We start from the raw sequence: 62,621 nt of genomic DNA on the forward strand, positions 1-62,621 counted from the left end.
TGCATGGTTTACCTCGAAAATAAAAGTTATGTCAAGTGACGCTTGTTCAACAATCACGCTTGAACAAAAAATAAATAAACAAATAAATAAAAATCTAAAATTTTGCGGCAGATTCCGGAAAAATAACCAAAAAGGAAACATTTTCAATCTCTCTACTCCAGGAAAAGCCTCAAAACAAAACCCAGAATTTTATTTGTTCATATTCGAGGGAAAAAAAAATTGCAACAGATCTTTCTTCTCAATGAGTTTCTTCACACTACAAATTTCAATAAAAACATCGCTACGGAAAGTTGAGATGAAGCACCGAATAATGATTTGAATGAAGGAAAGCCTTCGAAAAATAGGGGTCTAAGTAGTATCTTAATTAATAGTTTTTAATTGATGTCTCCGCCAATTATTATCGGAGCATTATGTTAAACAACCAAACATAAGGACGGGAAAATTACGAATCCATCGATACCCGGTTCAATGGTCAGTTTACTGGCGTTTGGGAGAAGTAACTCGGACATAGATAGATAGATAGGTACATAGGCTCAGTTTTTAATTATGTAAGATTATTTCGACAAAGAAGAGTAAGATTGAGATTTAAATAAAGTTGTATTGTTTTTAATTCAATGTCAATCAGCGTCATATTTGACAGACATTGTAAAACTTCAAACGGTTTTGCGCTTAGTTGATTCCATTCACTAGTGTTATTCTACTAACTAGTCAGTTCAAGTATATTATTCCACTAACTAGTCAATTCACGAGTTTTCTCTATCTAATTGGTAATTTAACGAGCATTATTGTACCATCAAATCAAATTGCGCGTTATTAGTAACTACATTGCGTGATCTTTGAATCCGCTGCATGAAATGTTTGGGAAGTGTTTTACTCTACCCCGTTTTGCTAGCCATAATAAAATCGAGTACTGCAATCATAAAATATAGCAATCTTTTCATGCTTCACGGCTTTCATGGTTAAAAGGAAGTCTTCTTGAGTGAATCCTTATTTAAGGTCTCTTTGAGGTTCTCGACCTTTCCCTCCATCTGTGGTGTTGCTCTTGTTTTACACCTATGGCTTGTTTTCCAGCTGATTTGCTATTTGATTGCAGTTTGGACAGGTGACCGTTCTATCCAAGTGATTGATGACTTGTTCTGTTATGTCACTTTAATGCGTGATGAACTTCGCTTCTTGAAAACTTCCGCACGTTTTTTTAATAACTGTTTTGGAAAACCATGTTTTGATTAGACAAGTTCTTTTCTCGGTTTGACGATGGGAAGTTTTATCTCAAGCACATGATTTTAATTTGTGTTTGTTTATTCGATATGACGATACAGTAGAACCAGGGGCGCTCCGAACTCAAATTTTTCGGAGAGCGGAAATTCTCAATGTTGATGGAACTCCAAATTTTACCGACTGATGATAATTTTGCCGAAAGAACTCCGAATTTTACCGACTGAATTTGCCGAAAAGAACTCCAGATTTTGCCGATTTGTCTGACAAATTTTACCGGATAAGGAAATATTTAGGAGGTCATGGTGACATCTCGTGACCTTCCACTGGGGTACCCCTGAGTAGAATCTCTGTAAGTTGACCACTTAAGGAGCTGTAATCAACTGATCATCATACGGAGGTGGTCAAACTATAGAATTAATAATTCCAACAAGAATTTTAGTTTTTCCTCTCCTATTACGTTAGACACTACATGTATTACCAATTTATGTTTTGAATTCAATTTGAAGTTTATGAATATTCTTGTTGTTGATTATAATTTCTAAAAGAAAGAGGCGATCTTTTTTTGAGTTTTCGTTCTACCAAAGAGATAACAGAACTTTCTCCTTCAATGTGAATTCTTAAAAGTGCTTTTCCTTAGGGCATATTTCTTCAAAATTTGCTGATGAAAATGAAGCAAATTCTTTACAAGTAGCAAGATCCATATTAGGTGAATCAGACTAAATTGACATAGCTAACTACACTTTGCAAGTAGCAAATGAATGACCAATTACGTAACATGCTGGTTTTTTTTTTTTTTTTTTTTAAATCTCCTCTTCAAACCAGAAAAAGATAATGAGACACTATGTACCTTAATAGGGCAGGTAGAAAGATAAAGAATGAAATAACCATAAGGATGGGATTTTTCAAGAAAATAGAAAAAAAGCAAAATAGCAAAAAGTGGTAAATTTGTAGAGAGCAAATTAACATTGTGAACAACAACAGTCCTTATATTTTTCAGCTGTCAACATACAACTTACAGATGTGGTTAATATAGAGGGGGTTGATCGAAATAGAATATGTATTATGAACATTCAATCAATGAAATTTTGGTGAACTTACGGAGGTGATCAACATAGAGAAGTGGTCAACTTTGGAGCTTCTACTGTAGTATGTTTAATATTTGGTTCTACTTTCTCGTTATTGATAATTGATGATAAGTAAGCAGATGTAGATGGAAGATAAAATGAAAGTGTTAGGTAATGCAAATTAAAGTCTTTAATGTGTGACTCGTATTATGTCTTAACAGAGATAAAATTGCACAGTAAGTGAACTTCCACCTTTTCTTGCAGTGAGTCATTTTGAGAGGTCAACTTTTGGTCACTGACACCGTCGCGAATGAGAGATTCATGCATCATTTGCGACGCATTGGTGGCAATCGCCATCTCCTCAGATCTTCCAAGTCTTTGTTCAACTAATAGGTGCATTCTTTGGTGATGTTTTGGTTTTCGTTTCCGGTTGTAATGACGTTTGTGAGGACTCTTCTTTCTTCCTTAAGTATTAAGATTTTATAGATTAGGTTGATGAAGGTTAAGGTCGTAAAGCCACATAACTAGGATGATTGTTTGTGACTATGACAGCAAAATTAACCAAATAGAAATCATCTAATGGACTTCGATGCTTTAAAGTTCCATTGGATGCATATTCTTGCTTACCATTAGTGGAGGACAAAAGAAAAGCTCTTTTTCTTGTAGTTTTCAGTTGCAGTGTGCGACCTTTTGAACTTCCATTGCATAAAAATATTTACAGCTAACTTTTTTTGCTCCTGCTTAAAGTAGGATTATTGTATTGGCTGCAAGTGGGTGTCCTGGCCTAGATATATGGAGCAAAAAAAAAAAAAGTTTTGTCCAAATTGGACCAGAAAACCACGCCAATAGTGAATCATTGAAATCTTTCCTAATAATAATGCTGAAAGTCTGGATCTCTCTGTCTGGATGTCTGTTACGCGCTATAGCGCCTAGACCATTCGACCGATTTTCATGAAATTTGGCACACAATTAGTTCATAGCATAGGGGTGAGTACCTCGAAGCAATTTTTCAAAAATTCGATTTTGTTCTTTTTTTTATTCCAATTTTAAGAACATTTCACTAGGAAATTATCATAACGAGGACGAGCAAATTACCATAACGTGAACGAGTAAATTTCATAACGTGGACGAGCAAATAACCATAACATGGGCTAGCAAATTACCATTACGTGGACGAGTGAATTACCATAACAAGGGCGATCAAATTAACATAGCAAATTGGCGAGACATTCATCATCCGTTATTTGTAAATATACAAGTGAACCGAATGATCTTTTAATTTTTCTACTACGGGCAAAGCCGTGCGATTACCACTAGTTAGTAACAATAATCAGCATAATCAGTTCAACTGGAAGCTTCTAATCTAAACTTGACTAGTCAAAAATATCGAGTCTGGATGACACTCATCATTATCTTTTCCACGTCGAATGTATTGACTGGAAAATGATTATAAAGAGAAAAAAAATTTTTTTCTTCGTATTCTTTTAGCAGTTTTCAAACATGATGTTTAAAAATTCTGGAGGAGTTGTTCTTATTAAGGTCATTTTAAAAAAATATCTTGCTAATAGGAAATATGTTTTTGCTTATTTTTTGAATGACTTACCTAAGTATACGCGAAGTGCGGAGTAATCCTCAAGTTTATAAACTTAAAATAGTTAAATTATTTTTACCATTATTACCATTTTATTTTAATTTTTAGTGACAGGAAAAAGTTTTATATCTTAACTCAAAAAATATTTAATTTATTACAAAATTGTTCCGAAAATGCTGGTGAAAATCTGACTGATGTCGGTAACCATAAATATTATTTAGCAGTTCTCCGTCAACTTTACCACAATTAATTTATCCTTCTATCTAACACATACGTGATACCGTGCCATGATGTATATTTGTTGTGCATCTGTAATTTGTATTTCACATGACGTTTTCAGTCCTAAATAATATTTATGCTTGAATTTAAACGATTAGAGTTCTCTAGTTTTTCTGTCAGCTTAAAATTAGAAAGCAGTCAATCAAACAGTGCCAAACTTTTTTGTACCCGATGGTCATACTTCATACTAAGATGAATCTTGCGAGACGGAAATTATAACACATGGAAAAGAAAGGAAGTAATAAACTAAAAATTGTTGTTATCATTACTACGTGCTTATTTTATCAATGTAAAGTTTTCTGTCTTTCAGAAATCAATTTCTAACTATTTGGTTCCAAATTTACAGCAATCATACTTAATACCGAATGAAGATGATTGGTTTGCATTGGAAGTTTTTGAACAGTTTTTGATTCGTAACATTGAACGTAACAACGAAGCTCGCGGATCAGCTTCGCGGACTACATATGGACCGCGGGAAGATTTCAATAATTGGGAATCTGGTGATCTTTCTTCATTGGCGTCAATTTTTGGCTCCAGCATCTGCGCGAGAAGTATTTTTCTTTGCAAATCTAAACAAAGAGACCGGAAACATCTATTCACATAGGGTTACTATAAATCAGCTGGGTTACCAAAATAAAATTATTTACGCCAAAAATGAGACGACCGCGCCAGATTCCCAATTATCGAAATATCCCCTGGGCCGCTGGCCGTTAGTTTGTCACCACTGCTCTAGGTCAAGAAAAGTAGCGAAACTAAAGAAAACGCATGCTGTAGGGATTGTATTATATCCATTGGTAGGTGTAGCATTATGTCCTTGTCTTGCGTCCAGCAAAAATATCTCAAGCGCAAGGATGAGCAGAATCAACTGCTCTGCACTCCGCATCCAAAAAAAAAAAAAAACATTACGAATGACATGATAATGAGATTTGACTGTCTTTCATCATTTTCAATATACCGCTGTCATCGTCAACATTGACACGGCGGCTCTTTGTGGTCCCCGGCCTTCTTCAGAAGTCTTACCCTTTCCAACCTGCTGCCAGAAGTTGACCTCCGGCTCTTAACATGTGAAATTGTGAAATCTTCATCAAGGCAGTCCTTCCACCTTTTTGAGTTCTTCTTGATCTTTTACGAACAGGAGTGCATTAAAGACCTTAAGTACTGTGCTCTCTGTATTCATTCTTATGTGACCTGCACACCACTTTCTACGAATATAATTGTAAAACTTTTACAAATGACAGCTCTAAAATCCAATTTTAACACCTTTGCCGAACGAACTTTTGATATGCTTAATGGCAGACAGCAAGAGTAGTTCGTTTTGCCTGTCACGTAAAATCAATTCTCTTAAATACTCCGGACCATAAAACAAAAAAAGAAAAAACAATTCATATCATTGTTGAAAGATCCTAAACGTCTTGTTCCTGCTTCAGACTTGTCTATTAGGATCCTGCTGCCCTGTTGAACGACGACATATCATAAATATCCATTAGCAGAAAATAGCACTTTCGCCTCGTGACCACATCCTTACGCTAAACGTCCATCTGCGAAGAAGTAATGTCCAAATGATGGACAGTTCTATTGTTCATGGAAGACAATTTAGTCGAAAGTGCTTTCTTTGTGGGTTTTATGCCCATTTTTTTTTTACACTGCAAATGACGAGAAAGTACTTTTTTCGAACTTTAATGGGCGTCTTGCCTCATTTTAAAGAATGTTATTCGACTATAACGTTCTATGAAATGGGAACATTTTCATTGAAATGATAGGTTTTGCTTCCGTTTTTGAAAAGCGTCGATAAGAATATTCGAAATGGGAATCGTTTGAATTTGTTGATCCGTGCGATGGTATGACTTTGGATCCGTTACTCAAAGTTTGATTTGGAACTTTGAATCTAAAACAATCGAAATGTATCATTTGATAGTTCAATAGCTATGTGATTTAACCTCAAATATAAAACTTTCCTGTGTAGTATATTCAACGTGTTCCCGTTTAACCGCAAGACCCCTATTTTCGCATCAGTTAGTCCTAGCTGCCTACTACCAATTGCAAAATTGGCCGAAATAAGGTGCGGAGTTAGAGTATTGGAAACTTGAAACTAAAAAGAAAATAAGTGAAATAAAAAACGAAATCAAAGTTTTCATACGGGCCCAAGGTCTCTGAACTTATGTTTAGGAAAATAATCTCCATTGAAAGGTAATTCCAACACAAAAAAACTGAAACATTTACTACTCAAGGAGATATTGGAGTTCACAGTTTTAAGGCACCGTGAAAGGGATGAGTTTGAAACTTATCGCCCTTTCAGAAGAGTAACATGTTGTTGAAGTAAAAAAAAAAAATCCTTGCTGTTGAAAAATAAATGCAAATGTTATGCTATGATACGTAAAAATACGCTACAAAAGCTCGTACAATTTGGAAAAACACTCTTTGCACACATATAATCTTAAACCCTTTTTAGCCGTTACATTTCCCCTCAAAAAATGTTATTGACTGCGAGTGTTACGTAATGTAAATCTCAAAACGCTTCGATTCATATCTCAGTGAATATTGGTCGTACTAATGTCAATTTTTTTGTGTTGGAATTATTCTTCAATGGAGATTATTTCCCTAAATATAAGTTAAGGAACCTACGTTCCTTAAAGTTAAACTTCGTATTGTTTCACGAATTTTCTTTTTGCTTCAAATTTTCTATATCTTAACTTAACATTGCGCCTTATTTTGACCATTTTTGCAATTGGAAGTATGCATCTAGAACTAGGTGAAAATAGAGGTCTCACAGGTTAAACGAGAACACCCTCTATGTACATAATAATGAAGTTTTACTTTTTCACTTATGAGCCGTTTTTTTGCATATTAGAGACAATATCAACGTTTTCAAGCTACTGTAGTTAAAAAATGCTCGATAAGAAAGATTTTCCAGAAGATATCAATGTAATGTAATAGTACCGACAATGTAAGAGACACTGACATTTTGTAAGCAAAGGAAGATCCAGCTTCAGGTTTTGGACAAAAAAAAGTCTTGGCACAAAAAATGGAGGATCATGATCCGCATGATTCTCACCTGGATTGCTCTTGCTGCAGAGTATCAGGGTTTCTTACATTGCCGGTATAACCTGAATATAAGAATATCTAGTGAAATATGAACACAATGTGCGGACATCACATCTTGTGACTATTTTCTGTTGCCTATACTTATGAATGTAATTTCTAACATCATTGGTTTTTTTTTTCCCTTCCAGAAGCTGGAACAAGACAATTGGCTGCATCTGAATATGAGGTAAGAACACTTTTCCAAAGTTTCTGTAAAGATTGAAAATTCAACATGTCTTCATTGTACATTTAAAAAAATCGTGGAAGTTTTGTGACGTTTATGAACATTCAACGCTAATAAGACTCAGATTATTATGGAAATATTGCGAACAACTGTTCAACGGTTCCGACGTTTCAAGGCCTCTCCTTTGAAACAGTTGTATGTTGCATTGCACTTTTGATTACTCATTGTAATCATGTCTATTTTCTTGTCTTTACCTTAATGTAACTGTCAAATGTTAAATTCATCAAAAACTCAGGTATCGGTGGGTGAATTAACTTCCGACCTACGTGCGTTGTAGAGTATTTAACTATTGTGCAGGGAAAATGCTCAATTGAGTACTGAATATACGTGGCGTATTTTTAAATACTTTTACTTTTTTGACAACGTATTTTTAAAACTTGAAAAACATTCAAATTTTGTACAAAAAAAAAAAATTCTCAAAAATGATTTTTAAAAATCTACAGTAATGTAACAAGAAAGATAAGTTAATAGCGAATAAGTGGGTGTTTAATTTTACTACCCAATAGGACTTATAGTATATTCTTCTTACAATAATTATATAGTTAACTAGCTGCGTGCCCGGCGTTGCACGGGCTACCTAAAAAATGTAAGAGCAGTCCAGTTGATGCTTTTGTAGTACACTGACACTAGTTTCTAACGCGTTAAGGAATAAATAAATGCGCGTAAAGCAAGGTTTGCAAAACACCAGTAAAACATATTTTTGCCAAAACACCTCATTAACGTTAATAATCGTTATCAATGATACAAGTTATGAGTACATTTTCAGTCAGCACAAAAGGGGAAAATATATGCATTATCAACTATAATCTTTACTCACGTTAAACTGAATTACATCTGATAGACTATATCGGAAATATTTATGCACAATAACAATCCGCTTTTTACATAAAATAGTCTACTACCCGGCGTTGCCCGGGTGTTTATTAATGCAACATACCACTCAGATAAATATTTGGATGGATTCTATCCGCACGGTCGTACAAGAATTACGTTTCTTTTCAATGATTTTCTTCACGCTGTAAATTTTAATAAAAGCGTTCATCCGGAAAGTTGAGTTGAAGCACTGAATAATAATTTGAATGGAGGAAAGCCTTCGAAAAATAGTGATTTGATTTTGAAATCTAAGAGTCATAATTAAAAGTTTTTAATTGATATCTCCGCTAATTATTATCGGAGAATTATGTTAAATAGCCAAACATGAAGACGGGAGGATTACGAATCCATCGATACCTGGTTCGATGGTCAGTTCACTGTCGTTCGGGAGAAGAAGCTTGGACATAGATAGATAGATAGATAGATACTCAGATTTTATATGTATAAGATGCTTTAAATTTGTTTTTGGTAATAAGTTAATAATTATGGCATGCTCGCTTCTTTTGTTTTTTGCTTCTACAGTAAGTTCCAAAAACAAATTAATTTCTCTTATCGTTTTCATTGTACTCAACAGTTTTTTACTTAGACCCCTGAAAAATTCTTATAGTTTCGATAAATTTGGGCCGATGTTTCTTTTGAATTCTGTGTTGAGGTCTTCCTTACATTTTAGAAGTTTCACAGCGTCGTTTGACAGCGTCTCTTTGCATTATAAGACATAGATGCGTGACGAATGCATGGAGTGCGGCTCTGGTAACTTGATACTTGACTTTGGACCAGTTCATTAATTTTTGGGTTGAAAGAGGAGATATTCATAGTTGGTACAACGCCAATGATCGTTATCACAGTGCAAACCAACCTTCTTCACTCCGTATTTTAACAAATCGTTTTTTCCTCAGTATATCGGAAGTCAACTTATGAGAGCCAGATTATACCAACGATGAGTTAGAGGTAAAGATTTTCGTGGCAGTTAGCGAAATAAGAATTTCGCTTCAAATTAAGCATTGTTTTTGGACTCTTGGTATCTATGCTGCAGGACAGGACCGTCATTTAGGGGGTCTGATCTGGAAAAGGGTAATGCCCCCTTCTCGCCCACCTTGAGAAATCAGCATATCTACATATCAATAGATGCGTTTTTTGTTGTTTTCGATACAATTTGAATCTCTTGCACTTCCCACCCCTTTCGGATGTTTGATCAAATCTGTATCTGGTGACTTTGAGGTGGCGAATAAGCAGGCAACGGGCGATCTTATATCTTGAAGTTCTTATATCTGAATCCACGAAGCCTAGCGTCGATTGTGGTCATGGCCAGTTCCAATGGGGACTCAGGAGCCTGCAAGCTCCCTCGTTACGGGGGCGAAGTTGCAGTGGAACCCAAGTCGGCAACTGCTGTGGGTGATCTGTTGCATACATTTTGCCCTCCCCTAGAAAAATTCGAAATGATGGGCTTGCTTCATGATTTATGAAACAGAAGTATTTTGTAATACAAGTTCTCTCTTTTTCTTTGAAGTTTACCTCGACAAATTTCAACAGTTTATCCCACGCGTTATCAACTGAATATGGATGAAGTGGCAAAGCAATAAATCTTACCCAGTACTTAAATCATAATATATTTGCATGCTTTGACAGGTGGGCAAAAAAAATCAAACAACTTTCTCAACGTGTGTGTCAATCTTGTGCAACCCCTGACGCATCCCACGTTGAAACGGAATGTCATCGCACTGTTATGGACCGTCTCTCGGAGAGCACCGGTTATTCGCTTCAGTGCCACACACCACTTTCCCCGTTTCTTCCGCTGACCTTGAAGTGAAGCTCGTTCTGTGTTCTTTTTCAATTGGCAACCACTGATGTTGAACCGAACGCAGTCGCTAAGGGAACAGTTAAATCGATGATGTTTGATCTTATTCTTAAAAAAAAAAAGAAATGTCTAGATTGTTTAGGTTGGAAAAACAACGCGACTTAATTTGCTGTTTCTTGCTTCGTGAAAAGTAAAAATTAGTGCTGTTTCATTTTACTTTCGCTTCCAACGAAGCTGAGCAGTTTTTTTTTTAAATCATTGTTTCAACGATTTATTAACAGGGCTTCGGAGTCGGAGTCGGACTGATTTTTGCATAAAGGAGTCGGAGTCGTTAGAAAACATGCCGACTCCGACTCCGGGCTTCTTTTTTACTTACATTTTCACTGACTTTCCTCCCATTTTTAAAAACTGACTACCAATTGGTTCGATTAAATGTATAAAAAGCTACTAATTGGAAAATAACTGCGCTTATGGCAATGAGCTAGCTTAAGTGCTTACCGAACTTTCTCTAGCCGTCCCCTAGTTTGCTTGCTTTTTAACTTAACAAATAACAACAGTCAGCAAACGGTTTTGTTGCCTAACATTTTCAAGTAATCACTTTCAAATAAAAGTAGAAATATAGTGTTTTGCTCAATCTGAGTTATAAAATAGTTGAAGGAAAGTATGTAACAATTTAGTAAGTCGAGGCCCGTAGCTCGGGTGGAAACTTTTGAGAGTAGTTGGCAAATTCAAATAAGTTCTGGCGTGAAAGCATGAATCTAAAAGATCCGATTTTTTAATACCATTTCTATATATGCTTAATTCTCCCTAAAAAGTATGGAACAATATAAGTGTAAGTGATTTCTTGGTTACAACACTCAATAATTGCAGTTAATCTTAAAATCTTCATATTAAGTTTATTCTAAAGCAGACTATAAAATTTAAATTAAAAATTTAGCGAAGAAGAACTATAGGTATACTAAAAGCTATTCGTACAAATTTGTATTCCGCCGCATTTTGTGTAAAATTTTCTCCTTACGTATATGTGCCTTACTTTCGTTGAAATTATATTAGTGAAATATAATTTAAAATATGTTCGAGAAAATTTTCAAATTTAAAGTATTTATATTTTTTACAAACTCTGAAATTAACTTTGGGTGTCACCTACCAGATGGGTGTCACCCGGGCCCAACCACCCCCTCTCAAGAACTTACTTAGAAAAAAAGCTTTTTTTCTTTCTAGTTGCAACTTTCAAAAATTGAAAGCACACGATTTTATCAATATGTATTTGTTAAACATCAAAAGGGAGCAAATTACAAGTAATCCTTTTAAATTATTGAAAAAAATGGTATTTTTAAGTCATCTCACTTTTAAACTCGTAACTATTGGAAAATTTGATTTTTAAATTGAATTTCTAACGTTGTATGCATCTTGGGTTTACAATAAAATACAAAATGCGAAATTTTCATGAAAAGGAATTAATATTTCAATCTCTGTTTTGGTTTTTCCCCCTTCCTGAAGAGGGGGGGGGGGAACTGAAAAAATGCAATAAAATAAAAATAAAAACATCATGAGTCTGAGTTGGGCGTTTCAAAATCCAGGAGTCGGGGTCGGAGTCGGCCATTTTCCTTCCGACTCCGCAGCCCTGTTTATTAATGTCTTTTTTAAAAACTTATTTAACGATGTAAGCTTTGCAATAGTTTTTGCATGTATTAATGGCGCATTTAGAGACGAAATACAATATCCATTTGAATCAGGACACATTGCTGTTTTGTCTAGTATCATATTAAATAAGCAATGAGGTCTGGTTAGAGAAAAAAGTAAGCAATAGCATGGTCGCTAGTAATAGTGGGGGAAAAAGGTTAAATTAAAATGGAGAAATTGTATTTTAAAATAAATAATGTATTCAAATATAAGAAAAGTTCAATAAAATTGTTTAAAAAATTACACAAATAATCGGAATGTAATTCAAATGGACAATAAAAATCCCAACTGCCGAAGTTCATATGGTTAGTTCTCATTGGCTAAAAATAATCGAAGGTGTAAGTCACTGTGAGCTGCTGAAGTATGATTTTACGGCAGAATCATAGTATTTGATGGGTTTTGTATTGCAAAGTTGGGATACGAAATTCTCAAGTGAAATTTCTGGATTCAAATGGAGATGAATTTTTGTTAAAAAATTATGCAGCACAGATTTTAGGAAATACAAAGAAGGGTTTCTGATATTACACGTTTTTTACACTACAACCTGCAGAGCAATATCATCTCTGAACTGTCCTGCTTTCTTTTTCAGAAGGAACAGGTCGAAAATTCTTCTTCGATGATCCGTTGTTTTTCTTACATGAGGAGTTTTTACACTCGCAGCCTGTCATTGGGATATCTTTTTGATCTTCTGATAAACGGGCTCGGAGAGTCTGACTCGTTTGTAAGTTTTACCTTCAACGGAAAAGTGAAAAATTACGCAAATTATCATTGCTGTGCCACCGCAGACCCCTTTTACATCGTTGACAGGGGTGCCCTGAACTTCAATTTTTAGGACAGAAATTCTCAACTTGCAGAATGGAACACCAAATTTCGCCGAATGATGATAATTTTGCCGAATCGTCATACAAAATTTTCCGAATGAAGAAATTTTTGGGAGGTCACAGCGACCTCCCATGGGGGCGCTCATGATCATAGACTGTATTGGTGCCTCTGTGGGACAAATGTTAAGTGAATGGGAGAACGTCTTTGACCTCCTATAAGCGGAAAAACGGTCGCTTGGTGCATACAAAAAAATTGGACTCGCGCTCTTTTAACACTGGTAAATTACTGCAAAATTTTTTTGCCTAAACCTATGGGAGTTAGAACAAGGAGTCGCCTAACCTCAAATGGGTTGATTGCCTTGATAAGGAATTTTCTACCATAAGAGTGAAAAATTGGCAAACCATGGCCAAAAAAAGAGAGGCCTGGAAGATTCTTGAGGAGGACAGGGCTCACCCAGGGCTGTCGTACCACTGAGGAAGGAAGGAAAGAAGGAAATTATTGCAAAGGACTTTTTTTTTTAAGGATTACTTACACATGGCTCGATCCAAAATAGGCTTCTAAATACAATGCACTTGGTAACATACCGGTATTTTCGGTATTAGATGAAAAAAAATAAATAGTTTCAATTTAAGAACATTAAATTTAACTTATTAAATATCTACTTATATTTTGAATGTACATTTCTTTTTCCGTGATACAGAACCAAAATCAATCTATTGATGTAAAAATTTGGCTTCTAAAGCACTCACTAATAGAATATCATTAAACAAAATAATGGAAAGATTGCAAAGTGATATTGTCGTTACTAGATGGTGAGATAAATCACATTTTTGTGCGCTTTTGTTCACTATGTTTTCATTTTTTCCATTTTCCACATCACTCACTTTCTCTTTTGTGAAAGTTAATTTCGAGTGTAATTTGAAATGAATTTGTCTTATGAATAATTTTTTCCAACCATCAGTTGCAGAAATAATTTATGATTTCTTTTTTAATTATTTTTCTCAACTGTACTAAATTTTAACAAAACTTTTTCATGTTCTCATAACAAATGGTAATTTGTTGTCCTTGTACCTTGAAAATACCTTGAGAAAAGTCCCTTGAAAATTAGCATAAAGGTAAAGCATAATCAATTGAAACATATTTTCAGATATTTACATAATTATAATTGCAATAATTTTGAAAAGAAGGCGAAAACGACTAAGAGAAACTAACAAGATCAGACTTATTGAAGTTTTTCGTAAATTTCAAACCAAAGGGCAAATAAAAAGCATACACAAACCTCTAATGCTCAAAAGGAACTGATGATAATGTCTGAAAAGTATCGTGTCTTGAAAAGATGTTACAACAAGCTATTAATTTAAAAAATAATAATAATGATGCAAACAATACAAAAGAAACACACACACACACAGAAAAGGATTTATCCAAAAATAACATGTAAGAGACCGATTGATTTGAAGATGAAGGACTTCTAGACAATTAGAGGAGGTGTATCGTGCATTGTTAGCAGTACAACCGACCTGCGTGATTTCAGAAAGAGTATTTTTAACTGTAGAAAAGTTGAGCTAAAATAAGTATCAGGCTTAGAGACAATTTAATAGATGCATTATGTTTTTTTACAACTATTGATTTTTTATTTTGATATTTGTTCCTTCCTTTTATATTCTGTCACAATACAATTTTTGTACAAAATTATGAAATGTGGCGACGAAACAATATGTTTTCAAGCAACTTTTGAGAAATGTCAAATACCGGTATTCCGTTATCACGTTTTAAAAATACCGAACACCGGTATTGAATTTTCGGTCCGGTATTGCAATCCCTAAATGCACTAATAAACGGAAAATCGCAATTTATGGACTTACGTTAGTCTGTCTCGGATGAACAGCATTAAAAGCTTTTAAAAATTCTTTCACCAAGATCCCAATCAAATCATTTGACTTAAAAATCGCCTCCAAAATTCCCTAAGTGTTCGAAGTGACGTTACGGCAGCCACTTAAACCGTGTTCAACAAAATGACTTGTTAATGGTATCAAGGTAAGATTTGTTACGGTATCCATGCAATCGAATGGTCTTTAAACTGTCGTGACTGTATACGGTCGTGAAGTAACTGATCAACGATCGTGACTAAACCATTCATAGTACTCTTGTGCGCAAACATTAATTCTCTAAAGTTACATGAACGTGACTTTTGTTACAGCAAACCATGTAATCTAACAATTTGTAAAGTTAACATTAAATAGAGATCAATTTAAGGATAGTCAGTGCCCCCTATACCATCAATGTTAATTTGCAAAGGTACATGCACCTTTTTCTGAAAATCTATTAAAGATACAATAATGAAATTTTTTCTGTACCTTAAGTACTCTTTTCTCTATACTGAAGTAAAATTTTACAGAAAGGAAGCTTAGTTTTTATTTAAAAAATTCTAACGCGTAAGTCACTGTATTTTTTTCCAAAAATGCCATTTTGCAACACGAAATCAGCTGTATAAAAAAATATTTTTGGAATATGAGAAAAATTTTACTTCAGTATATGCAACTAAATATATGGAATAGGTGATAAAAATTTCAAATCCTAACACAATTTAGTTTCTGAGAAAAAGGAACATTTAGTTTCAAAAAAAACATTTCGAGATATTGCAATTTAAAGGGGAAAATCATTCCTTATCAACATATGTTTACCTTTTTTTGAAGCACTTTTTAACTTACTTCTAATATGAGCACGATCAAGAAATTTGTATCATTAAAAAGGTATTGAAATGGAGTTTTAAAATATATAAAAATAAAAAAATCAATTTTTTGAAAGTATTTAGGGTACTGGCTCTCCTTAATATTATTCTACTGATGTTATCCCGTGTTCCCTGAAATTAACTTCAAGTGATTGTGTTGGTACATATGAGGCAGTGAGAAGCAAAGGGATGTAAGTGGCAAAATTAAAAATTTGGAGATAACCAGTACAAATGGTAGGTAAACCCCTCCTCTATCTTGGGGCAAGAGATGGTACAAGTAGCCCTGGTAGTTGCTACTATACAGCATGGTTTAGAAAAAAATTTCAATGAAAGCCTACCTAGGATCTGACCTTTAAACGCGTTTTACTCAGAACTTCAAAATGTCCACTTGCATCTCTTTGCTTCTCACTGTCTCATATGATTTTTACGTGCGTGTATGTATGCTTATGTGCCCCTTTCTCAGCTGTACATTAAAGCATCTTCCAAAAGTTTATTCATAGGACCTGACATGAATGTACTATCACTAACAGTAATGATCACTAGCAGTGATATAGGGCTTCAAGACAGATTTTTGCAATCCAAAATAGAGCACTATTTTTGAAGAGTGCCCGTTCAAAGCTATTTTCCCAGCCACTGATATGATGTCTGTGGTGACGAACTGTAATTTAAAAAGTTGACTCTGACGCGTGTACCTGGATACATGCAACTTTTTTTTCCTTCGGACGAACAGCTAAATTCGGTGCTTGATTTTTTATTTCAACTGTTGTTTGTTTAGTTTTAACTATAGTTTTAAAAAAAAATCTCTAACAATTGACCTTCTTTTATAACTTCTGTACAAACAGACAAATTCAGTATGTACTAACTTGCTTATTATGAAGAACTTTGATGGCAAGCAGATGTACGTATAGTCTAAAGTCCCACTAGGCTTGACCTACCCTCGTCGAGTTTCCTACAATTGTTGCCATAAATGCAAAGTAAAAGTTGTAGTTAAAACGTTAAAGTAAGAATTTCTACCTCTTTCACGTGAACTAATCAGGGTTGCCAGGTGTTGAAATGTTTCTAAAAATAAGTCATTTACCCTCATTGAGTTTTCAAAAATCGTTATCATAAATGAAGAGTAAATGATGGAAATAAAACACTCAAGTGTGGTTGCCTACCTTTTTTGGTTCGCTAATCAGGGTTGTCAGGGGATAAAAGGTTTTTAATGAGGGAGATAATTTACCCCTCATCGAGTTTATGAAAATTGTTGCCATAAATGCAAAGTAAAAGTTGTAGTTAAAACGTTAAAGTAAGAATTTCTACTTCTTTCACGTGAACTAATCAGGGTTACCAGATGTTGAAAGGTTTCTAAAAATAAGTCAAATACCCTCATTGAGTTTCCAAAAATCGTTATCATAAATGAAGATTAAAAGATGGAAATAAAACACTTAAAGTGTGGTTGCCTACCTTTTTTGGTTCGCTAATCATGGTTGTCAGGGGATAAAAGGTTTTCAATGAGGGAGATAATTTTCCCCTCATCGCGTATCTGGAAATTGTTGTCATAAATGAAGAGTAAAAGATATAAAGAAAACGATAAAGTAAGGTTGCCTACTTTTTCCGGTCCCTAACCAGGGTTTTCCGAGGCTAAAATGTGCCCAAAATGAGTAATTTCATCGAGTTTCCACATAAGTTATATAAAAAAATGTAGGTAAAAATATTACAAAACCGATGGTATAAGGTTGCCTAAGCAAAAGTGCTCCAATTATAGGATTGCCGCTATTCAAAATTTCAATATTGAGCCTTCGTGTGAGAAAACTTCGAAATTTCCAACGGGGTTTTAACCCCGTAACTGGGTTGAAATCACTGAAAAATCGAGCTGTCGAAAGTTATTGTGCTCTTTCATGACAATGCAAAACCGTATCCAGCACAGCCACTCATAGTCCAGCCCTCAATGCAAACCTTTGGGATTTTGGAAAAAGTTTAAAAGGGAAAAGTGCGATTACCCTCTTTGTAGCCCAGACCTTTCGCTTTGTGAGTTTCACGTCTTTGCTCCTTAAAATATGTATACAAGGTGTACCGTTTTAACCTGCAAGACCTCTATTTTCGCAACCGTTAGTCCTAGATGCATACTTCCAATCGCAAAAATGTTCAAAATCAGATACAGAGTTAAGATATTGAAAATTTGAAGTGAAAACAAATACGAATAAAAATGTACAAAATTTAATTTTTTATACGGGCCTCATGTCCTAACTTATGTTTAGGGAAATAATCTCCATTGAAAAACATTTCCAACACAAAAAGTTAGAAATTAGTACGACTAATATTCACCGAGTAATGAAACACAGCGTTTTGTGACTTACACCACTTTACACTCGCAGTCAATAACACTTTAATAACACTTAATAAAGTTTGGGGGAAAATATAGTGGTTAACAAGTGTTTAAAATTACATATGTGCAGAGTGTGATTTTTCAAATTGTTCGAGGTTTTGCAGTGTGTTTTTGCGTATCACGGCTTAACATTTGCATGAATTTTTGAATAGCAATGAAATATATAAATATCTTGTTTTTTTTTTTTTTAAATCTTTTGTATGGTCCATTAAAACTTTGAATTGGAATATCTCTTTGAGTTTTTGTCGCACAAATGTCAAGTTTTTCGTGTCAGTAATAGTTTTTATTATTAGATTTATTCTCTAAATATAAGTTAGGGGAGCTAGGGTCCGTATAAAAAGTTAAATTTTGTATTTTTTGACTCATTTTTAACTTTGCTTCAAACTTTCAATATCTTAACTCCGCAACTGATTTTGCATTTGAAAGTATACATCTAGGACTAACGGTTGCGAAAATAGAGGTCTTGCAGGTTAAAACGGAACACCCTGTATATATATAGCAAAGAATGTAAATCGGACATTGAACGGGGCTTTGTAGGGAACATCGAAAATCTTGTACCACGCCTCGACGAACGCTTAGATAACGGGTTTAATCGAAATAGGGTTTGAACTTTGCTGTTGTTTTACTCAATATTTTTAAAAGTTTACTTAGATCCCTTTTCTTCCCACTTTTTCATGTGCCAAATCCAATTCACAAACCTCAGAGCTTTTAAAATATTTTTTAAGAAAAAGCCAATGTAGTTTTTTATTTAAATGATTATTCAGCTTAAAATACTTTTAATACCATTCAGTTATCGGCACATTAAAAAAAAAAGAATTTATGAATAAATTGTGATGACTATTTTAACACCCTTTTACCGCCGTTTAAATGATTAACCTCGATTCAACGATTGTCAAGGGGCTAGAAAAAGTTATCGTTAAATCAAGGATATCGTTAAATCGAAGAGCTCGGACATTCAATGCCGTCAAATCCGGACCAGTGAAATGTATCATTAACCTGAGGAAATCCGTTAGATCGGGTATCGTTAAATCAAAGTTAATTTGAGAATTGATTCGTATGTAATCTGAGAGATTAACTGTTCAATTTTTTTACAGTAACTAGTAGCTGACGTTTTTGCTTATCCCACCCCCAACTTTCATAAAATAAGTTGTCTAATCATAAGTTTCATTGCCTTTCCCTTTTTGTAAATGCTACTAGCGTTTTTCTAGAACGAGTCGTAATCCGGTATCATCCCTAGCTGATACCGCAAGCGATGAGCTGAGCGTAGAACGACCTTGGCGTGTTCTTTCTGCTCAGCTGCGCCCCTTTTGTGAGCGGGGCGTGTGCCCGTGATTCCCGGGAATTTCGGAAACGCTCCGATGGGTGTACAGGGCACTGGAACAGACACACAGTTCGAACGGAAAAGTGATGTTGAGTTGAGTAGTCTCTTTTGCAGGATGGTTTCGAAAAATCGGCGGCGGAACTATTGCTATTGAAATTGGCATCAATTTCGTTAGGAAAGGTCCCCCCCCCCATCCTGAGGTTTTGAAGGAATTTTTAATCATTTTTAATTTTTAAGCTTCTCAACTTTAACATTTGTTTCTGATAAATTTATCTGCCTTGTGTGGAGCGTTCTGCAGATAATAATGTCACGTTGCCAGGGGAAAGCACAAATGACACGCTAACGAGATGTTGATGAAAATATTTAAAAAAAATATTACGAACGGCGATTGAATGTACAGTACAACCTCGATTTAACGATTGTCAAGGGACTGGAAAAAAGTTATCGTTAAATCAAGGATATTTATTGTTAAATCGAGGAGCATAGACATTCAATGTTGTCAAATTCGGACCAGTGAGATGTATCGTTAAATTGAGGAAATCGTTAAATTGAAGTTATACTGTATTAACATTGTCATGTTTAAAAACAGAATTTGCATCAGTGAATTCAAATATGAACTTAAAGAGCACTTCTTGAAAGAAAAAAAAAACTCTTTTTGGGTTGAAAACATTCTGTAATACATGACTAGTTTCATTTAGCTACTTTTGTTTCAGGAATTCATTTTAAAAAACCATATTTTTTTTAAACGTAATTCCTAACACGCTAACATGTCACGCCCATTTTTCTACGTATTTAAATACTCTATATTATTATTATTACTAGAAAATCGCCCGTCAAGGTTTGACGGGTGAAAATTGCATCTACATTTGAACGAAGCAATTGCCTGTTTGGTGATATTTTGATGGTTGAAATTTCTACCCTAATTCCAGTTAGATAGCTTTACGTTTCTTACCTCTCCTAAAATTACACCTTACCAGAAAAACAGTTAACTTACCGGATCCAGTTCCGGTTTATCAAAATAAAGCATTTCCCTGCATGTCAAACATTGCCAAAAAAATATTATCAAATCATAAAAAAACTTACTGAATTTTCGGTGCTTCAACAATGAAATAATGCTATCACTCAAGCTATGACACGAGTTTCATTGTTGGTGACGTCAGAGCGTGACTCGGTTAGTGATTTTTATTATATATATATATATATATATATATATATATATATGAGTATTACTATTGTTAGTTAATAAACGTGCAAAAAGAAGTCACGTGGTGCTTTTTAGGCCGAAATTACACCACCGAGAATAGGTTTTTAGATTGAATGCGCATTCTTGCTGCACAACATTTGTTTTGCATTTTAAAATTACATTCATTTTCTCTACTCATTGTCGGTTTTTTTTTTCAATCCTACCTCAAACTAAAAGCTTAAAAAATAACCATATTGAAAATTTCTGCATCGTGTTTTCAGAGTTATTTGGATACCACAGTTTTCCAAACATGCATTATACTTTATTTTTTACCCTTGTCCTAGAAAATAAAACAGCTAACTGCTCTCCTTCTTCAAAACTAGTTGTTGTAACCAGTTGAATCTCAATACTCGCCTATTCCATGGCCAATAACTGTCTCAGTTATGAAATATAATTTTTCTTTACAACACACTGCTGAAAAATGAGGTGTAAATGAGTTGCCCTCTAATCGTAAATTATAACCCCGGTGTGTTTCAAATGAAATTATCCTCATTTAGCTTCGTAGGAGGCGTTGCATCAAATTGCCCCATTTCCACACTTTTGGTGGTTGCCGTGTTTTGAAACCCATTGTTCACGCACTCGCAGTATGAACATATCACTGGGAACGCTCTTTCGCCTTGACCGCTGACTAGAGATTTTCGATCAACGCATGCCAAAATCTTGCGATGGACTTTAAAGGCATTGTTTTCGAGAGGTGTTATTGTTTACGTACATTTTGTTTTACTGTTTACATGGTCGAACACAGAGCCCAATCATTCTGATATTTGACGCGGGGCACATTTCTATTTCAGGGCCCCCCTAAGATTTTAGAAGACACTGGGCATGAAATTCATTTTTTGCCCCTCCCCTCCATTCCAGCTTATTTTATAAAATGAAGCTATAGAATATTTTGATATTGCGTATTAATACAACCATGCTAAATTTGGTGGTACCTCATATCACAATATAGTACAGTAAAACCTGTAAAGTTGATCACCCTTGTAAGTTGACCACCTGTCTATGTTGACCACTTTTGTCAGGAACGGAATTTTGTCCTATATCATATAATGAAGGAAAACCTCTGTAACTTGACCACCTCTCTATCTTGATCACCTGTCTATCTTGACCACTAATGTATGCCGAATTTGGTTTGAAGTATTGTAAAAAACCCTTTGTAAGTTGACCACTTGGTTTATTTTTTTAAACTTTCTTCAGCAAATTATTTTATTTCATTATTTATTAATTACAATTATTATTATTATTATTATTTGATAGCTTTCTAAGAATGTTTTTAATGCTTTGATGACAGACTAGCATTTTACTAACTAAACAGCAGCATAAAGCTTATGCTGCTCTTTATTCTCTAAACTTGTTTTTCATTTGTTGTTCTATTTGAGATAGCTTTTTGTTCTCTGTTCAATAAAAATAGGTGTCAGTAGAAAAGTTCAAAATCTTTTCTTTCAGTTGCAATATGTTATGGCAACAGAGGAATTGTGCAAAAAGAACTGGCCCGGATCTAGATATTTTGGGCCTCCCTGCAACAAAATATGTTGGGCCCCTCCCTTGTGGCCAGCAGTGTCTATTTGTAAAGTGCATAAGTCTTAGTGCTAGTTTTTTTCTATTTTATCTTCAATTTCTAAAGTCAGTAGCCACTTTAAGGACGCGGGCCCCTCGCACTGCGGGTACACAGATCTGGGCTGCTAATGAGTAAAGTTACATGTTTCTGGTGCAAGGGATTAAGAGATAGGACATTTTAATTTTGCCTTTATGAACTGGGAGAGTCGAGCTGGTTACTTTTTGTCTATACATAAAAAGGCTTCAAAAAGAAAGTTAGTTGAACTTGAGATTAATAAAAAGTATGAAATATTAAAATTAATTGAAAATGGAGAAATCCAGAGGAAATTAGCTGGCATATATGGAATTTCTAAACCTACATTGTCTAATATAGTTAAAAACAAGGAAAAAATAAACTAAATTATTTTTTGTTTGTTATTAAAAATACTAATAGTTATTTTTAATTATTGTTTCACTTTCAGTAATGTTAAACACTGAAAGTGAGTTTAACAGAAAGAGTAAGGGTGAACTCCTCAAAAAATGAATACATGATGCAAGAAATGACAAAAAAAAAAAAAAAAAAAACATTACCGCCCTTTATAAGTTGACCACCTGTCTAAGTTGACCGCCAAAGAGCTGAACCGCAAGTGGTCAACTTACACAGGTTTCACTGTATATACATGTAAAAAAAGAGGAGAGATATAGTATACGATAATTATATAAGATGTGGTTAAACTTGCCCGTTGCAGTAAACCGTAAATATCAAACTCATCTGTGATATTATTTTTAATAGTACATACGGACTAAACTTGGAATGGTTTTGGGATTTGCAAAAATATCAAAATTTTAAGGGGAATTTTTATCAACAAATGAGAGATTTTTTCAATATCTTGGCATTTGCAAAAATATCAATGATATCATTGTACTCTGGATTCTAATTGAAACCATTATTTATTTTTAACTAGCATGGTAAATTAAGGGGATTTTGGGCCCCCTGAAATCTAAGAGGAGGGGCCTGTGCCCTGCATGCCCCTGCAGTAAACAGGCTCTGGTCGAACATGTAAAAAAATATTTAGCTTCGTGGTAGAGCAGAGGTTCCCAAACTTTTCCGATTCGAAACACCCTTTGAAGGATTAGAATTTTCTCACGGTCTACCTCAGTTAGAATGCGTACGTACGATGTACGATAAACTCCCGATTAGCCTCGAAATTGGGTGGCACAAGTGACGCGGATAATAAAAATTGCGGATAAACCGGGAAAAGCTTAAATGAGGGACAAAAAAGTAAAACTTGTCCTTCCTCAAAAGTTTGACTTTATCCGCAACTCCAATAAACAGGGGGCGCTGCAGCCACCGTCTAATGGTGGATGAAAAAGGTAAAACAAACACATGCTGTAACTTATAACTTGCTTTGACGCTTAGTGAATGGCAGTAATTTTTCATCGTGTTTGTGGGAAGTTTTCTATTCTTCTGAGATTACATTACACCACAAACTGTCTGAAGCCTGTAATTTACCTCAAAGAAAACACGTGGAATGGAATGTTTTACCTTTTTCTTCAGAATTGTTAATCACCGCAAGGTAGCGTATTCGAGCTCTGGAGTCGCGAATTGATGTATTGATGCAAAATTCTTTCTGCAAACAGTGAGAATAGTATAGTAAAAAAATTTGTATTTTCGCATGATAGAGCTTAACATCAAAACAAGTGTAAGTACGATGAGGAAAGCACAAAAGTAAATAAATAAATATGTGAGCAAATAATTAAATAAAACAAAAACAACTAAGCGCAAATTTACAATTTTTTGAAAAAAATAAAAACAGCCATTGGTACAGTAGACCTTTGTTTTACTTGAGGGTTACGTTCCACGGAAATGCCGCGTAAACTGAGGCCTGATACTAGTATTAAAGTACGGGTTTGGTTCCGTAGATAACAAAATACTTCATTCTAGAGATCAATAATAATAAGTTTAATGTGTACTTATATCGACTTTTATGCACTGCATGCATAAAGAAAACATAAATTAATTTCGTGTTCTCTTAATAAAGAGGAGCGGGTTGTGATAGTCTTTTGGCAGTCATTAAGAATTTTTCTCTGTAATTCTTTGCACAGCATTAACGCATCTATGATCATTTGCGTCATTTCCATGATAGAATCTTTCTTCACTAACAAAGCAGAAAGATCATTTCTATTGTCTAGGAATGGCTCAAAATTTTCAGTGTGAAAGTTTTGGTTGTTCGTCACCGACGTCGGTATCCTTGTTGGTTTTGTCCTTCTTTGTCACTCCTAAGAGCTCTTCTTCCAGTGTGTTCTGAACTGTTCGAGTTTAATAACTTTACTTCTGGAAAGAGTTCTGGAACCAATCGCATAAAATGTCTCCAGTGGCCCAAGCTCGATTATTAGCACGACAAAATGCAGTCTATTACGCGTAATCTGCGATCTTTAGGAGTTTGGATTTTGAAAGAGAGGAAATTTTAATCTGTTTGCATTGCCGCATTTGCGTAAAACCGAAACTCATCCGCTTAAAATAAAATAAAGGTGTCAAATCTTAAACCGCGTATAATTGGAACCGCGTAAAATAAACCAGCGTAAAACGAGGGTCTACTGTATTTGCTTTTTGCTGCGAAAACGCATGTTCCTGATTGTTGATTGACTCGCGGATAATCGGGAGTATATGTAATTGATGCCGTGGGCACTTCGCGGTACCTGTAGCAAAACCCTGCGGCACTCACTTTAGGAACCCCTGTGGTAGAGACTTTTTAAATGTTTCGTGTATGGCTGTCACTTGTTTGAGAGTTGATTAATAAGTATTGCTGCGGGGGAAAAGTTGTTCGTTTTGGGTTTTTCATCCCTTAGCAAAAAAATTTTGAGTTTTCTGTTTGTGTGCGTCAAGGAAGTCAGCAAACAAGTCCAGTTTTGCATTGTTTTGGAAAATGTGCTCAGGTTTCACGATATACCTTGCTCTTAATAGTTTTTCAGGGGACTATAATTTCCTTAATTCAAGGAGTCATTCGTAACAAAATCCAATGAGTTTATTTCTCAACAGCTCTGTGCAGCTTTCACGAAAAAGATACTCTAGAAATAAAGAAAAGCGACTTCAATCGTTCGTTTGGTTGAAACAAATTCGTGTCAAGTGGATGATGAATGCGAATTGTGAAATTTTACTTTCTGTTATTTCAGAGAAAATCTCCAAACATGGCACAGTGACAAATCCTCTGCAACATGTTTGTTTACATTTGTCTATACTTCCGCGAACAGAGTATTAAATCATAATCAACGCTCAACCGAGTCAATTAATAAATAAATCAACTGAAACAACTAACCAACTATCTAAAAACTATCAAGAAACAGTTTATATGACCGTTTTTTTTTCTGATTTTCATTTCAACATTTGAACTATGTTAGATTAACAGAAATGTTTTCAATGCGGATTACAAAAATGTAAAATTTGATGCTGTTCCACAACATTTGAGTGCTATTTTTCCTAAAAATTAGACTGAATTAGGTTATTTTTGTTTCTGGAAGTTTTCTCAACTTTACACGAAGTGCAAGTACACATTTGCTTGGGAACTGTTTTGCTCTCCAATTCTCTAAATATCAAAAGGACATCATCTACGCCTTATCCTTAATTTCCAGCTTGATTTCTTATTTCACATTCTTATAATTAAAGGTTTTACAACGATTTAAATGATCTAAGAATAAAATATTATTTTATTCATTCGAAATATTCAATGTCATAGATTTTGCTTAATATCAGGGAAAAGAATTCTGATAATTTCCTCATGGAACGTAAACATTAATTTCTTAATTACCAGGGTTCTTCAAGGTGTCGACTGTCTTGACAAACTTCCGCTGTAAACTCTCTCATTTTACACTAATCACCAATATGCGGCTGTTTTCAGCCTTCCAATGGTCTACCCACGTGTTCCAATGTCTCTTGTAGGTGGCATTCGAAGGTTTGTGTGATAGGGTGGTCCGTGAGATCCCCACGCGCTCCTTCCTACTGTCGTCTGCCGTGTGCCCGTTTTGGAAGGTTTTACTCCGTGGTTATATCCCATGATGAATGATATTCGAATGGCTCTTAATTTTATTCACATGATGACGCCTACGTCTCTTTGATTTGGCCTCGATTCTATCAGAGACGTATCAGAAAGCGGATAACTTGTTGCCATGGAGTGTGGAGAGGGTGTCCATCATTATGTAGAGTATTTTGCAAATCGACCCCTTAATGTTGAAACAAGTACTGATTGTAAGATTGTTTGCTATACAGGCGTCTCTCGTACAACACGGTTTCGATATTACACGGTACCAATTTACGATTATTATTACGCTGTTTCGATATTACACGGTACAAAACTTGAATTTAATACTTCATGGATATGGTGTAACACAAGCCCGGCTCTTGAGGTAGGCAACCTAGGCGGCCGCCTAGGGCGGCAGATTTTAAGGACGGCAAATTTCGAAATTGATTTTTTTTTTTTTTTTTTTTTAAAGTATGAATATCTGTTTCAGCATGTTAAGATTCACTGATTCAATGTTAAATAATAATAATGACAATAATAATAATAATTTAGAGTGTGTACCAGTGCTTGGATATGCAAAACATAGTCCGGAGTTAAAATGAAAAATTGAATTTACTTTTAGAGGCGGCAAATTGCGCGGTTTAAAAATCATTTGAGAATATTAATATCTGTTTGAGCGCCATAAGATGCACTACTTCAACGTTAATGAAAATATAATTTAAAGTGTGTACCAGTGCTTGGATATGCAAAATCCAGGATGGAATGTAACTAGAATCACCTTTTAATTCTAAACATTTTACTATTATTTTTATTTTATTAAAATATCATTATTTTATATTAGTATTATTATTATTATTCAATGGGGGGGGGGGGGCACTTGTCAATATCGCCTAGGGCTGCTGAACTACAAGAGCCGGCTCTGGTGTAACACGAATGTTATCTTTAAAAAAGATGGAATTTCATTTCTTCTTAATACTTTCTGTTAATGTTTGATAACTCTAATTAGTTTTTACTTTGTTTTTATGAAACTTGGTTTCAACACAACACGGTACACATCCCTTGATTTACATTATTTCTATGTCTGGTATAACACGGTTTCGATATAATACGAAACACTGTTTCGACGCAACACGATACATATTGACAAGATTTTTAATATGTATATGGTTAATTCGTGTAAAAAATAAGTTAAAAATGTTATTTTAAAAAAAGTCTCGTATTTCACGGTTTCGACACTACACGGAACGAATCAACCGTGTTATACCATTGACGCCTGTTTCTTGTATATACTTGGAAACTCCTTGCCTTAATAACTGAGCGGAGATTGTGTGTGTCAATTTCGGTGAAATTTTTTTGTCGAGTGGAGGTCAGAGGCATTTGCACCGCAGACCAAACTTTTCGCGCCTTTTTTCTCTCTCTCTTTCTTTCTTTTGCAAGACAAATTGGACTGCTATTATCAAGTATGTTCAAAATCGGCACCTTTTTTTGCTTTCAAAGGTTTTATTATACCACTTTACCCTTATAAACCCCTTATTAAAACCAATTTTAATTTTCTGAATTTTTTCCCCTTAAATTTTTAGCAGCAACGGTTAATTGAATGGTCGGTAGGAACAACGTTGGACATGCTTTTTTTTTTAAATTCCGGTGAAATAATGTTGGTTAGATCGTTAAAAAAAGGAATTTGGGTTTATCTTTATCCTATGGAGGAAAACGTTTATTACAGTTTATAAAACTTGGATGTGACATTTTCTTGGCAGCTTTTTCAAATTTAATTGCGTTCTCGAAAAAAAAAAAAACGCTCTCCTCTAAAATTTGTATTTTCTAACATCTAACGTTGTTCCATCCAACCATTCAATTATTTCACAATGAGGTTGCTTTCTTCAGTCAAAAGTACTACTTTTAGTCCCAGAAATTAATAGAATAAGCAAAAAAATAATAATAATAGTAATAATAATGACATGGAGCCAGAAAAACTTTTATTTTTCCAACAGTTATTTTTTATTTAGTTTTTTTAAATGTCCGATTTTGGGAAAAAGGCGTGGTCTTTATGACGTCACAAGTGATGCACTTTGGCTTGATACTCCATTGGCTCGCTGAATGTTTACGCTTTGCTGTCAACCGCGTTGCCAGTGCACGAGAATAAAGAAGCGAACTAAATATTGCTCTAATGGCATCAGTGAGTGGCATTTCATCACTTGTGATGTCATGTGCAGAAGAGTAAAAAATAAAGTTGAATCTGCGCACTAATTGAAATAGTTGTTAAGAAATATTAAACTTTGTCAAGTTATTTAAAAAATGGTTTAATCCTATGTTTTTAAGCATGCTCTTTCAAGGGGAAAAAAAACTTTAAAATTTCGGAAACAACCCAATTCTATCAGCAGAGGTGCTTGTGGTCCGAAATTTCGGAAAATTTCAAAAGTTTTGTATTGCTACTTCCGAAAATTTTAGGCTGATAGTAAATTTTTAAATTGAAAAAATTCAAAAAAAAAAAAACTTTTAAAATGTTTTTTCATGATGTCAATGATTTTTGTATGGATATTTGAGGAATCGGTCTTGAGGAAATTTTTATTCTGTCACCAAAAAATTCGGTTATTTTTGAATCTCTGTGTACATTTTAATGTACGAGGTAAAACTCAAAACCAACAAAAACTGGAGTTGTCCCCTTCTTCCACTACGGTCTTTAACTGTTCTGTTTTGTAATTGCTTCTCTTTCTGAAAATTGATGTTAATTTTGAATCTTTCCATGTAGTTGGTAGCCACCTTAGGCATGATCATCTTCAACGTCCTCGACTTCCGGCTGCCACTGGATGAGGAGCGGAAGCTGAGTCGCCCCCTGGAGCAGCTGATCGAGCGGATGACGTCCTCCTACCCCAGAGGGGAGGAAGATGGTGGAGAGGAGGAGGACGCCGCCTCCCAGAATGCGGATGAGGGCATCGAACAAGATTCTGGGGAGGATGATGAGCGGATCATCATGGATTTGGAAGAAGATGGCAAACTGCGGAAGGGGTTCTCTCTCCACCACGTTATGGAAGTAAGTGTCGATTACAAATGCCAGCCGATTTTGAGACTGACTATGTATTTATGTTCAACTGGGGCAAGATATTGTTTCCAAATTGGCTACATTGTCCGAGGTAGGCTCTGTGTGTTTACAGTGAATTGCCTCTCATGTTGGTATCCATGGTAATGATGCCGCTGACCGACTCGCCGTGGAAAGCAGTAACCTTTCCATTCTTCCATCATCAATTTTAAGAGTCTCAGAGGTTCATTCCATATTTGTTGACAAAATAAAATCAACTTGGAGGATTACAACTAAACACGATTGGTACACCGCAGAGAATCCTGGATTGTCCTTGCAGAAAACCTGCTCAAGACTTGCCCAAACTGCCTTAGCTAGGCTAAGGTCTCGCCACATTAGGTCTTCGACGGTTCCACCAAGGCTTTTTTCTACTTGCCCATGCTCGGCTATTGCCTCTCACTCTCATATTATTTGCTGTATCTGTGCCTCTGTGAGGCAACTGTCGGATGAGAGTGGGATTATCTTTGATCTTTTAGTGCGACATGATCTTTTAGACTTCGTCTAGGGAGTTTAGACCAAGAAGATCAGTAACACTACACAAATGCCGGAAATTTTTGGTTATGGAAGTTTTTTTTTTTTTTTTTTTTTTCGGCAGCCTGTTTTAAAGATATATTTATAACTATACTTCGTTCATGGTGAATTCACTTCTGAACCCTCGTAGGCTCAAAACACACATGAATTTCTTCCAAGCTGTCTTGAGGGAGATGACTAATTTGACTTCCGAATGCAAACTGAGCCTCCCTTACATCCCTCACAGTTAAGAAAAATTATATACGACCTAGATCTCGTGATTCCTGTGTTGAAAACATTTCGCAATGTTAGTTGCTACATGACGCATTTCTTGTTTAGTAAACATTTTAAGGACTAGAAGAAATTTTTCATGATTTTTGCATACGTAGGTACTTTGTAGAGAAAAACTAAATTTTAACAAAAAAAAAAAATAAAAAATCTTTTGTTAAACGTGGAAACAGTAGCACAAATTCTTCAGAAAAAGTATTTCGTTTCAGTCGTTAGAGTAACTATTGAAGAAGACGCATTGCTGAATCTGTGGCATTCTAGTTTCCCAGCCTACTGCTCCTCTTCGAAGAATGCGTGATAAAGGTTGGTTCAGGAAAAAAAAAATTGCTTGCTTTTAACTTCTAAAATCCCACAGATAAAGATACCGTTCATTTACTTCGCTTCAGTTCGACGAACATCTAAACGATAGTAATTTTCTCCTGTGAAATGCACGGATCGTTTTCCGTTTATTTTGTTACGCTGCCTTTGATTAAGGGCTTATTTTCGTTCATACCATTCATTTAGACTTTAAATAGAAACCTGCTTAAACTAATGAGCTCAAGTTGGTTGTATGGTGGGAAGAGACAAATACAGAATCAATACAATTACCACAGTTCCGCTTCATCCGATTATGAAAGAAAGAAAAAAAGCTGACTCTTTATATTATAGTTATCAAGAATGGCTGCTGATAGTTCAACACGTTAGTATGAGAAACACTGAATACCTTCTTCAAATAAGAAATTACAGGGGTGTCGCACAGGACGATGGGAAGCCACCCGTCCCCCCTCCGCCCCCTCTTAAAAAAAGACCACCCAAAATGAGATTTCAAAGTCTTTGAAATTAACTCTACCTTTATCAACTATAACGGCGCAGTCTGCGCCTTAAACTCCCCCCCCCCTCATGGGAACCCCTGAATTATATGGCTTGGAATGACTTATTGGGACTCTAGTAACGAAGACAAAAACCGATAGCTTTATCATTTTGATCGATCTCAACAATTGCGAAAGATTGGCCCCCGCATCTACAAGGGGTGATCAAATGAAAAGGTACGAAACGACATAAAAATGACCCAGTTAAATATTTGCATATTCCGCCATCGGAGAATGTAACGAGACATCTCGAGATGCCATTGGAGGCTCTAATTGGGATCGGAGCATACGCGGACGCCCGCTTGCGCAGGAAAGAGCAAATGATGCGGCAGTCCGTATTATATGAGGACAGGATGGCGTTCGCGTTGCAAAATTCGACGATTGAGGAGCAGCGAAGTGTTATCCGATTTCTGACAGCGGAGAGTGAGAAACCGGGCTATTAATCGGCGGATGGTCACCGTTTCCGGGGAGAAATGTGTCTCTGACAAGTCTGTCACTAGAACTAGAACTGGACATCTTCAAATGGGAGACGTTGGACCATCCGCCTACAGTCCGGACATATCTCCCTGCGATTTCCATGTGTTTGGGCCCCTGAAGAAACACCTGAAAGGGAAGCACTTCAACTCAGACGACGTACTCAAGGACACTGTGAATTACTGGGTCTCGTCACAGTAACAGCAATTCTGGGAACAACAAATCCTGCGGCTTGTTCATCAGTGGAATCGTTGTGCTTAGGCCTATGGTGCATATTTTGAATAAAGACTGCATTTGTACCCATCGTGTCGTTTCGTACCTTTTCATTTGATCACTCCTTGTATTACAGAATCGTACTTGCCAAAATATGCCACGGGGCACTTCCATTTTTTGCCAATCGATATTTTTTTTTTTTTAAAGTTTAAGCAGGTTTGCTTTCTTCCCCCTTCTAGCGTGTGTGTGGTGGGGAGGGGGGTGAACTACCGAAAGCACCGCTACACTGTGTGTATCTAAGAGCAAAAATGGTCAAAATGCAATGCAGAGTTATGATATGAAACGTTTGATGCGAAAAAGAATTTAGAAGAAGAATATGAAGTCTAACTTTTTATATGGTGCGTATTTCTCTCCATTCATGTTTAGGGAAATCACAAGCATCAAGAAGCAATTCGAGCACCAAAAAAAAAAAAAAAATGCTATTAGTTCGACAAATGTTCACCGAGATATGAAACGAAGCGTTTTGAAATTCATACCACTCTACACTCGTGGTTTTCAGGGACCATATAGCGGCTGTGTTATGGCTATTCAAGACTGATTGGTTAGAAACATGGACGAAACTGCGGTCTGATGTTGTAACCGAGCTCTTCGGTATTTGCTTGTAATTTCTGCATTAGTTCCGGTTGTGGGGCGGTAATTTGCAGCTTAATACCACGATATTAGTTTTTAGGTTCAGCAGATTGTAAATAATTGAAAGGAGGCGTTTAAATGTTATTTTCCATTGCGCCGTCTGATTAGTCTCATTTTGACAAATTCTCAGATTTATATTGTATTGCAAGTATTAAATTATATTTTTAGTGTTAAACAAGAAGCGTCCATGGGTTAATTAGAAAGCTCGCAAAGAGCGTGGGTCACAGATATCCTATTTTATATCTCGATAGAGAGTTTCATTCTTAAGTACTGATCATCTCTCATTGGACTGCTACTGAAAAAAATACTTTCTGGTTCATTTAGTAGTACATTGCCACGCTTAGTTTCTGTTGTGTTGAATGTTGAAATTACACTGTCATCGTGTATGGTGGGGGGGGGGGGGGTAGTTAAGAAAAGAACGAAAAAGTGCCATCTATATAAACCAAGCTTTGTTAGACTTATGTGTTTTAACAAAACTAGATTTCAACAAAAAAAAAAAAAAAAACTATAGATCATAACTCAGTTATCGAAGCACTTTCAACGTAAGCAACCTAGCTGTTACCATTATTCGGGTTAAAAAAGCAATTATATGACTAATACATTTAAAAAAAAGATCAAATAAGAATGAAGCTTTTTTCATGTTTTTTTTTATGTAACTCCACTGCAAACTATTGAACTTCTGGTATTTTCGAGTGTACATTTTTTTTAATTGAAAAATTTGAACGACTTAATATGATTATTAACGCATATTATGAATAATAGTGATGGTATTTCCCCCAGGTTTGCGCAAGAAATTTAGTATGTCCCGAGCAAGCAGATTCTCATTACAAAGCCGTCTGTCGAGCTCTCGTGGCCGAAGTTCTGGAGCTTACCACATTTCTTGAAAATATCACAAATAGAACACAGGTATGTACCATTTCATTATTTAGATATCTACATTATTTTTAATGTTATTTGGCTTTCTCTGTGTGCTTGATTAAATTTTATCACGCTATAATCGGATTATTATTTTTCTCAAGATCATGTAATATAATGCTATGTTATTGATTAAAAAAGAAGCTAAGTTTATTTAGAGTACTTTCATCATAAGAGATATTCAACATTAGATTGAACAGTTGCTAAAACTCGCCTAAAGCTTATGGAAAAAGCTAAACTGAAAATGAAAATAGCAATAAAATAATACAACGTTACTCAAAACTCTTGAGGTGAGCTTCAAACGAGGCAAAACCTATCTGAATTAAAAAAAATTTCATTGTACAATGCGTGCACCAGTATAAAAAAAGTGTCAGACAGCGCTAAAATTGAACGTACAAAGCGTTTTTTTTTTTTTCACTGGTTATGATTTCGAATCGTGTATTCGAGGCGAGAAGGCTGAAGACTAGTTTCACTGATCAGAAAAACATGGATATTGGACATGTACTTTCATGGGTATGGTACGGCAATTGAGAGTTATTGCCCAGTGTTCAATCAGAACTCTACAAGCCATATGTTCAACGTTGTGCAAAATATTCTCGGGTAATCGATGGCCCGTCATTTCGACGTTTTCTGGCGAGATGTCTAAGGGTGTGAGCCTCCTGACCCCCCCCCCCCTAAATGATGGTTATGGTAGTCAGCAACCCAAAAAAACAATTAATAAAGCTCTAATTGGTGCAGATGAACCATTCATTCGACCAAACTTTCTTCTTTTTAATCATATTTTTCTGGTTTCAGACTTCTTAATTACTTAATCCTCATCAGAAAATCTGGAAAAACTCCCAGTTTTTCCACGTTTTCATGTTCGTATAGAGCAACTAGTTAAACCAGAATCTCCGGTAACTACCAGGAACGTCTAATTAATTACCGTTTAGACAGTGGCGTAGCTAGACCCGACTTTCGGGGGGGGGGGGGGGTTACTTCTTTTATATATATATATATATATATATATATATATATATATATATATATATATATATATATATATATATGTATAATCGCTTGGAATTTTTTCCTTTTCTTCTTTTTCTTTCTCTTCTCTCTTCTTTTTCTCTTTTTTCTTGAGACTAACTTTTCGGGGGGGGGGTTTTGTCCCCAAAACCCCCCCCCCTTAGCTACGCCCCCTGCGTTTAGACAATCATATATTAAAATGTTCTATGGACACACACCGCACTAACGCACTGCTGGCTACTGAACTCAACAAACGTCATGAAATCAATCGCCTGGGTTAACAGGGTTGCGGCATTCCAACATACTCAATGTATTATACAAAAGTCATTGATTACTAAAAGCGCATTTTTTACCTCTGCAACACAATCATTATCACTGACGCCTGAATATTTATGAACCGAAAAAGGAGAATTCAGCACAAACTGCATGTTTTTTTTTTTTTTTTTTTTTCATTCTTTAGAATGAAATACACGCAAATACAAAGAAATTTTTTTTGAAAAGACTTCTTTTGCAAAGAAAAGGAAGAGACGAAAATACGCGTTAAATGAACGCAAGACAATCCAAACTGTCTGCGTGATTTTACATTTTATATACCCGTAATGACGTCAAAGGAGCGCAATTACGTAATACGGCCTTTCCGAACGTCCCGAAAAATTTATAAAGAATTTGGCAACAATTGTCTGGAAACAGAAAACAAACATGGCCGCTTACATCATCATTCGTCTTGCGAATGTAAACAATATGTCTTATCAAACAACAGAATTTCAGGACAGGATTTTACCGCGCAGTAGACATGGAATTATGATTGCTCTATATTTACTAAAAATACTGATGGTTCGGCTAAAGTGTCTGAAGCCTCGATAGGAAGAAATAATAGCGAAAAAAATGCATTTACAGCGTTCAAGTTTTCCAAAACGCAAGTTTCTTGCTGGAAAATATTTTTTCAAAACCAAAGGTGAACAAGCTGGATGATCTTAACATAGCATCTGTTGGGAAGCATTAGAATGTATGAATCCTCACTGTTGAGTATGACGAATGTTGAAAAATCAAGCCCATCAGTTGGGGGCAATTCCTACCCCCTGGCTTTTAGAAATTATTGTTGTATTTGCACAATTCTAAGTAGGCATGCATTTTTTTTTTTTTTTTTTTTGCGAACCTAGGAAATTGTGAAACGATTCTGGGACTTGTTTCTATTTGTAATATTGTATGTATGTACAACCTCTTGACATAGTGGTTCAGTAAATTAGTCATAAAGAAAAAAAATGTTTCATTATTATAAATTGCGGCATTTTTGTTTTGTTTCTTTAAATAAAAATCACAACATTTAAAATCTTATGTAAGTATAATCAGTAAATTAATATTTTAAAATTTTTATATTAAACTTTTATGATTCCTTTCATGGGCTTTTTCTTTTTAAATATCTAGGGAACAATAATGACCATGATGGGCATTAAAAATAATGTTTGATACCATTTCGTTAAATATGATTTTAAAAATAAGGGTTTTTTTTTTTTTTTTTTTTTTGAAATATCAGTAGTTAAAGGTTATCTATGTTAAATCTTTATGTGTTGAAACCGTTTCAATTTTAGCATGTATGTTTCTTTGATGCCATCAGGGGCGAAGCCAGAGGAGTGGGGGAGGGGCAGATGTTCTCCCTAGAAGAGGACCTTTTGTGTGTTTATCTCTAATGTCACCAAATATAACTTTAAATTATATTTTTAGAACTTCAATTTCAAAAATTCTTCCGGAGAGCTGCTACATAACGGCTTTTCCCGCACATCTGGCCATAAATGGCATGAAATATTCTCTTTTTTTGGGAGATGGAGGGGGACTTTAGTTTCAAGCCATTTCCGGGGTTTAGCACTGCCGAAGGGGGAGAACAGCTAAAAATCACTGTCTTGTTGCGTCAATGCTTGCTCCTTCCAAATGGAAATTCTGGCTATGCTCATGGATGCCACATGTGTGCAATATTAGCAGTTAGCTGCAGTTATGTAGCAATCTTTTAGCATATTTTTTTGGCTTTGGACATCTCCAAAAGGGGATTCAGTTTTTGGTATTAGAGGGGGTCTTTATTGGATAGGGAAAGACATAAATAAAATATTTGGGGACAATAGTGATTTGGGGCGAGTTTTTGAAATATAAGTCCCACACAACTTTGGAAATTTCGGTCACTTTTGCTCTCTTCCTCTGGGTCTGCACACTTGAATACCTACAATTGAATCTTCCAATAGTGCACCACAAAGGATATTGAGCAAAAATACAACTTTATTTTTGTGGATAAATCTTTTTTTTTTTTTTTTTATTCTCTCTGTTGGCATCTCGTAAAACACATAAATAATAAGAAACTAGGATTATAATAAAAAATTGTTACACAGATAATAGTTAGAGGTTTCTGGTATTTTCAACCTTTTTTTTAACATCCCAAAGTACTTGTGAATTATCTGTTCTGTTTATAAGTCCAAAAATATGGCAGATGTATTTTGTAAATGAGTACCGATTCTGTTTTATTTTGCATATTGCTTTTATTGCTACTACAAATTTAATTTTCAGATTCTACCATCATCTGATGATGAGACAGAACACAAAACTCTCGCAAAACTTGGCATTCAGGATTGGGTATGTCTACCATTTAAACATTAAGCTCTGTAAAGTATTATTAACAATACTTTTTGAAAAATTAGATGTTTTTGCAATTTGAAATACATTTTTTTCTTCAAAAATGTGTGGAGTAATTTTTATGTTCTTTTTTAGGCAAGATTATGGATGCAAGTCATTCACCAATTAAGGCAGGGTGTTAAGCTCAAAAAAGTGGACCCTACGCACTTTCACCACCCCTTTGAGTTTGAACTTACTCCCTATGAGATGCTCCTGGATGACATAAGATCACGGCGGTATAAACTTCGTCAAGTCATGGTGAGTTGTATGTTGTAAGCCTCTAAGATCTAAGTTCACTGATACATATATATGTATCACTTGTTGTATATTTTGATATATGTATCAGATATGTACTTTGAAATTATCATGATATATATTTTTTGTTTTTAGAACTAAAATATTTACAATATTAAAATTATACTTATTAATTTTATCAACATTATATTCCTTTGTTATTAAAAATTATAATTTTTAAAACTAACAAAAGTTATAAAACCATCATTTAATTATAAAAGGATGTATTACTATACCATTTATATCATGTAATAGTTAGCTAGTTTTTTATTTTATGCAAATACAAAACTACCAGCAACAGGCTCTGGGCCCAGCTAGGCTGGTCCTAGTCAATTTACAATCCCCAGTGAAGATCAATGGCCCTCTTAAAACTATCTACTCTCTTGCTCATTACCACCTCTTCCGTAAGCTGTCCCAAGGTTCCACTACCCTTCTAAAATAATAATTTTTCCTAATATCCATGTTAACCTGAGATTTAAATAGCTTAAAAGAATGACCCCTTGTCCTGTTTTCAGTGCTAAACTTCAGCCCCGTAACATCTTTCATTTTAATAAGTCTAAACAACTGAATCACATCCCCTGGGTCTCTTCTTTGCTCAAGACTGTACATTTTTAGCATTCTAAGCCTGGAATCGCCGTCTAAATGAGAAAGTTCATTTATTAGCCTTGTAGCCCGCCTTTGAACCCTTTCCAATACATTAATATCTTTCTTAAGATAAGGAGACCAAAACTGAGCTGTTCATAAAATAATTAGGAATGTTATGTAACAGTTTTAAAGTAAATAAAAGTACTTAGCTAAAAATTAAAAGTTTGTCAGAAAAAAGCCAAATGTGTTGTTCCTTGTAAAAAGGGTGTATCTCCATGTTTTTAAAATGTGTATGTATTTGCTTGCTGAATGAAATCACATTCAGCTATACTTTTTAGCATAAAAGAGACGCAATTCACTTTTCAGAGATAAATATCTAATGACGAATAGCAGCTGAACACTTTTTTTTCCCCTTAAGAAAAGTTTTCAAAGGGCTTTGTATAGTAAGACATAGTAAAATCATTTACAAGGGGAATGATTCATTTTTCCAGTGAACCAACCATTCAAGTGTATCTCTGTGTACCGGCTTATGCATTATTTTTATTTATGAATTATAAAAAAAATTTAATTTAGCTAAATTAATTTAAAATAAGTAAAGCAGCTAATGCTGAAGTACCTTAATTTGAATTACCTAAAAAGATTATTTTCTAACATTTTAAATGTCTTTCACACATGATTGTAAATATTTATATTTTTAATAATATAACATTTTTTTTTTGGATTAATGGTGAAAGAAGCATTAACTCTAAGTCTATAATAATATAGTGAAAAATGAGAGGTCTAATTGGAGCATGCTGTTGTTATTTTTTAAAAATTGAAAATATCAGATATTTATCAAAATATTCAATATTTTTGATAAATATGAAAATATTAGCATATTTTCAAACCCTGTCACGTTCACTTTTTGATTTACTGTATGTAAATTTCACTGCTTGTTCTTGTAGGTAAATGGTGACATTCCTCCTCGGGTCAAGAAAGACGCACACGCTCTCATCTTAGAATTCATTCGTTCCAGACCTCCTCTAGTTCCAGTAAGATTAAATACGTTTTGTTCTGCTCTTGTTTATGCTCTTTGGGTTTGCGTTAGATTTGTGTGCATATCCTGGCCTCAGAACAACAGTATGATGTCTTACTATTGTTAGCAGGCTTAGATGTCTTACTGTTGATCAAAGCGACAATGTGTTCTTCAATTTCCATTAAACAGTTAAGGTCCTAGGTCAGCAATTCTCAACCAATGTCCCACCGGACCGGTACCGGTCCAGTACTCAGAGATTTATGTTTCTGAACGTTAAAAAAAATGTCTTACTCAAATTCAGAGAACACCATAATAGATAAATTAATATTCTGTACCACATCTTTTAGGTGCATTTTGTAATTGATTTTTGTATTTTTCCATTATGTTTCAGCACTGTTAAACGCTTCTGTATAAGTATCACAATAATTACTTACCTTATTCTTAATGTTTAAGTATGTTTTGTAACAATTCTTGTCCCATCAAATAAAGTTTTATTTATACATTTATTAAATCATTTATTATTATTATATTTTGTAAAAAAGGAAAACAACTCTTGGTCATTCGTAAAAGTATTCACGAGTATTTAACGGCCCATGACTTCTTTTTTTTCTTTTGCAAAAAAAAGAAAAAAAGGAAAACACCTCAACAACCTTTTTTAAAAAATCCGGTGTTTTAAATGGTTCTCAAATGCAAGATATTTTTTCGGGGAGGAGGGGGGGTGAAAGAAAAGAAGGAAAAAACGTCACCAGTCCGCGAATCATATTCAAAAGTTGTTGCCGGTCCGCTTATCAAAAAAGGTTGAGAAACGTCCTAGTTGATGCAATTAATATTACTTAGCAAATATTCAAGCCCGTCTCCTGGGGCAGAGGACCTGCGCTTAGGGTGGCAGATTTTAGGCTCGGTAAATTTTATGATGGCAAAATGTAAGGAGGCAGGAAGATAAAAAGAAATGAAAACTCAAATTTGTTTCTTAGTTTGAATAGTATTTTGCAAAATCATTTATTAAAACTATCAGCAATTGCAATTTAATGAATGCGTAATAATTTTCATTTACATTTTTATTTTATTTTCAAATGGTATTAATATTATTAATACTCATACCTATTTACCTATGCCTCAATAGCGATTGTTTCATAATTAAAATAAATTGCTTGTTACAAAGAAAGGAATGGATAAAATATTGTTTGCTTTGTAAATACAGTATAACCCGAATTTAATAATTGTCAAGGGACTGGAAAAAGTTATTGTTAAATCAAGGAACTAGAGATTCAATGTAGTCAAATCCAGACCAGTGAAATATATCATCAAATAGTGGAAATCGTTAAATCGAAGTTATACCGTAATTTGATGCCTGAGTGCTTTCCTGAAAATTATTTTTAAGTATTTGTAGTATTTTGTCCAAAACTGATTCTGTTCATTACTACACTATTTAATTAGGTATTATCCTTCATTTGCAATTGTGTGAGATTTTTATTTACAGTCAAACTTTGTTTTGTTCTAACTTTTCTTAAGTGGCAAATCAAACCACACAATTAAACTTACACAATAACCTTCAAACAGTGTTATTCTAATGAGGTAATTTCCTTCAGTCAAAAGTACTACTTTTTGTCATCGAAATGGATAGAATGAGCAAAAAAAAAAAATTAACATGGACCCAAAAAATACTTTCATTTTCAAAACAGTTTTTTTTAATTAATTTTTTTTAATGTCTGATTTTTCAAACAAGGCGTGGTCTTGATGACCTCACAAATGATGCACTTTGCCGCATCTTTCTACTACGTTTCCACGTTATGAAAATCAAGCAGCGAATTAAAATTGCGCTCTACGCTTGCTATCAACCATATTGTTGCCAATACACGTGACTAAAGATGCGAATTAAATATTTTGCACTGTGAATGGCAACACAGAATGGCATTTCATCATTTTGGATGTGATCGGCAGAAGTCATAAACAATGAGAGCGCTCTGTTTAACTAATTTTTTTTAAATATTAAATGTAAACAAATTTATTCAAAAATGGTCAGATTCTATGTTTTTAAGCTGGCTCTTTCCGAAAAAAAAAATACTTTTAAAACTTTGGAAACGACCCCATTGTATAGTGAAATATGTCTGCTAAACTATAAGGGAAATTGAATAGTCCTTGCATTATTGATATTGTGGTTGACAAATCAAACCACGAATTAGACAATCAACAATAATCTTCCAACAGTGTTATTCTAATATAGTGAAATCTTTCTGCTAAACAACAAGGAAAATTGAATCAGTGACACCGTGGTTGACAAATCAAACCACAAATTAAGACATACACAATAATCTTCCAACAGTGTTCTTCTTATATAGTGAAATCTATCTATTAAACAATAATGAATATTGAGCATTACTTGCATGCTAGTCTGATATTGTGACCCTGATTAGTGCCTGCAATATTTTCTTCACTCTTTTTTCCTACTAGTACATATTTTTCAAAGTTCTCAAAGTCACTTAAAGTTATATTTTGCTATCCCATATCATAAACTGTTTTCTTTTATGCTTGTGGCTTTAGACTGGACTTACAGTTAATACAGTAACATTCATATTTTCTATATTAATAAACTCCTGTATCCGTTTTCCAGTTCATATTAGTAGTTAATGTTAATTATTATCATTATTTTTTTAATATATAGTTCTTGTTTTACACTTTGCTCACAAATTTAGAAAAAATATTTAAACAAATGTAAAGTAGCTATAAACTTTATAAGCTTTTGTTCTGGCAAATATTTCCAAAGCTGAGAAATATATAATCTTATTTTGAACGCTTATAAAGTAAAAGATTTTCATCAGAATCCTATTTATGTTTGTTGCCTTATGTTTTAACTTTTTGTATACAGGTCTTAAAATAAAAAAGCACACTAACAAAAATCTTGTTTTGAAATGGGGTCGTTTCCAAAATTTTAAAAGTATTTTTTTCTGAAAGAGCATGCTTAAAAACATAGGATCTGACCATTTTTTAAGTAATTTGTTTAATATTTTAATAAAAAAAACTTAAATCCCTGCGCTTTCTTTGTTTACGCTTTCGCCTATGAAATGCCATTCAGTGTTGCCATTCACAGAGCAAAATATTTAATTTGCATCTTCATTCACGTGTATTGGCAACGATATGGTTGATTGCAAGCGTAGAGCGCAATTATTCAATTCGCTTCTTGATTATCATAACGTGGAAACACGGAAGAAAGTAGCGGCAAAGTGCATCATTTGTGACGTCATCAAGACCATGCCTTGTTTGAAAAGCTAGACATTTATAAAAAAATGATTAAAAAATAACTGTTGGGAAAATGAAAGTACTTTGTCGGTCTACGTTATTATTATTATTATTTTTTTTTTTTTTTTTTTGCTTATTCTATCAGTTTCAGTGACTAATAGTAGTACTTTTATGGAAGGAAGCAACCCCATTGATAACTGATTATGGCAGAGTTACATTCCTGTGTGACTACTTTATTTTTTTAAGGAAATGCATAGATATGTATTGTTATCTTGGATATTAAAGATAATTGAAGAGCAAAATCCTTTTTTATAATTGTTTGTTTAATTTAAGAAATAAGCCCTTTTTCAGCTTTTATTAATCTGTGTATTAAATGCAAAGATCCATGTCCTGTCTTTCCCCATAGGTATCCAAGAGGAAATTACCACCTACTCCACCTAGAACACTTACATTGTATGAAAAGTTGATGGCATCCATCAAACAGCAGCACAAATTGAAACCAACTGTTCAACAGAATGGAGAGGGGAACAACAAAAGAAAAAGTTAGTTATTTGTTTATGAAAGATTAAATTTTAATTTCTGTTGTATTTAGTCGTTGATGCGTTTTAACCATGCAATTGAATGCAAGGTTCCATGTCATTGCTGCAACTCATTAGGACTAGCAGTAAGAATCCTGTTAAATCACCTAGCAGTAATTTTCCGCTTTTCACCACTCAGAACAGTTGCTGCAATTTTGGTAAATTCAGTCTTGTACACTTTCACACAAACTTTTCTAGCCCATGTTTATTGTTCTATTTGCAGACCAAATCGCTTGTTCTCCTATTAAGTTGTGCCAACAATTCCCCCTGGTGTATAACCAAAATTTCTGTGCTCCCTAAAAAGTATGAGTCTTTCATACCTGTAAACACTTTCAACTAAGTTGTCTTAGATGTAATTATTAACTCTAAAACATATTTTGAAAAATTGTGTTTTTAAAAGTTATTAGAAATTTTACTGTATCCTTTATACTGGCAAACAGTTTTGATAAATGTGTGACTTTTTGCATTTTGTAGTTTTATTAGACAAAAACTGTCTTAACGGTCGGTTCTCGGCAAGTTTGAAAGAGAACCAAATTTTACGCAATTTCCATATTGCATGCAAAGAACGGTCTTCAAATATTTGAGCATGAAGACTGGTAGCAAAGTAATAATTCAATATTGATGTAGATTCACTACAATTAAATATATTTTGGCATAAAAGCCCCCCCCCCCCAAGTTCACTACATAAAATCCGAACAGTTTATAGTTTAATTTGGATTTCTATTTTGAAATAAATGCTCTGTAATGTCTATGCCAATATAGTATACAACTTAGCACAATTCCTTATTTTTGTTTTCTGTAATTTTACTTTTGTGATATCTATGGTCACAAACACAAAATTTATAATATAGATTGGCTACACCCACCACACACTACTCTCTTATGCAAGAAGGATGTGTCTCAATTTTTTTCACCATCCAAAAATAATGTTGTCACACTTTTTTTCAACATATTTTGCCTGTCCTTTGTCACAAAGTATCACACTTCCCCTTACCCCCTCCCCTCATGTCATGCTATATTAGGTGAACCTATTGATATAAAAGTATTTTTATAATGCCTAATGTACAGCGCCCGACTGAAGTTTTTGAAGGCACTGGGCACGAAATTTATTTGGTGCTCTCCCCCCCCCCCCAATCTTAGCTTATTTTGTATACAGAAGTAGTAAAATATATTGATACTTGCATATTAACATATCTGTACTAAATTTGGTGGTATTTTATTGCAGCAAATAGAAGTGACATAGTATTACGATAACTAAACGTAATAATATAAGATGTTGTCAATTTTTGCCCATTTGAAAAAGCAATTAATATCAAAATTATCTATGTTATAACTTTAAAAAGTGTTGAAAATATAGAATGAACTTGGAGTAGTTTTAGGATTTGCGAAAGAGATCAAATTTTTACAAGGAATTTTTTTTTTAGATTTAATATTTGCATATTGCTATAGCATGATATGGAATGTATCCAAAATCAAAATTTTACCTACAGATTTGGTGCCCTGGGCCCGTTCCCCGTGTGCCCATGCACAGCCATCTTAACACAAGGCCTGCGCGCTCATTCAACATGGCCGCCCGTGAAGGCCGTTTGTTTACATCTCATAATAGCTCTACCGTGAATAAAAATTTAGATTTTTTTATAATCCATTAGAAAAAACAGTTATTTTTTGCATGAAATACTCCGATACATCTCTAAATTAAAAATTTATATCGTTCGAGTTTTAATATCGACACAAATAGTTCTTAAATAGTAAACTAAATTAAAATTCATGCATGACACATTAAATATTATATTCGCAATAAATATATAGATAATGAATAAAAATGAAAATTTTAATGGGTAAAAAGAAAATACACTTCAACTTCAAATCATAATGCAAAAGAAAGTACGAAATAAATTTTGCTTACTGTAAATTGTAAAATGATTAAGACAGACGGGGAAGATAAACGGGAAGTGCATATTTCTTATTCATAAACTAATAAATATTTTGCATTTTTCACACGAATGATTTACAGTAGTATTGATTTCGTTTGATAAAAATACAGACAAATGAGAAAAAAAAAAAGATGGAATAAAATGAACCATTATTTAGCCTTATTTCTAACTGTTACAAACAAAAGAAACAGCATACATTTTTGAGAAAAAAATCACTCCAATACTCAATAATAATTACAAATCATCTGAACAATTGAAACAAACTAAACAATTGGTATAAAAAAAACAATACTGATCCATATATTTCAGAGTAAAAAATATAATTAGATTTATCATGAGTTATCTGTGAGTTTTTTTTTTTTTTTTGAGAAGTTATTCAACAGTATGTTATAAATCGTTTGCATAATATTTCTCAAAATCAAGAAAATGGTGTGAGAGCTAAGCTTGTAATGGTCATGTACCACATTTCTAATGCATGGCTCGCTAATAGTTGTTAAAAGCTTTAATTCATTTTCATTTGCTATGAATTCCTCCAAAAAAAAAAAATCCAACATTTTAAAATATATTTATACAAATAGAAGCTGGGTTTAAAAGAAAAAGTTGGTGTTTTTCAAAAGTCACGATTTCATGTATCTATTAAACTGCACTCTTCAGAGAATTCATATTATAAAACTCCCTGAAAATTTAATTACAAAAAATAATCATTTACCAAAGTGAGGGCAAAAAGCTTCGTCATTAAAATCGAAAGTAATAAACGTGTATTACATGAAAAAAACATAAATAAAAATGCGTACCTTTCAATAATAGAGTACAGTACCTTACAGAAATAGAAACTGCTTTAAAAGTTAAAACAGATGCTCTTTTTAATGAACCGCGATCTAATGTATATATTAAACAGCACTCTACAACCAATTCATGTTACCTAAAAAGTTCCGTGAAACAATAGTTACAAAAAATAATCATTACACAAATAGAGGGCAAAAAAGCTTCGTCATTAAAATCGAAAGTGATAAAAATATGTAGCATGAAAAAACATACATAAAAATTCGTCCCTTACAAGTAAAAAATCCTTAAAATATTATTTAACAAGTACAGTAAAACTCCTCAAATACGGACACAAACAAGACAAAAATTTTTGTTCGCAATAGAGGGGTGTCCGCATGACAGAGGTTTAATAATACCTTTTAATTTTACCTTAGAAACGAGGAATTAAATACTGTCCACATAGGAGGGGTATCCGTTAGGAGGGATTTTACTGTATTTATTTTTATTATCAATCTGCTTAAAAATAACCATTAGTAACCACACTTACCTTCTTAACATTTTTTAATCCAACAATAGTAGCTTCAAACATATTTGGAGATGTTAAACATTTGATACGTTAAATTTTCACCACCAAAGATCCCAACGGCTTATAATGTAAACTTGACGAAACGTAACGATTTAGCACAGTCAAATACAAAGAACAAAAAAGAAAACATCATTTCAAGTCTCCATAAAGACAGTTGATAACGTATTCACACATTTGGAATAAATATTACTTTGCTATTTGATACTAAAGTTGTGAGATGAAATACAATATTGCATCCGCAACGAGCAGCTACTTGAAGTGCACAACACTGTTTGAACTAAAGGAATTTTCCCGCTCAACGCCTGCTCGAGGTCACGTGACATCGATTGCGCAATACAGCACGTAGGCCTGATATATAGAAGGCTGTGGCCCATGCCTTAATCTGGCCCTGGCGATGTCACGTTTCTTGTCACCCACTCCTTAATCCTTTTCACAAGTTCATGAACCTCCTCAAAGCATGACATCAGTTAAGGAGGTGCATATTTCTATCAAAAAATGATGTGAAATATTAACATTATGTACATACTGAACAATATTAACAGCTTCTTGTTGGTGTTTAATCTAACATTAAGTAAATAATAGTTTTTCGTGTTTTCCCAAAAGTTTTTTAAATCGACCTGTTTGCTTTTGCATTTGTGACGTGGCTCTAACACTTTTTTATCTATAAAGATCATTTAAAAGACTTATACCATAGTCTTTTATATTTTATAATTGACCTGATTTACTTTTTTTCCTCTTCATAGTAGTTATAAACATATTATATTAATCGAAAAGCTTGAATATGATTTTAAAAAAAAGCCGTGATAAGAAAAGTAATTTTTAAAGAGATATTAAACAAAATTTTACATATATACTGATAGACATTATTTTTTATTTTTTGAGATGCTCCTTTCTAGCTTTGTTGATATCGTTAAAAAGAAGTCACTGTCTCTTATTGGGGAAAATTCTAGTAATTGTAACAATTAGATGATTTTTTCCTTTTGAGAAACATAAGATTAACTATTATCTCATTTTTTTTTTGTTATAATTAGTACATTTAGTAAAAACCAACTCTTAGTATGGAAATTGATTACAAATCATAGCAATTTTTATTCAGATATGTAGTAGCTGTTATTAAAGCTTGATTTTAATGCAATATTCTTGACATAATATGTACATACATTTTTAAACACTTAAAAGATCAGAATATTTGATTAATGAATCTAGAAATGTCTGTTTTATAATTGACCTGATTGACTTTTTTTCCTCTTCATAATTTGACTCTAATTTTGGCTTAGCCTATAAATTTCTTCTGAGTGCTTACTATTTTTGTGTTATGTTTACAATTTCATTTCCTTGTAGTTGAAACATCAAGAACAAAGCTGGAAGATTCTGATGACACTCCTCAACCTCAAAGAAGGCTTATCAAGCCAGATATTAGTTTCGGATTTTCCTCCAGTTTTGAGGTGATGTATTTTTGTTTTTAAAACAACTTCCCAAATTACCGTATTGTACTCATTTATTAGTTATTGTTCAGTAAATTTTTCTAAAATCTCTCTCAATGAAAATCCTTTTGTGTGCTGTTCAAGCTGTCCATCAAGTAGTGAATATGTGTTAGAGTTTTCAAAATTCTCAATTCCGGATTTTTTTAGTTTTCACGTTTGTTTTCAGAACACAAGCATTAGTAATGGAATGTCTGGTGTTTATTTTCAATAGCCATTTTATTGTTATCAATGAACTGAAGAATCTAGGAATTTAGCCACGAAGAAACAAGAAAAAAAGACCAAGAATAACATTACTCGTTTGCTTACTGGAGGCTCAAACACCTTTGGGGCTTAGAGCTTATCTTTGGTCAAACTAAACATATTTTCAATCCCATTGATGCTGACACTGCACCAAAAGGTATTCAAGATCGCCCTTTTCAAGTTTTGTGTTGTTATACTGAGAGCAGCCCCATCGCTGTGATGATTTTATAAAATATTTGAATTCTGTACAATATGTTTTTACAGCCCATTTTTTCATCTCACCCCATATTGTATTTTTTATATTACATGAAACCTAGAACAGGAATGGTGGGAGAATAGATTTTCAATTACTGCTTACTTATTAGCATCCACATGGTGGGAAAATGTAAAATAATATGCAACGTCTAAACGTTTCATAATTATTATTCAGTGTGATCCCATTGCAGTCCCATTCTGAAATCCTTACCACACATACACCACATTACAGTTGACTCCCGCTAGGACGCAATTCGACTTACGCGAAATGGCTATAACGTGAATTTTTCAAGAGTAACGAATTTTTCGCCCACAACACGATTTTTTTTTTGGAAGGAAGTATCAGCTTTGTTATTGGCGATTAAATATTGAATTCGTGAATGTTATTGCATCTCTTTCAGCATCACTGACAGCCAAAGTTCCCACACGAAACTAGCCTAGTGCATCAAATAACCACTCAGCATCTTTCATTTATTTGTTTTTTTTTCATTCTAAATATAAAATTTGTTGAAGTCGAATAGCACCTTAGTGTCACCTTCATCTAAAGTTTGAGAAGATGGGAAGAAAAAGAAAATTTCTGATAAAAAATATAAAAAACACTAAAATTCTCGATATGCTTGAACAACTACAAAACTTCGACGGTAGCGCAACAATAAGTATGAGTGAATCTTCTATACGTACAATTAAAAGTCAAAACGAAAAGATATCCGTAAAAGTTCAGAACTTAGTTTCAATATTGAAGCTTGCAGAGCAGTCTAGCAAAGTAAATATTATGAAAATGGAAGCTGCTCTTGTATTGTGGATTAATAAAGAGATCAGGAAGAGGAGATGTTGCCACAACTTGAAACCTTATAAAGGCGAAGCAAACATATTTAAAAATGTAGAATTAGATAAGAATAATGATCTGATCATGGAGCATAAATCATCGCTATCTTCATTTTTTAACTCTTAAATATTGTTACTGTATCTGCTGTACTATTATAGTTTTTCAATTTAATTTTACGCTTCCCATTGGTCCTTCATTTTGTTCATCTTAAAGTATTTCATGTTGAATAACAGTTTTTTATTTTTTAAATTCAGTAAAAGTTCAGTTATTTATGCAATAAACTGTAGTGTATGGTTAAGGAATGCTTTAGAGCAGTTTGAGGGGTGTTTATAAGTATTTGGTATGCTTTAAAAAATTTGTATGCATGCATTTTTCCACAACACAAAATTTAAACTTACGCAAGTAGTTTTGGAACGCATCCCTCGCGTAAGTCGGGACTTGACTGTCCTACGCAGAAAAGAATCAGATTTTTGAACAATATACCTTTGAAAATATTCGAGATCAAATAATGCTTTCATGTCCTGGAAATATTAATTTCACAGAACCTTGTCAAGTGATATTTTTTCCTTTGAAAGTCGATCCAAAGACCTTTAAAATGACACCTAGGGAAACACTCTAACAGAAGCTGCAAAAATGAATTTTTATAAATATCAAAACAATTTTTGCCATTTTTTGAGTACTTTAGGCAATTTCACACAAACACACTAATTAGTCCAGTCAATAGATACATTTTACCTTACAAAAAATGGGGTCAAAGATTTTTTTTTTAATTTCTACACATTGGTGCCGACATGGAAAAACCAAGTTATCCAACACGAAAGACCCCGGAAGAACTTTTGGAGGCCGAAAAAAAACCACAAAAATTTATGACTTTTTTTTGTTTTTTCCAAAATATCTCCGAAATGGTTCAACTTAGAAAAAAGTATTGAATATAAAGTTTAAAGAACATAAAATTTCCTACAACTTTTGTATTTACAACTTTTTTGTAGCACAAATAGCAAGCTTGCTATAGCTCTTTGAAAGTAGGCAGTTTTCCTCCACTCCGAAAAAAAAGCTTTCACACCGAACGCAAGGCGTCATCATTATTAGAACTTGAATCGAAACTTTAGTTTCTGAGAGTTTATCGACAGTTAGAGTAGTTTCAGTTTCTCCCCCCCCCCCCTGCCGCTGGACACAAAAGTAGCAATTCTGGCTGACAGATTACTGCCCACAAGACTCCAAAAACAGACGATGTATTATGAAACTGAAATACATATATACACATTCATTTAAAGCACATACCACAATGAATTAATAAAAGAAAACCCTTTCCCCACTGCTCACGGACTGACATTTTTGGTCTGACAGAGGTAGTCTTCATCAGACTCCAATAACAGATGATATATTGCAGTTTGTAGCTGGATTACACAATATATACATTCATTTTAGGCATATAATTCGTACATTCTAGTCTAATTATTGCAAACAAAGATGCGATTTTTAATCATTAATGTGAAGGAATGAATATTAGGCAGCTAATAAGCAAACAATCAACACAATCTTGCATCCTTTGCTGATACAATAATAATAATAAACCCTCCCCCACCGCTCGTTAACTAATATTTCTGGTCTGACAGAGGTAGTCTTCATCAGACTCCATTAACATATGATTTATATTGCAGTTTGTAATTGAAATACATAATCTTCCCATTCATTTAAAGCACATAATTCGTACCATCGATTCTATTATAAGCAAAAATGGGATATTTGAATATAAAGGTGAATGAATAAATATTAGGGTGATAATAAGCAAACAATAGACATAATAATGCATAAATGAATGTACAGTAGTAATACGTAATGAACACTTTAAAAAACACATAAAAAAATTCTGCAGAAACTGACTTTTTGAGGCATAAAAACCCCAAAAGAATTACCTTTCAAAATGAAAATCCAACTGTAGAAGCTTAATACATACATCTAAATTGCAGGGAGATTCATTCGACCTTAAAGCAAATAGAGAAAGGGCAACAAAATATGCTGTTTATCTTCTTCAAAGCCGTTTTGAAGGCCCAGGTTCTCCCGGTTCAGAATCTGTAGGAGGTAGAAAGAAGCTGTGGTCCTTTAATTGTTCATCCCCTTGTTGCGGTAATTCCAAAAGCTCCTGGAACAAATCATCTTCAGCAGTTTCATGAAATTTCTGCAACATTTTCACAATTTGTACCACTGCAGTGTTTTCACTTGCTGGAGCATTTTAAACCTGCCTTGTGACAAGAACAGGTTCCAGTACAATTTTTCTTGCAGGTACAAGGTACAATCTTCAAAAGATTCTGAATAACTGAATCTCTTTTCGTGTCAACAGGCATTAGATCTTGCGTTCTGCGTTCCCAACCCCATTTCTCTGGATCAATTATGTTGTCCTAACAACTTTGAATTTGGTGGTAGCACCAATATGAGTGATAACGTCCAGCATCCCCCCCCCCACACACACATTGGAGGTAGCCCTGCAAGATTTATTTTAGCCCTGTATACTAGTTTTATAAAAAGATTAAATTGCAAAGTATCCAAAGATAGGTTTAAATACTTTATGTCACCTGTGCATAATATTTTCAAAATGTTTTCTCCAGCTGCAGCTACGGCATCATGATGACTGATTGGGTCCATAAATAGCTTCCTTAATTTCAGGAGGGTTTTTTTTTTTTTTTTTTTGACTATTTTGTACAACTTAATTTTGCCTTGGCCAAAGATTGCCGAAGTCGTATCACTCCCACTAAACGCATGGATGAAAAGAATATTGCTTTGGTCAAACTGAAAAAATTTAGTGGGGAAGAAAACAAATCACAAGCATTCCCTCTTCCAGGTTTTACAAAGAACAAGTTGCTGAAAGGCTGTCCTAAAGCTGTCATCAGCACCAACAGATCTATATTCTCTCGCCCACTATGACAACCTTTTCAATTTCCTTCGCCTTTGTAAGAGCAGTAAGTCGGCATCCTTTTGAGTCTGCCTGACTTCAATGCCACACTCTTCGAAATATGTCCCAAGAAGTTGAATAAGACGATTCTTGTTATAATTTGCCAGAAATCTTTCTTGAGGAATTTAATCAACATGTTAGTTTCAACCATTACTTCAAGGGAAGAGATAATTTGCTCATTGATATAGCATTTGTGACAGGCAGTGTGAATTGTCACTTCTTTTAAATCCTTCAAAAAACGTTGATTCTCTTCATTTTGACGTTTTGCGCTACATCTTTGAAGATTTTCTATTCCTTTCTCCTTCACAATCTTTATTTCGCATTCATTCAAACTGATTTCGCAAATAATAATAAAAAAAAACCACCTTGGTCAGGCGTAATCATTTCTAGAAAAAAAAAATTGTAATACAGAACACACAGATTAATGAAACATACTATCGCTCAAACTCTGAAGTGAACAACGTGAGTAGCTATTGAGTCGATTCATCTCATTTGGTGAGAGAAAAAAAATGGGGGGGATAGAATGGGGGTGTTTTGTTTAAGTTAAAGGGAACGGAGGCATTTACCTTCAGCTCACAAATAATTTCCAAGGTCAGACTGCCGGCGTTTCTCCTTTTTTCCTCCGTTATCTGGTGCGCTTTCGTGCAATTTGCTGAGCGGTTCAGAAAAAGTGTTGACTTTCAAGAAGTTGTAACTCGCTTGCTTCTCATGCTACAAAAATGTTGTAATGACAAAAGTTGAAGGAAATTTAATCCTCTTTAACATTTGCATTGGAAGTTTTTTTTTGTAATTTTAACCATTTTTGAGATATTTTGGAAATACCACAAAAAGTCACATATTTTGGGGGGTTTTCGGTCCCCAAAACTTCTCCCGAGATCTTTCGTGTCGGATAACTTGGTTTTTTCATATTGGCACTAGTATACACAAATTTAAAAAATAAAATCTTTGACCCCATTTTTTGTAAGGCAAGCCCATTTTTTTCTGGTTCCCGTTCTGGTTTCCCGTTTGACTGGACTAAATGGGCAGAAAAATCTAAAAACATTATTTTTTTCCATCAATACGTAGGTAGGCTAAAACCTATAATTTTCATTGCAATTACTGGACATAAATCTGAATAGTGCTTTTTTTCTGCGATTTGATGCAGAATGACCCAAATGTTTTTGTAAATAATATATCATTTATAAATCGGGTGCCCACCTGGGGGGGGGGGTCATGGCACAGATTGTGGCATTGAAATTTTTAGGAGGGGTTGTTTTGAGGGGTATTTTTCTCATGGAGGGGGGGTCTTTGCAGTATTTAGGGGAGTGTGCCCTTGACCTTAGGAGAGAGACACCCCTGTATAAATTATGTACTGTTTCAAGACCTACTGTTGGTGATTTAATAATTTTCATGAAAATTATTCTTTGTCTTTTAGGATTTAGATGACATACCTCAGACTCCAATTGATGAATCACTTAGTTCCTTTCCTCTTCAAAACGGCAAAAGTTCTAACACAAAACTTGTCAGGAGTAGTAGTCATACAGGTGCTCAATTTTTTCAACTTATGCAATTTGTTTTAATAATGTGCTTAAGGTGGTATTCTAGTCTAAAGGCTCGATTTTGAGGCGATTTGGCGGGCGTAATAAAAAAGAAAACTGTAAACATTTTTGCTGTCATTTTTTATTAGTTTTTTTATTGATACTTGAGAAATATAAAAACGTATAATAGTGGGGTAAAAAATTCAAAATTGAAATCAGTAGAGGTCGGTAAAGTGGGGACTCAAAAAGGTGTCTACTGGTTGACAGGATTCCAATCCTACTGGTGATCTGAAACATGAAATTAAGGTTTATTCGTATCAAATAAGGATGTAAAATTGTCTAGACGTAGCCGATTTGGAAAAAAATTGCATAAAATGACGTCTTTTTGGAAAAAAAAGGTCATTTTTGCCTCCTTTTTTTCAACTTTAGTAATTTTTTAAAAATAGTAAAAAAACAAAAATACAGAAACCCTTAGGTGGAGACATTTTTAATAGTATTAAGAAAGTCTGTGCCGAATTTCAAAGAAATCGGTGCATTAGAACTTGAGATATCTTGTCAACTGTATTGAAAAATGTAGTTTCGAGAGAAATGCCTTTAAAGTTCGCATTTGCATTTCGGGCAGTCTGAGTGGTTTAATGGTATTCTATAATTATATTTTTTTGAACAGTCATCCCTACCTTATACATTGTTTCTTCTTATACCTCAAAAGCTACATTTTTGGCATATCTTTCTGCCATAAGAGCAGTTTTGCCTTCTTTTGAAGCTTCAAAAGCTCGTACCTCGGAGCGTTTGTCACTCTGTTGATCTCGTTTGCTGGCTTTTTCTTTATCTTAACAAAATTAACTATAACTTCGAAAATAATTCAAATTTCCTTAAATCCTCTTAGAGGCTTATTCTTAAAGGTCTAAACTTTAAAAATATGAAGAGAAAAAAAAATCTTTTTTTTTTTTTGAATTTATAGACTAGAATACCCCGTTAATATAACAGTAAAATTCATGGTTTTATTCCAAAGTATTATTCTCTAAGTGTTAATTATTGTTGCTGCTTCATAAGCAGAACTTGTGGATATTTATCTCTTATGTTAAAAACAGACATCATTTGGTAAAATATACTATGAAAAATATTCAGCAAGCTTATTTCATGTTTGATTTTTAATCTTTAAAAATGGAGCACGGGAAAAAATATTAAGGTAAAAATGGAAGTATGTCTTGGGGCAGGGAGGATGAAATGCAGTAGGAGGCAGGTGTGGCAAGCCATGATTGTCACAGACCACTTTTGATTTTTTTGATTTTTTATTTTATTTATTTTTTTTTGAAAGGTGGCTTGATTAATAGTGTTCTAGTCTAGGTTTTCCAAAACTACAGCCTGTGGGCCAAATGTTGCCCTGAAAACTGATCCATGTGCTCTGTTATTGTTTGAAAAGTGACTTGATGGAGAGCATCCTTAGCCACTAGTGCCAAAGCTACAGTCTATTTGTTCAGTACCTGATTATTAGTATCGCACAGGATATCAAAAAATTCATAAGTCAACTTCTATTCCACAATGCCCAGTCTCATTTTTTCAAGGCTTGAGTTAGCAGAGTTATTAGTTAAAACTTGAATTAGCATTCTTTTACAAATGTATAGTGAAAACTTACTCCCAAGTTTAAAATACCAAACAAAAGAACTTTTTTTGTTTTCTTTTTTGCATATAATACCATTTGTCTGAAACTTTCAAGTTACGTAGAACTAGAATTAAACCCTTTTTCAGTACATTTTAAATAGAATTCTACGCCTTTTATGTGATTGGTCGTTGGTCATTGTTGACAGAAAATTGGAGAAACCTCAATGATTTTTTAATATTTATGTGTTGCCATTTGTATTTGTTAGTAAACAAAATAATTGTATTTGATTTCAGCTCATAAGCAAGGCTTTGAAAACAGTATTCCGTTTCCTCTCTCGATTGCGCATTGGGACTATCGATACTTTGTCTCTGCTATTGTCTTTTCTTTTTTGTGTTTTCCCTTATTATCAGGAAAAAATTTTAATGTATTTGTATTTTATATGTGTTTCAACTCACGGAACTCATCTTAATACGAGGTTACAACCCCTTGAGGTCAGGTTTTTTTTTTTTTTTAATATTAGTTTTTCTATATTTTCTATTACATAATTTTTGATCTTATGTTTTTAGAAAAACCTATTTAATGGTTACAAAATTTAAGTATTCTTAAATATCTGAAAATTTAGGTTTTCGAAAAATGATTGGTGCCCAAATACTTTGATTAATCTTAAGATCTATGAGTAATTATTGTATTTGTATCTGTTTTCACAGTATAGATTAATTAAAAAAATTTGCCACTCTTACTAAATTTACACTCACTGGATATTTCATAGCTGCCAACTTGTACAATTTAGCCGTACATTGTAAGATTTTGGGATGTTTTGTACGATTGTACAATCTTACGGCAGATTTGTACAAGAACTGTGCACTTTTTTTTTGGATAACAGCATGGAGAACATTTTAATCTGTAGGAACTTACGAAAAACTATTGTTTAAAACAAGTTGTTGATAGACAATTTTTGGAAGCAGCAAAGTCAGCAACTTTTAAAAGTTTAAGTTCAAGGAAATGAAAGTTTATTTATTTTCTTGTTTTTAAATTTATTTATTTATTTTTTGCTTATAAAAGCACATATCAAGTAAAGGTAAAGATTTGAAAATGTTATAATACTTTAAATTTTAATACTTTTCTTTATAATGGTCAAAAAAGTGAGGAAATAACCACTGCATACATTGTAAGGTTTTTTAAGTTGGCATGTTGGCAGCTATGATATTTTAATTAAACTATGAAATGCATTCAAAGTTGTCTTAATATTTCAAACATGCACATAAAAATTTTATCAATGTCAGCATCAAAATTTTAATTGCTTTTTATGATTTTTATTTATAAAACTTTTTCCTTTTTTTCTTCTTCAGAGTCATTAGGTTCTGAGAGAAGGCATAGCATCAGTGTGTGTGAGTCTCCTCCTAAATCAGGTGACCAAACGCCACTAGATGATATGGTGCCTGGAGGAAGAAGGCTGCCCTTCCATGAATCTTCTAGTCAATCAAGGTCCGACTATTGGAAATCTGTAAGTGGCGTGCTAATTTACAGCATTTTTAGGACAAAACAATTGAAATGTTGCCCTAAGTAAAATACTAAACACTTTGTATCCCTTATGTGATGAAAATGTGTTGCAACACTTCACCTCTTTGCTTTTCAAAGCATTCACAACCCCAGGATTAGAACCGTGGTCCTACTGATTCCGAGTCAAATGCCTTTAGACCATGCACTGGGCATTTTTTCTTGAAATGAGACCTTGATATTTTGAGTGTGAGCGAAGTCATGCACTTTATTCAAAATATTTTAGTTTGTAAATTGGATTGCTTCAATATATTCAAGGAAAATCGATCCCAAAAAGTATGCTTTTGAAAAATTGAAAAATAGAATTTCCAAAGGAACTAGTGCTTAAGGTTGAAAATTGAAAAAGGGGCACTCGAAAAGAGCGCATTTACCTCTACCACTTGTCTATTGTTCTGTCATGTTTAAGGTAGATATGCTTGACTGTATTTGCATGTGACTAGAGAAATAACAATTTCTATTATCCTTCAATTTTGCTAATTTAATTTTTACATTGTTTGGATGAATGTGCTCACATTTTGTCGTTAATACAAATGTCACAACCAGCAGCTGGCTCCAGGCCCAGCTAGGTTGATCCTAGTCATTTTATCAGTTATCAATGAAGATCAATAGCTCTTTTAAAGCTATCGCCCGTCATTCATTACAGCCTGCTCTGGTAAGCTGTACCAAGTGCCCACAACCCTACTAATGTAGTAATTTTTCTTCCCAATTAGCCTGAGATTTAAATAGCGTAAAACAATCGCCCTTCCTCCTGCCTTAACCCATTATCATCTTTCATATTGATAAATTTAAACAATTGAATCATGTCTCCTATAACCCTCCTTTGCTTCAGGCTGTACATTAGGGTGGGCCGAAAAAACTTTTTTTGGAAATCTGTTTTTGGATAGTGCGGAAAAGTTGCTATATGGGCCCGTTATTACCCATAAAAAGTTTCGCTAAATTTGTTTAATATTTAACCAGTGCTATTTGACCTTGAAAAACTGGAAAAATGAAAAAAAAAAAAAGTAGTTTTGAAATAAGTACTGAAATGTTACGCAATACGTTACTTAGAAAAAACAGTGAAAATTCAATCAATTTTATGCGACATTTGTACGCCAATTTAAAAAAATTCACACACTCAAATAAAAAATAGTTACATAAGATGCTAATTTTTCAATCATCGGTTCCAATTGTTTCTCCTGGATAATAAACGGCGCTCAACTGCTTTTATTACTCGTCAGATTATTTTATAACTATTTTACGAAAAAGAGAAAAAAAGATGCCAGAAAATCGAATCAAGTGATGTTTAGGATGAGAAAGACATATCAGTACCCAGCACAAGTGGATTGAGGGTTAAGGGAAGTCATATTACATTGAATGAACCTGAAACAGAGCTTGAATTAGGAGAAAGCACAGAAAATACAGATGACGATTTTAAATTGAATTATCCGCTTTCAAGAAAACGCAATCGAACTGATGCGCCATCAGCAACGACAAGTCAAATGAGAATTTCTGTGCCTCATACAGCTTTAGCAGCAGATCTAACTGGCGCTTCAAATGGAGCAATGGCTAAAATTGCTACAGCAATTCTCGCTGATTTCGACCTAGTTACTCCTAATTAACAAAAATACGTAGTATTGATAAAAACAAAGTAAGAAGGGAAGTCGATAAAAAAAAGGAGCGAGCTAAGAGAAGGGGATTTAAGAGCAGTTAAAGGGGCAGCTATAAACAGTTTGTATTTTGACGGCCGCAAAAATGACACCCTTCAAAAGACATTTGACCATCAAAAATTAGCATCTGAAGCACATGTAGCAGTGATAGAAGAACCAGGTAGCTAGTACATCGGTCATTTATCACTAACAGTTGGTGAAAGTGCAAAAGAAATTTCGCAAGGTATTATATTCTTTGCAAAAAAGTATAATATGAGCTTGTGCTTAACTTATCGGTTATTGGATGCGACGGAACAAATGTAAATACGGGATGAAAAGGTGGAGTAATTCGTTTACTTGAGACACATCTCAAAAGACCTTTACAGCGGAACATATGTCTGCTGCATTCTTTTGAGTTGCCACTGAGGCATCTTATTCTGGAATTGGACGGTTGCACAAAGGGGCTACATTCATATTCTGGAACAATCGGACAACTTCTTAGAGATTGTGAAAAAAAATCCGGTGGTCAAATTTGATAAAATTGACTGCAATCTTCTGGTTTTGGACATGGAAGATATAAAAAATTTAAGTACTGAACAACAACATTTGTATAGACTGTTTGTCTTGCAATTTGTCTTGCCGTAAAAGTTGGTAGTTGTTCTTCTAGCGTGGCTGACAGTAGCCCAGGCAAACTTAATCATGCACGATGGCTGACAACTGCAAACCGTTTGTTACGCTTGTATATAGGCACTCCAACTCCATCAGAAAATCTTACAATGCTTGTAAAGTATGTAATGTTAGTTTATGCTCCAATGTGGTTTGAAATAAAAATGAAACCAAACTGCCAGTATGGTGCCCAACATTTTTGGAAAATGATTTATCAACATTCAGGAGATAATTTTCAAAGTTCTCTCAAATAATGCATATTTCGCTCATCCTGAACAGCTACTGTTGACAATGCTGTTTTACTTAAGAAAATACATTCTGGAATTAGCTGTTAGGAGCATTCTGAACTCTAGAAATTAGAAGATGAAGAGCTCGGATAGTGTACGATTTTTTAAGCGTCCTAAACTCAATTTTGAAGTTGTTGATTATATAGATTTAGTTGATTGGGCAAACTGTGTTGTAACAGAGCCACCTCTTACAATGCACTTTAAAGACCAACAATTGAAAGAAAAGTGCAAAGAACAGCCTACAGAGTTCACTTTCGAGAAATTTCTCTGTCACACGCAAGCTGTGGAACGTTGTGTGAAACTAATAACCGAAGCTGCAATAAAAGTTTGTGATGAAACTGCACGAGATGGATACATTCGAACTAAACTTCAAGCTAGGAAAGAACTTCCATCATTTGATAACAAGGGACAATATTATTCCAAAAAATAATATTCATTATGCATGAGGTATTATAATCAAATTTGAAGATTTCTTTTTCAAAATTTTATTATCTCTGTATGTAATTCTAGAAAATGTATGATACTATTGCGTGATAATTACTATGATTAATAGTGCTATTTAATTAGTCTATGATTTACAGTAATAAAAATAATTTTCACATTGGTTTTTAAAGAAATTCAATATTTTTTCATTTTTCTCCAATTTTTGATGTCGGAAAGGAGCTGTTAAATGCTCATTAAAATCAATGAAACATTGTATGGGCTCGAACTGGCTGATTATGTAACATTTTCGGTGCATTCTAGCAAAATATTTGGAATTTACTTTTTAAAAAATAATTCCACAAAAATTGATTTTTCTCTTTTTTTTTTGGTTTTTCAGTATTAAATAGCGCCAGCTAGATATTTTTTAATATCCAAGAAATTTTTTGTGAGTGCTAACTAGCTCACTACGCAACTTTTGCGCGCTATCCAAAAATTGATTTCGAAAAAAAAAAAATTTTCGCCCCACTGTACATAAGTCTTTTAAGACTGGCATCATAATCTAAAACTAAAAGTCCTCTCACTATCCTTCTTTGTAGCTCTTCTTTGAACCCTTTCCAAGAAGGGATACTTTTCTCCGCACACACCCCACCTCTTAGCCGTAGGCCTTAGGTTCCACCGCCCGGGGGGTCCGCGTAGCGGGCCCCCCGCACGGCTGGGTGCGGCCAAGAAGGGATACTAGGTTACTTCAAGTTCAAGTTTACTTTTTAACAATCCTTGTTTTCCTTTTACATGCAGTCTCAATGGCAGTCCTTGGAGTGCCTATCCCTAACATTAGAAGAAGTGGTGCATATAAGGAATGTTCTCACAAAGGCAGAGCTTGAGTCCGTCATTGTAGACCAAGCCTTATACGAGGATCTCCGAAAAGGAAAGGTAAAAAGATTTTTTTCAATGCTAGATGATGTTTTTGTATGCTGTAATTGTGAGGGCTGCTTTTGTTTTTAACCTTCAGAAAGCTATAAAAGAAAGACGGTTTGATATTTAAAAATATATATACATATATTACCAATGTAGAGGGTAGGGGTGTAAAGATTATTTTTCTATATGAGATATAAAGATTATTTCCCTCTTGATGATTGAGGCATTTGTCGTATCTGTGAGAAAGCTTCGAAATACCCTTCTCGTAAAATGTTGCCAGCAGTGATTTGAAGGGATTTGTGTTCCTTGTCGTTTTGTTATCATGCCAAATTGCCATAATATAATTGGTTGCAATGCTAGTGTAGAATAAAAAAACGCATTTTCATCAGGTGAATGTTTCACAGATTGAAATCGAAAACAAAACTAGTGCAAGGCAGATCTTAATATTGTAATGAAGTTTTTTTTTTTTTTTTGAAATATATTTTTAGCTTTGTTATCTTAAATGCATTACAGTTTTGAGCGAGTAAGCTTCTTTAGCTGAGTTGTTATTTTACAAAATGCCTTTAGTTTCAAAATCTCCATGTCCTGTGTAACTTAGTACTTATATAAGAGTTTCTCATAGGTGTTTTTTTTTTTTTTTTTTTTTTTTGCCAGGTGTGCTTCACATGCAAACAAGTGAGATTTTTCTTTTTTGGACCTTGGGGTGTCAAATGCAAACTGTGCGAAAGAACAGTATGTGATAAATGCAGCAGCAAGGTGCGTTTTTTTTTCTTATTTAATAATAATAAATACATTGTGTGTGTATGTATTGTACTGAATATGCTACTGTCATGCTTTTTATTTAAAAACATTTGGGTGATTCTCTAAGAACCTGGCATTTTCCAATCAAATTTTTTAAATAGAAATGCTTAAAAAATTATGAAAAAAAATATACTTTTTCTTTGTTGGGAACTTATTAAGAGAAAAATAGAGGGAACTCACTTTAACTATGCTACACCCCTCAAAACGGGGGCGAATTTTCACACACCAGGAGAGAGACAAGCAGTACGAGGAGAGTAACAGAATGAGTTTCACCAAATTTAAGTGTAGCAATGAAGAAATAACTGTAACCTAAATCAAAAAGTGTTTTATTGCATGAAAAACCTCCCTTGATGCCCAGTTCCAAATTGCGAACATCTTTTTGAGTCCCAATCTCAGTTTTTCCACATTATTCACTCTGAATAGCTTACACTACGAATAACAAAGATATTTTAACAGAAAAAAAAAAATTAATTGCTATACTGAAATTCTAAACTGACAAATTAATAACAATTTCCCATTGAGTTCTATTGTTTGACATTTCTAATCATCTAATTAAGAAAATTATTTACCTAATTCTAGAAAGTTGTGCTCTAATTTATCCAGGGCCGGATTTAGGGGAGGGCAGGCGGGCTACTGCCCCGGCGCCTCCATAACGAAGGGGCCTCCACAATAAATTTTTTACAAAATATCCTGACTTTCATGGGTCGAAAATATCGGATATATACTATATATCAAAATATTCGGATATATATCAAAGTATCGGATATTTTCGAACCCTGATTAGGGGCCTCCATTCCTTCATTGCCCCAGGGCCTCCACACTTCCAAATCCGGCCCTGAATTTATCAAAGTCACAGAAATTTCAAGCAACTTCATTTACCTATTCCAGCAATGTTGAAATTAAAAAATGTATAACCAACAAATATCTTTTTGAAAAATTCATCTGAAAAGGAAAAAAAAAACATAAATAAACAAATAGAATTTTCAACCGCTACATTTTTAAAATTTAATCTTATTCATCGTTTGCCAATTTCCACTTCTTTTTTTTATCATCTTATTTTCTATCTAATGTATTGAAAATAAAATCTATTCTACTGAATGTATTACAAGTGCTTTGAAAATAATGCTAAAAAAGCAAGGTTTTATTTATTTATTTTTTTTACGCCTGGAGAAGGATGTTTTGCGCCAGAGTATGATTTTTTTTATGCCAGTAGAATGAATTTTTCCTTCCAGTTTGTCTGTTATGTAGGTTGAGGATTATGGTTAAGGTAAAGAATGTTATGTTTCTATTCTGTCCTCTTAATTCAACTATATACTATGAGTAGCATTTTTTTTCTTTTATTTAAAGCAAAAATATGGTAATGGCACCAGTAACAGACATGTTAAGACATCGCTCTCAGGTTAACTTAATTTTCTGAGCCTTTTAATGTATTTTGACTTTTAAAACTATTTTTCTTCCATGCAACAACATCTCATCTAACGTTGGGCTGCTTCCGGATAATCTGAATCAGTCAATCCTATTTTTATTTGCTAAATTTCGAAGAAAGCTCCGAACCCCAGTAACAGACAGCGAAAAATCTGATGATACCCAGTAACAGACAGGCTAAAAGGATGAGTAACAGACAGGATGAGCAATAGAGAAAATTCTATTTTACTCTTAAAAATTTGTAACCGTTCTTTGTTTCTAGTACAAATTCAAATGAACAATAATTGAGTGGTGAAAAACAAATAAAAAAGAAGTTTAAATTGTAAAAATATTTAAATTAATTAATTTTTTAAAAACTTCTCATAAAATTAAAAAAAAAAAACCCAAAAGTGGGCTAAATAATAAGTTTTTTCAAAAAAAAAAAAAAACCCATTGGGTCCAACCCAATTGGGCCCAATCTGGCCTGCCTTAAATTCGTGCATCAAATCTGCTATCAACTGCATACCTTCAGAAA

At 34.0% G+C, this 62,621-nt stretch overlaps 1 protein-coding gene across 1 annotated transcript; it reads left to right on the forward strand.

Annotated features, from left to right (window-relative positions):
- Positions 1–9,651: 9,651 nt before the first annotated feature.
- LOC129232055 (protein spire-like) lies at positions 9,652–60,637 on the forward strand (the record flags this gene model as incomplete). The annotated part of the gene is made up of 13 exons (XM_054866291.1): positions 9,652–9,738; positions 12,418–12,549; positions 28,612–28,893; positions 32,742–32,867; positions 36,435–36,500; positions 36,636–36,797; positions 38,363–38,449; positions 42,077–42,212; positions 46,875–46,978; positions 52,703–52,811; positions 55,758–55,912; positions 59,762–59,896; positions 60,536–60,637. Coding segments are annotated over exons 1-13 (1,683 nt in total), but the record flags the coding sequence as incomplete, so codon positions are not given.
- Positions 60,638–62,621: the final 1,984 nt, after the last annotated feature.

Source organism: Uloborus diversus, unplaced genomic scaffold, assembly GCF_026930045.1.
Source record: "Uloborus diversus isolate 005 unplaced genomic scaffold, Udiv.v.3.1 scaffold_1014, whole genome shotgun sequence".
Classification (NCBI taxonomy): Eukaryota; Metazoa; Arthropoda; class Arachnida; order Araneae; family Uloboridae; genus Uloborus; species Uloborus diversus.